Source organism: Pomacea canaliculata, linkage group LG6 (assembly GCF_003073045.1).
Source record: "Pomacea canaliculata isolate SZHN2017 linkage group LG6, ASM307304v1, whole genome shotgun sequence".
Taxonomy (NCBI): Eukaryota; Metazoa; Mollusca; class Gastropoda; order Architaenioglossa; family Ampullariidae; genus Pomacea; species Pomacea canaliculata.
The window spans coordinates 9,587,481-9,659,569 of record NC_037595.1 but is presented as its reverse complement, the minus strand read 5'-3'; the positions used below and the strand labels follow the sequence as shown (position 1 = coordinate 9,659,569).

The window sequence follows — 72,089 nt, the reverse complement described above, 5'->3', positions numbered from 1 at the left end:
TAGGCATATACATGTGAACATATGAGGAATCATGAACTCGAGCTCTTGGTAAGTAAAAATGCTTACCTCATCCACTCCTAGCGCCATTATCTGCTGAATCTTTTGGCGGCTTGTTTCACTCTCGTTTCCAGATTGCCCTCGGTTGACCGTCTGGAATGGTCGAAGGGAGTCCCGAATCTCCGCAAGAGTTTTATGGTGGTATTCCAAGCCTTTCTTGGGCCCAGAAGGAACTGCAACCGCTGCTTTGTCTGCTAGATTAGGGGTGCTCTGAGACAGGTCACCTTTAAGTGGCTGCACCCCACCCCCTCCTGTTCCTTCCCCATCTCCCTCCAAAACATTCCTCCGCAGATGGCTGAGGTTATCCCGAATCTCATTCAGCATCTGTCGATTGTTGCCGACAAAAGTGGCCAGCAATGGACGCCTACCACCCCCTCGATCAGGATCTTTGCGTATCATATGGTCTGGATCTCTGCGATTCATGGGTGAAGTGCAGCCTCACTAAGGCCTCAGGTGAAAACAACGCTGGTTCCTCAAGTAGAGACATAAGCAGAGAGTGCTACCCCACAAGATGAAATACTGCTACTCCACAAAGAAACAAGCACATTCACTTTATGGAGTCAAATCATTATCATCATTATCATCGTCATAACACTGATGAAATGGTGCCACTGAAAGTGATGACAACAACCACGTACTCCACAACACAATTTTCTCTTCTTTCTTTTTTTCCCCCACCTTCTTTAGGATTCTCTGCAAAGTACTCCACAAAGAACTCGAACTTTTGTTGGCAATTTCTGATCTTGCATCCAAAGGGAAAGAAATGTCGAAACTCCTAGACGCTGGCACCTGCACTGTATTCCTCTCTTTCTCTTAGGTCCAGTCTAATTTTATCTCCACTGCCTGCATTCCGACGCTGGATTGTCGAGGAAGGTCGTCTGCAAGCAGTTCAGCAGTTAGGTGCCGGTGCCCTGACCTCCGCTTAGTCTGCAAAATTAAGAAAAACAATTACAGTAATTAAAAAAAAAGCGACCTCGACACTACCTGCATTTCGACTACGTTCGACATTATGGCTGAGAAGATTTCGTGGCGATACCCAGCACTGCGTAGTTCGGAAGTCGGTGCGCGGCAGTAAAAGGGCTTTTTGCTACCGCTACCTGCACACCGCAATGCTTGGCATGTCGATCCCGCTTATCAACACATTACACAACCACTCCACACAGTCATTACACGGAAGCTGATCCACCGAAAGTCTACACTTCCCCTTCAACCCGCTTGACAGCTGGCCGCGGAACAAAGAGAGGGGGTGAGATTAGGGCCCACGGTGATCATGTGTGCAGGTTTTAACAATATGTTGCTCATACTACATACCTTTCCTGCAGTCAATCCATCTTTCCGTGATGCTTCCATGACCTCATAGTCGTCATGCAATGACACCTCTCACTGAGCGTACTATGTCGCCAGCATACTCCCCTCCCCGCTATTCTGAGATATGAACACCCTTATTGCTAGCTGTTATATAAACAAATAAATCAATTAAAAAACACATTAAAAGTCAAACGTGCTTAGTTTATTTCGGCTGATATACAATAAACAAGAGAAGCAAGTCTAGCCTTCCGCCATGTTGCTTTTGAAAACAGACTGCTGCAGTCTCGCTAACTTTTGCGCCGGACAGGATGCTGAAAATAACGTCTACCCTTGCCTCATCGGTCCATTTACAAGATTATGTATCGATACTTAAAAAACATAAGTAAAACTTATTGTACTTACTTGAAATTCCCTTTAGATTAACCCTACAAACTCCTCACACTTCAAGCCTCGAAGGACTGGTCTAACTGGACATACCGAGGGGTGGTAGACTCATAGATTCCAGTCGGCAGATTTTATTTCTGTTTGTGGGTTTCAACATTATAAAAGAACCCGTTAGCTGCTTCAAAATAATTTCCTTTCATTTCAGTTTAATTCAAATCATCAATTACCTTTCAGAATCCCCGCATCACAGAATGCGAGGATTATGAGAAGCTGACATCCCCACTTGCTCTGCGGACAAGTGGTCGGATCCATGCTTTCCAAGTTTAACTGTGATTGACACAAGCCACGCCTCCTTGACATAGCTGGCATTCCAGAGTGATCACGTGATCGTGTATTTTATTTCTCCCCCTCGTGCTGCTGATAGTGGCTACGTCAACGCACAACAACCTCCGAAGGCTAGTAGTCTATCCATTCATAACAGTGTCGCCAGGTCGGGGCAAGTGGAGGACGCGGAACTGTCGACGCCGAAAGTCAGTCAAATCCATGTCAACAGGCAAACACTGGCATCGTGGTATCCCGCACCGTGCGGGTCACGGACTGGTTGTTGCTGGTGGTGTGGTGGTGGGGTGGACTCTCTGTCGAGTACTTTTGTTTTCCTCCGGCCGTCAAGTACATTTTGCGAGCGAACTAAAACCTCGCCTGAATACCTGACCTCAAATTGACATAACGCTGAATGAAATGTCTCCTCAACCCTCCGAAGTTTACTCACAGCATAGGAACGTGTGTTAAGCGATTCGTTTTATAGACTTTTAAAAGAGTTACTTTTTAGTGCAAATACTTGTGAGAATGGCTTAGAAAAAAAAAAAGGAAAGAAAGTGATGGTTGGGGAAGTAAGGTGAGGTGGATGAAAAATGTGACGCTCGACATTGCTCGTAAATAAAATAGAAGGAAGGACAGATTCTGCCACTGTGATTAATTTCGTTCGTGTCTCAGTTCCCTACCCTGTCTCAACATTAGTGTGAGGGGCGAGGCAGGGGTAGGGTTGACTGCACGTAGCTTAAAAAAAAATGAGAAAGACTGAAGGGAGAGAAAGCCCCAAAGGGTGAAGCAGATGCCATCCTGACAAGGAATGTAGCTTGTGGTATTAAGCTTTGTGTAGATGTGCGTTTGCTTGCGCGCGTGCTCGCTTCCTTTTATGTGCACCAACACACGATCCAACTTATTGTGACACGTGCACTGCTGGAGTGTTTATTGTGGAACAGGCATTATTATTATTAAAAAAATAACCTTACCATTTTAAGTGACATAATTGATAACATTACTTTTTTTGTTTTTGGTTGTGGCCTGAGTCTTAATTGTTTCAGGTGCAACAGGTGGGTTGCAGAAGGCTTTGTATTTTATTTCCCCTTTATAGAAGTGCTCAGGAGAACATATGGTCTGAATCTTTGCGATTCATGGGAAAGTATTTCCTGAAGTGGATGCGAACTCTAATGCTCTGCACACCAAAGACTACAAGTGAATCGACAGTCAAGCATACAAAAAACATAAGCTTCAGCAAGTGACAGTATGACAAACATGAACCATGTACAAGGACACATATATGAGGAGTGAGAATATATGTGTAGGCACTTTCGTGTGCAGAACGAGAAATGCAACCTATCCCTGGGTAGTTTCAATCCGGGTAAAGATATTCGCCACCCCAAACATTCACTTATTATGTTGTATGGATGTCTTTTTCAATACTATTTACAAAATATCTAGGGAAGTGGATAGCTGAGTGGTTAAAACACTGACGTTCAAACCGAGAGGCGAACCGGTTTGATACCTGTGTGGCGCAGCAAACTTCCTCCCGGTCATCCCTCCTGTCGGGAACAGTCACCTGACTTCATAAGCAGGGGTGAGGAAAGTCTATGTGGTGGACCAGTGACATACCAAAACTCGCCGTGACTACACAACAAATCTAGTGAAAATGGGATGTTCACACCGAATTTAATGCGAAAAGTGAAGCTGTTTAAATTCGCTCACAATAAAAATTTAAACCGTCTTTCCTTTGAAGGTAGCCGCCGCCGATGCTCTCTCACAGTTCCGTTTTTTGTACTTTTTCTTTAGAAAACGTGGAAAACGTTTAAACAGTCTCTTTGAACAGAAATAGATGCACCAGACCTACATTCGCCCGTTTACTACACCTTTAATGAAAGACTTGAAACAAAATAAGCAGAAATGTTGATGAAATGTTATACTCTCACCTCTTGCCCTTCGACCCCACCGCATGTATAAAAAGAGAGCAAAGAAGAGGAAAAGGTGGAGCAAGTGTGTGTGTGTGGGGGGATAGAGGAGGAAAGGAAAAAAGAAGATTATGAACTGTCAGAATTGTTTCCTGAGGAGATTTGGTCTATCTACGTGTGTAAGAACAGGTAACCTCTGGGTCACCACAGACGCAGAATACGGACATGCAGTTTCCATGGGAATGTTCTCATCTCCGGTGTTTTATGTCGAGCAGGATGTGCATGTTGTCTGCACTCGATCGTTGTAAGCATCCGATCAAAGGTAGTTTCCGGTCTGCCTAACCCTAACCTTTATACTCACTACTTCCTTTTTGCTTGTTGGATATTTCATTTGTTCATTCGTTCGTTCGTTCTTCTTTATTATTTTCAGTTTTCTAAAATATCAACACTACAGTTTTATCAGATAAATTAAGCTGACTTTCCTGCTTCCTTCATCTGCCTTTCATTCATTTCCTTGATTTTCAAAGATATCTTAGGAGCATGGTCGACTTTTATGAGCGACGGGTATGATCGTCCTTGAAAACTAGCATTCATTTCAGGCCACCCCTTCACCATTTTCTCCTCCACCACCTCCCACACGATTTTAAATTATTATTCTCATGAACACCTGAAGGTGCCATGAAAGAGTTCCACTTCTCCACATCTGCTGTCCGGCAAGTGCTGCGATTGGTGGTGTCCCCTTGACAACACCTGGCGGTGGAGTCCAACCGTCGCCCTCCCTCTACCTCCAGCTCCACCCCGCCGCCGTTTTCATCGGTTAATAATTGTGACTGTCAACGAGCTGGAGGTCAGCGACCTTTAGCGATCTCACCCATGATGTCCCGAGAGACGTGACACTAACATCGATCTCGTCTCAAACTGATTATTAAACACAATAAATCAAATTAAGACCACCCAACCTTCTGATCTGAAAGCTTGATATATGTACTTGTCACAAGTAAGGCTAATCTTCCCTTAATTCCCGCCTCCCCACCCCGATCCCCTCACCATTTAGCTCAGCACTCCTTGACAGATCTGCACCCGACCAAACGGGGGATCACGGGTGCATCGATAAAGCTGCCCAGGCGATACCGCGACCGACAACTTGACGAGGCTTGAACATCGTATCGCGGCGTTTCAGTAGCGCCCCGAAGGTGTTGGCACACGGGTTAACAGGCTGGAGGTACCTGCTCGCACATACCGATGACTCACCGGGCTTCGTGCACAACAAAGTTCACCTTATAAACAAACATTCTGCACTGACACGAAAGATCGCAAGTATTTTCGGCTCGCCAGCTATACCGCCAGGGGATTCAGCAGACGTGTAGCTTTGTGACAACGCGGGAATGCCGCAGTCTTGAAACTAAATCAGATTCACTCAGGACTTTGGAACTGCCTGTAGTTTGTATGTCCGTCCATGCATGCGTTTGGTGGGTGTGCGCGCGTACTTGTTTTTGGTGTGTTTGTGTGTATGTGGATGAGAGAAAAAAAGTGTGTGACACGGAGAAAGATAGGGTGGGTGGGATTCGGGGTTATCTAGCTTCATCTTAGACTAATAATGTAACCTAAGAATCAAGGACTAGTGATATTCTTTCTGGAACATCAATGCCTAAATATGTTCTGAACCCATTCTTGCATCTTTTATGCAGACATTTTTTTTCTTCGTGTGTTCTTTATTCATTATTTTTCCTAAAGGAGCATATTTTCTCTCTCACCCTTCTTCAACGGGACTGACTACCATATGGTTTTATCCACACTTATACTCTCGATTGCAAAAAAAGCTTTTTTGGGTGCGCATATGCGCTGCACAAACCCGATGGACGCATGTTGACTTCTCGTGTATGGAATCGTCCACATGTTACGATGACAACCGGAGGAACTCTCTAGAGGCAGAGGTATTTGCGACTGGGGTACCCCAATGCTCGAGTAGAGTAACAGTCATACCTATCCTCGCGAGATGCTTATGGGGAAGAGGAGGATGGGGGTAGAACGAGTGAGGGAGGGATGAGTGCACGTTCGCAAACTATCGCCCACGCATCTCGACATCCTCGCTGCACGTCGGAATGCGCGCGCACACATTCACACTCGCAAGAATGCACCAACACACACAAGTACACACACACACACACACAACTTCAAACTCTCTAAGAACCCCCTTCCTCATTTACCCCCTCCCCGCTCGATCTCTCTCGACATTAAAAAAAAAAAAAAATTACGAGTCATCTGATCGTGCCGTGAAGATTCCATCTTGCATACAGGTGGCTCACCTGTACAGCGTACATACCCATTATGGGCGCTGCATACCTGTGAGAGCTGGTACGTAGTGTATTCAGTGTAAAGTACTGCATGCCTTGAGGGGAACTACTGTCTATCTGTCGGTGACTCGAAATCCAAACAGACTTCGGTCGGTTGCTGCTCATGGTCTATGAGCAATGCCCGCCATCAACTCAGGATTAACGCTGGCTGCCACGACTTAAAACAAAAACCCTAGCTATTACTACGTACCTAACATAGCTGCTGCTGAATGCATCCCAGCATCAGGATGCACTATGGTTAGGACCCTTCAAGGGGTTTAATCAACAGTCGATAATTAATGCGAGCCGTCAACTATTCAGCCATAAATGAAGATGTCATTTCCTAACCTACTTTTTTTTTTTTGTCTCTCTCTCTCAGTTTGCCATCGCTTCATCATAGGCGTCATCTAATCTTGCTAACGCTGCCAGGGGCGAAGGAGATCAGTTGCTATCAGAAGTGGTCACGTGACCTCTGGCGTTCAGGCACGTGTGTTGCCGTTCTGCCTGAAAAAACGCGAGGGCAACAACTGGAGAAGGGACGCAACCCCTTGAAATCGTCGGGAAGTATGGTTGTGAGGAGTTACCGACCATAACTGTGGCTGAGGTGTTGTAACTACAAAGCTGTGAAGATGTGTGTTTTTTGTATATGTCTCCTTTTCTCTGCATTTTTTTGTGTTTTATTTTCTCTCCTCTTCTTTTTGTGTGTGTGTTTACGCACGTGTGCATGGGTGCACAGCAGAGTGTGTGTGTGTTTGTGCGTGCGTGCGCGTACGTCATAGAAGTGTGTGTGTGTGGGTGAGGAATTGATGCTAGCAAGGCAAAAACAGCCAGCCCTGTAATGTAAAGAGAGAACAGCATGTCCGAGACGAGATTTGAACCCAAAACAGCCAATCCTCACTGTTACTGGTGACAGACGCTGTCACGCCACCGGACCTCCCTAAGGGAAACATCCATGAAAGCAAGACTTTAACAAGAGTTTGATACCATTGAAAACAAATTAGAGCACATTACATACATTTAATTTTAAGAGTTAAAAAAATAAACAACCAGTTTTAGTGACTAACTTCTGTAGAAATCTGTGTGGCTTGTTATCTATAAGTAAGAAAGAAAAGCCAGTGCTGTAGTACTAGATGGGATGCGTACACTGCCACCTGCTGCTCCAGGTGTCAAACATTTCTGTAGAGCTTCTGGGGCTAGCGGCACAACCTGTTTTAGAAATTAAAACTGTTCTAAAGAAACAAATTAAAAAACTTTTCGAAAAAGCTCGCTCCTATACGCTGCATAAGTTTTTAAAAAAGCTTTTAAACTGTGTCATACACTGTGTTTATATAAACTGATTATCTACATTTATTCAAGGCTTAATAAGTATTTAAAATATGTCTTATACAGCTCTGGACTCCAGCCTCAGATCGGAATGCAGTAGGTCAAATAAAATCCTTCTGAGACCGATTAGGGGTGACCGGCAGGTCAGCTCTACAATGACGACGACGACGACGACGACGAGGAGGAGGAGAAGGATGATCGCAGCATGCAAGAATTAATTGGTGGATCAATCTGTTAGCATTTTCCATCATTTATGGAGATGAGTTAGGTTAGAAATTTTTATGAAATGCAGTCCCTTACGCAAGGAATTCCGTGTGGTCGTCTATGAAAAGTCTAGTTTCTTTTATCGAGCGACAAAGACCAGCCCGCGCTGATAACGGTCGTCGTCTCAGACGCAAGCCTGCTGGGCAGGTAAGATCTGGAGGGAACAATGGGCGGCTGGGATACTATCTTATCTTTCGATGAGCTGTATGAAAGGTATGGGGCTTGGTCTCTCTGGAATTTGGACACGAGGCGGGCATCTGTGACACACGTTCGATAGTCCTGAAGATTTGAGTGGGGGAGAGAGAGAGAGAAAGAAAGACAAAAAGAGAGCCATAGAAATTAAAGGTAAGGTTGACTTCATGGATTATACTTGATGTTTATATTTGTTAAATGTGGTATTATTCATCGAGGAATCATCATCGTCATTATCGTCGTTCAGATTCTAGGAGAACACGTTCTTCTTTCTGGATGTGACACTTGTTCAGGAGGGTGATTTCCTCCTTTCCCCTTCACACAGCGAAATCGCTTAAGGTGGAAGCATAAAAAACCCCCCCCCCTCCAACAAGCACAAACATCGAAACAAATTATTTGGTTGTAAGAAGATACAGTTTCTCAAGACTTGACCGACGTCAGAGATTGGGACAGGCCAGATAAGACGAGTTCTTTCTCTTTCTTTTCACTATCTCCTTGTCTTGTCTCAGAGACCATGGACTTTATATTCTAGAATCTTAGACGTCTGCTATTGTCCCTGTATAGCGGACCTCGAGCTTTTTTTTTTTTCTTGCAGATTCTGTATTTGTCAACAACAGCACGAGCCATACCCGAAACTTTAAACTGAGCGAAGCACTTACAGCTTACACTTGCCAAATGTTAGTTAAAAAGTACCAACAGGAAGGGAAAGAAAATAATTTTAGAGCATTTTTTCTTTGGAGGATGACTACTTCATCAGTGGCTGATTATAGTTTACAGTGAACTTTGCATAGTTCATAGTTTGTATAGTATTTTAAAAATTGTTTTGTTAATGTTCATTCGAATGCTAAGTTTTGTCTAGTAAATACTGTTCACGCTCAAACCCAAAGCTTGTATTTGTTTATGTTTGTTTCTGTCTCTCAGAATGAGGACAACAACACTGTTGCTCTGTCTAGTAACAATGTTTCTCGTGGTGGACCTGACAGTCAGTCAAAACGTGAGTTGCCATCATCATCGTAGTTTTAATTTTAGTCCACCCACAAGCTGTCAAGGGTACGGATGGTTTAGTCATGAGTCAGTCGCGAGACTCAGTGTTCTAAAGCCCACACCTACACACGATGGCTGATTTTACAATGATCGTTTTAAAATGCTTCTTTTTGAGATCGGTTTTATTAGAAAAACAAAACAAAAACAAGCAGTCAGAAAACATCAAAGACAATAAACATACAAGTAACAAATACATCAAGATTAAGAATAGACTATTATTCAGTTTCAAGGGGGCCATCGTTATCATCTTACGATTTCAGTTCTCACGCTCTCTAACTCGTTCATATACTTTGCACGCGCATTTCTTTGCTTTATATTGAGAAACGAATTGTTCACAAACGACAGCCATTAGTGAGGCAGAACTTAAAAATTAACAATCATGGATAAGAGGTAATGTGTGTGTGTGTCCATTGTGTTTCAGTGTTTACAAGCTGGACAAGCATGCACTCCCGTTCATTCCGAATGTTGCCCCTCACAGCATGTCTCTGCTCACTTTCCGAGTTCGAACTCTGCATTAGGTTCACTTGTCAGAGCAGGGACCCGGTTGGCTGAACAGTGGCCACGTGACGTTTGAATTCCCGCTCACGATATTTACAGATGGATGAGATTTGTAGACGTTACAGCAAGAAATGTTATCTGGAAGATGACAGAAATAAAATGAGTTCAAAACTGTTGCGTAACGATTCTACTGAGCGAATGTGCGTAAGTTACTATAACTGTAAGGTAAATTTATGAAATAAGTACATGTATATACATTTTTCTTGATTAACCCATCTTCACCACCAAGAATCATACAAATATTTATTAGTAAATATCATGACCAGGGGAAAACATTCTTCTCTCTCCGTTTTCATAAAGTGAAAATTGACTCATGCATTCCGACTGCGTCGTGATCTTAAAAACAATCATAACCAATATTTCTTTCTAGTTTTTTCTTTCATTCATGGATTGTTTATTTTGTTTGCTTGTTTTTTTTTTGTTTGCTTGTTTTAGGAATCTGTTTTTAATTTGCTCATTCTTTATTGCGATCATATTTTTGCTTCTTCATTTGCTCTTTATTTATTTATTTTTTTTTTGTTCGTTGTTTTAGGAGTTTATTTTTCTTTTGTTCAGTTTTTTTTGTTGTTTTTTTTTCGTTCTCTTTTTTTGGTAATTCTTTATTTGTTTAATATTTTTACCTGTATTCTTCGTTTACTCCCTTCCTTTCGATTACATATAATTGTATCGTCCTACTTTTGTTTCCTCACCCATCACTCCCCCTCACCTGCTTTACACTGCTCGTCCATCCTATGATTATCGATTTTAATTTATTTCTCAATTTTCCTTTTTTCTTCCATCTTTCCTTTAAAAACCCTTTTCTTGTGCACTTTCCAGCACATGTCGCATGCCACTCTCGTTGTACACGTCACGGTGCTGGCTGTCGGCAGATTCCAACAAAGTGGGAGCAATCAATCAATCATGCTGATTGTTTTCCTGACACCTTGTGAATAACAATCAATAAAGCTTTGCGGCCTGAGTCTCTGGGCCTGGGGATCGACTCTCACTTTATTTCGCTCCCCCTGCACGCGAGCTGACTTCCATAAATCTTCGTCCGCCGTGGTTCTCGAGACCGAGAGACAATCTCCTGGAGACTAAGCGCAAATACCTGTCCCCCCGACACCTCCATCCCACATCAAACGAAACTCAGCGGCGAGGTTTAAAGGTGTTGGATGGTTCGTTTACTTACAACACGAGGAGCGCGTGAGCAGCATAACAAGCTGCTTTCATACAAAACAAAAGAAAACAAAAGCATACACCAACCAACATCACCCACACCCCATTGCAGTCTCCTTGCACTTTCGTGGTCAAGGCAGGCAGCGCCATGGATTGCATGATCACGAGCGTTAGAGAAGTCAGGTCGTGACGAGAGCAGCCGTGGCACGTGACTGTAGACTAAAGCATCTTTTTGGGGAGAATTTGTGTCTGTGAACATCACTGAGGTTTTGTTACTTGGCGATGCGCGACACAGACGATGCCACGTACGGAAATGAAGGAAAACGACGATGACAAGCGAGAGAACTCGGCAATGATATTAATTATTATGATGTAAACTTTGACAAAATGGTCTTGTCCTGCGCCCTTAAAGAAGGTCTCCCAACTGGCGGCGTCCACCCCTTGATGTTACTTGATATCCTTTGATGACAACTTAATAACAGAACCTCCTAACTGGCATTAAGGGTTATGAGTCTCACCATTCAAACCACATGACTACCTTGTAGACCAGAAAAAAAGTTCAATCCTCTTACAACTCAATCACTAGCAAGCCAATTCCTGGAGACACACCACTCAAGGTACTAAACAAACAAAAGATTTCGTGTTCCTGTATGGAAACCTGAGTAGAAAAGATATTTAACCCTTCCTAAATACCCTGCAGCCAACATGCCAACAGCTCCTTAATACACTCAAACACTCATGTTATTATGAAGTTGTTGTAGCGGATAGCTTTTCATTATCCACAACTTTTTTTTTTATTTTGGAGATGTGGTGTTAACAAAGAGGTTTTTCGCCAGTATGTAGCTTGGATACCAACAGATTTAAGCAGAAGATAACAATGTTTTTTTCCCCATTGAGATCGCTCTTGTCTCTATCTACTCTGGCCTCTTAACATTGTTTTTCATTTCGAACCTGTCCTACAAAAGGATCTTTCTTCTGTCTAAGAAACTGAGAAGTGTTGTCGAACTTGGAGGTCACCCCCCAAACAGGTGTGTACCTGGTACAAAAGTACTAACTACCCCGCTAATGCACTCCAGGAGCAAAGAACCCAGCTACCCACTGCACTTGAGAATCCAGGAACAGTGAACCCAGCAACGGTAAGCAACGGGAGCGACCTCATCAGAGAAGTAAGTGTTCAGGATGGATTTTTTTTTTTTTATATATATATACAAAAGTTCTTCTCGACTGTTTTATTTCTGAAAAATGTTAAACTGCGTTGTGCAATGTCAATGAATCGACGGTTCGTTGTTGTTGTTTGTTGTTTTATTTTGTTTAAATGATAAATGCGGCGGGGTAACTGCGGTCACCCATTGTTGGTGAGTTCTCTGCCCCTACAGAGAAAAACAAAATTTTGAACATTATTACCGGTCTGGCTTTCTGAAACCTTTTTCTTCAATGACACTGTTCCACCATCGCAAATACTAACAATATAAATCACGGCTTCCTTACAATCTAGAGGATCAGAATAGTCGTCCATTTTGCTATTTCAATCGCCGTCATGATAGTACAAGCCACACCAACACTCTAGTATTATCACCATTACAGACATTATCATACCCGGTCTGAGTAAACGACATAAGAGGCACTTGAACCGCCAGTGTAAATCATTCTTGTATTAGTGTTCGAGGCTTTGAGGGGGAGCGAAAATGAAAAAGAAGTGGGACATGTCTTTGTCCATGGAGCACGAAGTTCCCTTCCATCAGCAGAGAGATCCAAGGTGTGGGAGAGAGGAATGCATTGAAAGTGGAGCGCTGGGTGAGAAATGTTTGTAAGTGTGGCATTTGTTGGGACAGAGGAGTGAACTCAGGTGTTGAGTGGTGTCAACCCACAGCAGTCCTGACAGGAGGAGTTAGGAGGAGTTAGCTTATGGTAGCAACATTGAGACATGCTTCCTCCATTTTTATACTTATTAACAAGTATACTATTTATAAATATGAAATGGGATTCTTCCTTTTAGTGTGAATGAAAGTAAGAAAAACAGATGCTGGAGAGGACGAGAAGAAGAGAGACAGAGACATACCCTAGAGGTTACCATCAGCAGATGCCGCTTATGTCATCGACATCATCATCAAACTCTCCATCACCATGTTACAAGCAGTTATTTTTGTAGCATCCACCAAACGTGTGAAGTCGTAAAAGCAACAGCAGGAGGAGGAGGAGGAGGAGGATCAACAGCATCAGCACATGCCTACAACCACATCACCAACAAGCTCGCTTTCTCCAACTCTCGAGTAAACCAATCACCCAACCCACCCACAACTAACAACAAACCAAAATATGACAAAATTATAAAATAAAAATTCAAACAATCAAATAAACATAACAAAAGCAACAACAACAAAAAATCAGGTTCCGTGAGAGTAAGCTTCTCAATGGTTAAATCACAAACCATCTCCCTGAGGTAAGACCTGACACAGCGGCGGCTAATAATAAATTATATATTTGTTACGCAATGTATTTATAAAAAATACTTACCAAATGCTACTGAAACCTCTTTTCTGTCCCTTTGTGCTGCAAAAGAAAAGCTATTGCAAGGAAATATTTTATTTTTAGACTCACTTTTCCCTCCGTGCCCACACAACTGAAAGACTAACCTAGAAGTCCACTTACCTTGCTCATACCCGTACCCGTACCCATCGCCCCAACATGATATCCGTACATTTCTTCACACCGCCGAGCCATTTCGTGATAAAAGAATTCATAATAATGTGCTTGGGTGGGGAATCTTTCATGCCAGCCTCGATTTATTTTCCATTATTTTCTTCAGGAAATGTTAGGGAGAATGGATTATTGTGGCGATGTGCTATTGGGTGAGGACAAAGACCCGCACAACGCATGCCTCACAAAGTACACCCATATACTCACATGAGAATTGGGAGGCAAAAGCTGGTATGTAGTTACAAAAGCTACAGTTTGTGCCTCAGGTTCCATTCACTATGTTAACACAAACCGAGCTCTATGAAGGTTGTGACAACCCTCACCACAGTGCCAATGAATACTTCACGTGTTCGAGGTTTCACCGCCTCATGGAGTCGGAGGCAAGAAAGAGGTCAGAATATTTTTCTCTCTTGTTATATATATATTGGTGACATTTTTTCTCAAAAACAATCGATCGTACATGTGAAGGAATTATTGGATTCCAAAACCGCATTCATTTCCTAGAGTGTTACGTCCCTTGATCTCTACTGCGTTTTGAAGGAAGAAAAAAAACCATGGCGCCAAAAAAAGAAACAGAGTTCTTTAGTTAGACCAAAGTCAGCAGATTGGACATAATAAACAAAAATATTTTAGCTGATTGTTTCCCGTTAACTAAACACCTAGCGACGTGTGTTGTGCTCCTGTAACCTATGGCTGATACCTTGCGACGAGTCGCTTAAAGGATAACACAAGCGCAAACATTTTCTTTATGATCAGGTTGTTCATTTTAAAATAATAATTCCCAAAATATGGGCATATAATTATGCTCAATTTTAAAGTCATCAGTCTTCAGACATCGGCATTCCCACCTGCCACTAAGAAAGCAGAAGAAAATTACTTTTCTATACTGGAGAGTTCTGTCGCACGCAAGTAGTATTTTGTAACAGTGAGTGTTGCTCAGTTCAGCAAATCTAGACATGTCTTCCAGTCAGATGAAGAAACAGATTGTCGTGTTGTCAAGAAGCGTTTTTTTCCCTGATTTTGGAATACAGCCCTACAGATTAAAACTTATTTAGAAGCTTCAGCTGAAGTTGAAAAGAATTAAAAGGTCCAAACCAAATTCACTGGACACACTGGTGAGTAAATCTTCTCGAGATCAAGATTTAAAGTTTTCATTAAAGTTTTCATTTTTCATTAGTTTTTAAAGGTTTAAAGAATCGCAGTAATTGTATTCCAGGTTGTATTATTGGTTGTCTATTACTGTGTGGAATACAGATGATGCTATTTTTAGAAATAATACCCTTTAGTCAATTCTTGTTTTGTCGACAGATTCGGGTGTGATTCTAAGAGAAAAGCATTAACACATTTCTTGTGTCTCTTCGTCATAAAATACCACCAAAATATGTTTTTGTGATATTTCCAGCGATTTTTGGCTGAGCTCTCGTGTTGTCCTTTAACTCCTGGCGTCGCTCCGTCAGACACCCGGAGAGCGTTACGCGAGCGCCACAAGCCAGGGTGTGCGCCGCCAGAAGCCGTTACGGGGAGACCGGCGACTGCGGGGAGCGTCCTGCCTCGAGACGACGGTGGTGCTAAGGACACCGCAACAGCGACGACGGCAGAGACGAGCTCATGTCGGAGGGTTAGTCAGTGTTTACAGATCTCAGGTGTGAACATGGGACCCACAGGTGCTACGACTACGCAAGTACTTGTGGACTGACACGCTGCTAGCCGCTCACATCTCAGGTGAGGTGGAGGGTCCAGGTGAGACGTCACGGTGTCCGAGGAGGATTCTGCGCTCACACCTGCGCCTGTGGCAAGGTGAGGACAGGTTTCTAGTTCCTTCCTTCTCCTTGCAAGGTGTGTCTTTTTTTTTGAGTGTTGTTTTTGCCGACACTGTGTCATATCTGCTTTGTCGAGACAGGGTATTGTCTAAATTCCGCTGTGTCCCTGCCACCTGAAGTTCGGCTGTGATTTAGTCGACTGTGTTCTGCTCTGAATTTGAATCTGTGTCTTGTCCGTATTCTTGTCTACATTCAGCCGTGGCTTTCCGTTAGGATGTATCTCAAGTAAACACTTGATGAACTATGTCCTGTGGGAACTCTTTCTCGTCTCTCTACAGCGTCCCATCTAAACTTTCTCTCTCTGTCTTCTCATGAAGGCGATCGTAACAGCATGAAAAAGTTCACAAATTTCTCTAAAAAAAAAAAAAATTCCACACGATGGCGATTTTCAAGGATAATATTGTCATCGATGTTCTAAACTCTTGGTAACTGATGAGATCTTAAAACATTACCCGATTTTGGACTGTCGATGGGAACACACCAACATGCGACTGCCCTGGTGAGCAGCGCTCACATATCCCCGGAAAAAGATGCTTAAATCAACTAAAGAACATCTTTCTGCGTACACTGATACAATTAATACACAGGCCTATACCGTCCAGGTTGTTTAAAATATTTCCACAGCTTCGTCTTCTACACGTGAGTCAGTTCTGTCAAACTTTACATTTCATGACTTCCTTCTTCCATGTCTGTTGAGACTTACACGAAATACAAATATTCAAGAGTTAACACAAACAAACACGATATAAACCTGACATTTTCTGGCAAAGTTAAAACAACATTGCATGATCGTAAATTAATTTACAAAGTGGATAGTATTTTTTTTTATAAAGACGAGTTCTCTTCTGATTTTAAATTAACTCCTTGGGGAGAAGCAGACGCCCACTGAACTAAGTTTTAACCTTTGACCTCACTGAAAGCCGCAGCCGATGAGCTTCAGACTCACAATAATACAAAGGGTTAACATACCAGAGAGCTTTTTGTGACATTGTTTTGAAAAATATTTTTACTCCTTCGTATTGCTACCTGTACGAGATCCTTACCTGTAGTTTCTTGTGTGTCACAGGACAAAAGAAAGAAGGGTTGTCAATGAGAAAGACTTTTTTCGAAGCTTGGATAAAGAAAGAAAAGAACCCCTCGTCCCTAAAAAAATATAGATTAGCGTGGTATTGTGACCAGACTGAGCACGGATTAATTTGGTCTAGATGTCAACCAGCGCTCATCAGAGGAGTCAAATAATAACTGTCCGTAAAAGCTTTGTCGTCTGTCGTGAGACACGTTCCTATCCACCCGTCCCGAACAAAGTGCTCACAGTCTGCTCTGGGTGGATACAAAAAATGTTACCGCGAACGCTCGTAAAACTGTCTTTGATTTTAACAAACCGATCATGCGTGGAGCGCCAGGTGTAGCTGCCAGGTGAGCGGTTAACTGACTGCGAACAATGGACGAGGAGGGGCAGCCCGCTGCACCTAGCACTCAGGGGGATCTGGAGAAACAAGCAACTGTTGTTCTACCCGACGCAGTCCTATTACAATTTTGCAGTGATTGACCCCTGCTGAGACCCCTCCTCACCCTCTGACCCCTCCCCACCCTCACTAAGACCCCTGGCGACGTCGATCGTCTCCGTACAGATAATCCAGCTCAAACGATATAACTCCTCTGACAGCCTCGATCAAGCATGAGAAGGTGTGGCGAGTGCTTGGGTGGTTGGGTAGGGTGGAACAGTTAACACCAGGGTATGCAGTGTTTTTTTTTTCAATGAAGGAACCACAGTGACACGTCGTCGTACCCAGAAGGTAAGATGGTGGAAGAGGAAGGTAGAGGATGAGCATGATTGTCAGGCAAAGTCGTTCGGGGGTCGAGTCCGACCTCAAAGCAAGTCAGTAGACCGTTACTGCCAGCCTAGCCTCGAGACTAGTAAAGGGTTACGTCTCCACAATGGCGACGGCAGCTACCTTGCCCTCAACTGTCATTGTGTTGTGATCCAGGACACAGGGGCAGAGCTTGGAGTTGGGTACAGACACGCATGCCAGAAATATTTCCAACAATAAACTTTTATTCTCATTTAGTAGGTAGCACAATCTAAGTTACCTGGAGACTTTGGTAAGATTGTATTTAAACAGAGCTCAAACTCTAATACTTATGTCGGAAGAAAGAGTTTATAAATGTGGTGCTAATGAAAGTACATATAGTCGTTAATGTTCAAACATATGTAGGTATTTTATGCAAGTGCGAGCGAGTGTGTAGAAAACTGGTTCAGACATTTCAATATTCATTTAGTGGAAGAGAGTGATCCCCAATTCCTTGGATGTTATTTCAAGATGTTATATCTTGGCATCTATACTCATTTTTTCTTGCCTTTGGCTATGTCATATTTTCTCAGATATTTCCAACAGGTCATAGTATCCTCCCAGTCACCACATGCACTTTGCTACCTCTGTCGACAGTTGTGTCAGTTGTAACTCGCTACCTCGCCTGCAAGGTCCCCCTGATACCGCTGAGCCATGGAGGACGCCAGGAGGCGGGCCGCCGACGAAAAGGTTCTGAGGATCGACCACAGCGATGTTTATTTGGAGAACGACCGCCTGTCGGAGGAGCTGGGCAAGTCACTGGACACAATCTTTCGCGCCAAGCATCGCACAGTCATCAATCACGTGTATGAAATGAGGTAGTGATCAATACTGTATACAACCGCCACGCTACCACCCGACAAATTATTTCTATAAACTGAGGGACAATTTGAAGTTTGTAAATCATTTTCATTATAAATGAAATAAAATTACACGTAACGCATTATTGTCTAATAATTAAGAGATAGTTTAAAATTTATAAATCATTTGTATCAAGTTTATGACAAGAGGTTTGTTTACAAGTTGATGAATTCATTCAACGAAGTGGAGGTCATCTTGGTTCAGCAGGAATCTTTTCTTGCCACAGGCAGCTGCGTCGGTCCCTGAATGCGGCGGCCTCGAGGAACCCCAGAACCATCTCCTCCGTAACGGCGCTGCGACCGCACACGTCCCCCATGTACATCCGCACGCGCGCACCCCGGGTGGTCAAGCTGGACGTGCACGTCCCCAGCGCCCACGCCCACGCAGACAGTGTGGTTGGCGGGGGCAGCCACCCGCACAGCAGGCCTAACACCCACGAGCGAGCAGGAGTAGCAACAACGTCAGCGACGACGACGACGACGACAACGACGAGGATGAGGATGAAGAAAGCGAAGACAACAGTGATGATGTCGCAGACGAAAAGGCTGCGGGACGAGTGTCGCGAAGTGTCCTGTCTGGTCATGCGGCAGGAAGAAGTGGACTGTCAACGAAAGACCAGACTCCTGAAACACCCGTACCCAAGAAAGTCAGCAAGTGAGGAACTAACCTCTTGTCCTCCTAGCAGCTGTTACCGTTGCATCTTCTTGCTTTTGTAAAGCGTGCAGTTTGCCTGTATGGCGAGGAAAGGCATTATAAAATATCTCATTATTATTATTAGCTTCGGGGGTACTGAGTTCCGATCTCGGCTCTGCGTGTGGCATCTGTTTACAGCTTTTTATGTCTTAGCGACTGGCTTGGATAATATTGTCGAGCCACGTCCCCATCTCTACCCAACCAAAAGTTTCTCGCTTTCTCTATTTGATCTCTAAACAAAAGGTTTTTTTTTTTTTTTTTTTTTTTTGGCTTAGCTTCGTGGCACGCCATCCATTTTCAGATAGGTAGACACAATTGATTTACTTCGGTAGGTGTAGTTTATTTTGGTCTTGACTTTGAAAATGTGGGATTCTTCGCCAAGAGGACATTGTCATGCAGGAGGAGTTTGTAGTTGAGGGAAGGGTGTCCTCACATCGCAGGTTTACTGTACATTCTGATGTCTGAGTAATGTCTCGCCATAAGACAGAAGTCGGCTCTGACTGGACTATCTTCTTTCTTTTTAAGCCACATTCTCCTCCGAGCATCGCAGCTTGGGTGCGTGTTTGTGTGTCGTGCGTGTTTTATTTTTGTGACCTTTGTAGTGACCTTTTCTAGGGGCCTTTTCTCTTTAGGGTCACAAGTTCTTAGGGCTTTTAGACCAACAGATAAAAGGAAAGAATACTGTGAGAGAGAACGAGAGGGTGAGTAGTGAGTGAAGAGTGTTTCCTACAGAAGATATTAAAGAAAAGTTACTTGGCCTGTCCTGTCTCACACGTGATTTGAGCAAAATTTTCATTCTGTCTAAGAACTGAAATTTTCTGTCAGTCTGGTCATCCACTCACATGCCCGTCAAGCACGATAGTCAGATTTTGTTTTTCATGCATCCTTGGGTGCTGCGGTTTGCAGGAAACAGATTATTATATTAGTTCTTGTTCTTAAGTTCTAAGAGCATACTCCTTAGGAGTGTGAGTGTGCGCTTTACAAATTTTACATATAATCATAATCATAATCACAATCATAATCATAATCATAATAATCGTCTTGAAACAGACTGATCGGCCCCTAGATTGGTTATAGTCTCGACTTTCGAGTATTTTCACTTGACAGTGGATTGTTGGCTTTGCCAGCGGCTCATCTGACTTCTTCCTCAGGGAGGTGTTAAGGTAGCTTCTATGTATGTGGGACTGATGTTTTCTTTCTATTGCTTCTAAATAGTAAGTGCATCATATATCACCAGAAGAATTATCAATGATTTCTCCTTCGTGGCGAGGTAGACGAAAATACATCATAATTATAAACATTTTGCTTTCATTCGCAGGCAACAGAAACTGTTGGAGTTCCTGAACCTGACAAAAGTTCCAGAAGCCTGGTTCACAGACGTTGTACCCGCCTCAGGTCCAACAAGCACCACTCGGAGGGTAGCCAGTGCTAACCCTTTCATGAGCACGGGAAACAACCGCGTCTCGGACAGCAGGCGGCGCCACAGCAGGACCGGAAACCCTCGCAACCGAGGAGCCAAGTCGCATTCGGTCAAGAAGGAGGGACTCATTGCAGAAGAAAGTACTTTGGTTTGCGGCGGCGACCCTGACGGAGACTGTCGAGGAACGGGACTGAGGTCTCGGCGACAGTTGATGGAACTTTCTGGGCTGGCGGCCTCGGAGGATGAGACAGATGCGGACTTTGGTCAGCGGCGGACGGAGCTGCTGGAGGCGGTGCGGCTGGAACGGCAGCGGCTGGATGCCAGGGTCAAGCTCTTCCTAAAGTCATGTGACCTAGTCCACGTGGGTGGCATCAGCAGCAGAAAAGAACGCCAGTATTCCAGAATATTCTTACGTGAAGTGCTGAACACTAAAAACAATCAACCGAAGTTGTTGAGGAAAAAGAAACTAATGAACTCTTGGACCATGAAAAAGCTTGTGTGATAATCAAAACCCAGTGACATAAAATAGAAAAAAGAAAAAAAAATATAAAAGCAAGTGTCTATTCTTGAGATAGAATTTTTGTATGCATGTATCTGTGCGTTTATTTATAAATAGATTTGTGTGCGCGCATGTCTCCGATGTACAGCTAAACATAACAAATTATCCTACCTTGTCTACGCATGCGTATTGTACCAGGTGAGTCACACGGGAAGCTGAGGAAGATTAAATGTGTATAGGGTGAATTTCCATATTAGTCCTTGCAAGGATCAGGGTTTCCTATCCATAGCCATATACGACATATCTCATTTTCGGAGAATTATCATGCACACACACCGTGGTCATGCATGTTAGCGAGGAAGTTAAGGGAGAGAACTACAAAACTACGCTTTGAACACACATTAAAGGGTTTTCTCCCTTTAGCAAACGAAGAGTAAGACCGCAAAGCCAGCACCGTCCCTTGGGCAATAGCAAGGCGAGTGCAGAAAACTGTCCGAAAAATTAAATAATAATAATATTAATAAAATAAGCTCGAAAACCACCCGCCGTACAAAAAGTCAGCCCAGGAAAGCTAGACTTCAATTTTTTTCAATTTTGTTTTGGTGATTGTGACGACATCTGTCCCACTACACACCGCCTGTGTTCGTTTTCTCTTTTCGCTTCATCATTACTGAACTTTCAATAAAAAAATCTAAATAAAAGAACGATTAAAAAGATTAATCAGCTCATCCTTGTATTGTATATGTATCCACTTGCTCATAATTTCAAATTGCAGTGTGGTATTAGCTTATATGCTTAACATTCATCAGAGCAGTATTAAACGAAAACCAACGGATTTACCAACATTTTTTTTAGCAACTTCCATATTTTGACCTTAAAAGTCGAAGCATCGATGTCTGCTTTTGTATCGCGCGCGCGACAGATAGATAGACAGAGATGGACAGAGAGAGAAACCATATATCAGTGCATTTCTTATATTTAAGTTTTTTAATTACCAAGCAGGATGAGATTTTGTTTTTCTTCCAAAATGATTTGAACCAAGTCTCGAAACAGGAAACGTTAATGCTATTACGAGCTAGCGTAGGAATCGGAAATGAGACATTTTCTTGAATGAACAACACACGCGGCTATTGATAAACATTGTGGACTTGCCTATTCGTAACGTTTCCTGATTTATATTTTTAGACAGCGGGAGACAACTAGGCCACAGAGAAAAAACAATGACGTCACCGTTCTCTTCCTTCAGCAGTGACCCCTGGGACCATGACGTCACTGGCGATCATTTATGCATTATTCGACCCTTGCACCTTCAGTTCCTGCTACTGAGCAAAGTTTCACTGTTTTAGCAGCAAATAGATGTTTGAGGCAGGTAGGTAACACGTGTAAAAATCAGAAAATAAATAAACTTTTCAATCAGTTAAAGGTAATACATAAAATAAAAAATATAACAATTATTCTAATGACATCGAATGCCAAATAATAAATTCAAAGTGATGAAAATTTTTTATTTTAACAAAGGAAACCCAGAAAACATATGTGGATTTTGTTGGTCTTCTAGGAATTGTCTCAAATGAAATTACTCCTGGATTTTGTTGGTATAAAGTTTATAAATTTTCTCTCTCTCTCTCACTTAAGAGAACAAAATTTAGGATTTCTCCCCTTTGTTTGTACCTTTTGTATTAGCACTCAACACCACTACCGACAAATATTGTTTTTGTATTGTTGTTCCACTCGTGGACATCAGCAATTTTATTTATAGAGCTTTAATTTTTATATAGTGCTGTTACCAAGACCCAACCTGAATCAAAACGCTATACATACAGACTTTTTAGGAAAGACATCAAATGTACCTTCCTGAACACGTACATACACACACTGTCACACATAAATAAACCTCTGTGTTTAAGGAATTTAAAATTTACAGAACATATCTATATTATCTCTAATACCAAAATCTGTTTACAACTCGGACCAGTCTGGCAGGTCTTCAGGACTCTAGATACGAGACAATCATTTGTGACCTGATTTACTATCTGGTAGCCGCCTGGCGCTAAGCATACATAACTGTGGATAATATTTCCTGATCTTTTTGTAACCTTTGACCCATCACCTACGTGTCCGTTCTAGTTACTTGACATTCTTTCGTGTTCTGTTTCCCTGTTCCAGTAAACCCCTCTCTAAAGACTCAAGGAGTGGTTCATTGTCAAAAAGGTGGCTGCAGTTCGTTTTGAGACAATGATTACCAATTCTATCTCTCCCTCTCAAAGACAGAAGCAAAAAAAAAAAACAAAAAAAAAACAACAACAAAAAACAAAAAAACAAAAACAAAACAACAAAAAAAAAAAACACAAAAAACAAAACAAAAAAAAACCCCCAAGAAAACAAACGCCCTTCCGTTTGTGAGATGCAAGCTATCAACTGGACACACAGGAGATGACGTGGGGTACGCCATCGAGTACGTTTCTGTTGTTGTGCGTGGGAACTGGGAAGCGAACTCTGATAATTGAACTCGCGTGGGAATGAGAATGACACACACACACACGGATACGAAGGGATTGACTGATGAATGACCTGGATGTCATCGTTAGTCCTCTATGACACGTCATCCTAAACCATTTTTGGTTAAACTTTGAACAGCAAGCTGAGGGTAAGTTAACCTCAATAAAAATTCAGAACAAAATTAAAATAAAAAAAAATCAGGAGCTAAAATACTGCTGTCTCTCTAAATATTGGTTACACTTGGTGAAGCTACCCGGACTTACCCGACACCTGAAACGCTTTTACATCAACACGAGTCTGTTAATTGTAATTAGAGACAAACATCCAGAAATGGAGGACAGTGAAAAATATCGTTGGTTCCTGTCGGCGATAATATACAACCAGAGAACTATTTATTTAATTGTAACAGCCTAAAGGTCAAAGAAGTGCATGAGTTAGACTATAAACAAGAGCCATGGGTCTTAAATGTAATAAGGAGCGGTTGGATAGGAAAGGAATGATGCAACAGTATTAACAAACCGTTAATTGTGCAAGAAAACGCTCTGTTTTGAAATTCTTGAATCCTTTTGTTATAATGACCAATCCTAGACATTGTCAAATGTCAGCTTTCTCTCTCTTACACACGAATGAATCTCCCTTTACTAAGATCCAAAATTCTTAAGTAGACAAAGAAAGAGAAGCTTAAACGTCGTTTAGTGATCACCACTCAGTGACAACCCAACGTGGAGGGTTCAGATCTCGACTCGGGACACTCATAGGTCTGACCGTCGGGGATTTTCTCCGGGTACTCTGATTTCCTCCTAACTTCCTAATCTCGGAAATCTCGAGAAGGTAAAGAAAACCTTTTCTAATTAACAAACCCAGAGAAATAGAAACAGAATATCTCAAGACGACGAAAGAGTTGGTCTACTATATTAAACAAATGCAAAGACTTCGAAACCGTTGCGCAATCCTTGCTGTCGCGCCATCCTCAACGAAAACTTTCTTTTTCCGTCATCTGGCGAGTGGTACAAGAGGGTGGCCCCGCAGTGCCTGACCCACTTGGCACAGATCCGGCCCAGTGGAGGGAAGAGTGTCGTGTGTCACCGCCACGTTCCGCGAAGACGAGCCGCGGCCTGCAGTGCGCCTGTGTGCCGGGGCGACTTCAATTCTCTTCCGGGTCGCCCCGACAATCGCGCTGGTGCGACTGTGCACACAGGCAAGACGAAAGTACGCTCGCGCTGTGCTGCTGGGTCTCGGCAACATTTTGGACCGAGAGAGAGTTTGGCCAAACTTTTTCAAGTCGGAGGTAAAACCCTCCCCGTTGTCTCGGTCTCGGGGTGTGCATGCAATCTTCACTTTTCCACCCAGAGCGGGATGACAGGGATGAAGAACCGGAGGTGGATGTAAAGCTTCAGAGTTTTGTGGAGTGAAGGACAGCACAACAACAGTGAAGTTCGGGAGAAGTCGTCGTCGTTGCTGTCACGGTTTCCTGTCATGGCGCTGACTGGGAACAAGGGTGTGCCGCAGACAAACACTTGAGTTAGTGGTGTGCACCATGGTGTGGTGTCGCTGTGCAGGTGACTGTGTTCGTCCCATGGCGGTGTTACCAGGTGCCAGCTGAAAAATTGCGACAATGTTTGGATTATGGACTGCCGTGACCCTGTCGTCTGCTTATCTTCACTAATTACAGGTAATGTCAACCGTCTTTCGTGTACATTCAATTCTTAAAATAACTTTCCTCACTTGATTCTTGACCTCGCATAATTTCACTTCATTGCTAGAATGGAGGAGTGTGAGAGTGGACAGAGTTCAACGAAAGCCCCAGGGAGGGTGGAGTATAATTTTTAAAGAATAGTTTGATGATTTTCAACATTTTCAACCGCCGTCTGCTACATTAGGCTAAAAGGTGAAGAAGGTGTGTAACCGATCAAGCGTAAACACCGGTCTCATTGTAACATTTCTCTGAACGTGAATGCGTAGGGTTCATGAAGCAAAGGGTGTTGGGGAGAGAATATATAGGGGACCGAATATTTCATGATACATGCCAGGGCTCTCTCTCTTTATATATAAAGGTGGATATTTTATGTTGGGGAGGGGTAGAAATAGGAGGAAAGACAGAATCAGTTAAGTTCAAGAAAAATCAGGATGTCAAGTGACACTAGATACTAGTGGAAATCATCTTCAAGCTCCTCGCCATCTTGGAAACATGCGAGCGGGTGTACATCACACGCATGCTAACGTACAGGATATATAAGTGTGATAAAATCTTTCAGTTAAGTGGTTAATAGATTTTTTTTTTAAGGGATCAAGGGTTAGTAGGTTCGACAGTCCATTGTCGGTGGCCTAGAAATTATCAGTGGAGAGAGAGAGTGAAAAACAAATAAAGAAGTTGACGATTACGAGGGCCTGGGTAAACCCTGGTGCAACCTGAGTTACCCAGTGGGCGTGGCGGGTACATGCCATGGGCCGTCATTTGAACCTACCCGTCTCTGACTTGACTAACCGCACAAAAGAGCGAGGAAGCAAGGTTATCTCCCTTGCCAACATGTCCGCTTGGGTGGTTTGGGTGGAGACGAAGAAGCATATACACAGCGAGGTCGCTCTTCCTACGATACAGTTTGAGGGTGTGTAGCAACATCCATATCGACGATTCAGTTGGAGCGTCTTCAACAACAGCGATATATTCACATTTGAAGTGTTTACAGCAACATCAACCCGCCACCATGTACCTAGAAGACGTTCTATAACATCGATCCCAAACTATAATTTTGTATCATGTATAGAGACGTGAATTCACAACAATATACTGGGAACATTGATCTACAACGATTCATGTCGACCCTATACAGGAATACCGATCGAACACCAATATTTGGAGCGTGTACAGATATATTGGTCTTAGAGGATAGACAATATCGTACACAATAAGAAGATAAATCTTACAGCAACGACAGAGTATAGGTAGCTTGTGAATCAGCCTCGATTCAAAACGATACATTATTCCTGCGTTGTATCATTGACCCACAACTGTCGTCACTTGGAGATGGACGTCGGTTGAGAATGTTACACCGTTCTACCGTCCAACAGAATGTTGGAAGAGAGGCGAGGAGGGGTCGGGGCACGACGAGATATTATGCTCCTTAAGTTGCTCTCTCGCTGTGTATATAAATAAAGAAAGAGAGATAGATATTTTATGATGGGGGTCACTTTGGCGAGTGGCAGAGTTGGTAAGATAACGGGTGGCAAACATAAATATTACGGCGGTTAAATCGACTTTTAAAACTCGTGGGCTGCTTGAGGTTTTGTTAGTTCCTTACCCTAACTGTAAACAGGACATACAGCTGTTCATGCACCTGGGGATCTGGGGCGAAGCAATGACGAGTGTGAGGTGTAAAAATGTCCATTAAGGTAACAGATTATGCGACCTCGGCCTTCGGGTGTAGACTGCACCTACTCGAGCGTGACGACAAAGCTTACTGACACAGTTACCGCGAACCCACGACCCCATGGTAAGAACGTGCGACAGACGACAAGCAGTCAACCGTGGTCACGCCCTGCGCACCGCTCGTCTCATCCGTGACGACTGTCGGTCGCCGAGCAAAGCCCTCGTCATTCCAATCCTGTTGCACACATGTGGGATGTGGATGCTGCTGGGTGATATGGAGAGGAAAAGCTTGGCATTCCAGCTTTCACTCACACCTGACCTTAATCTGTGACCTTTGTTCAGTTTTATTTAATGCCGATGTTTTGGTATCGCTGATAAGCAAAACCCGCCATCTCTGGTAGGCGGAGCAAATTATTTCTGTCAACTCGCAGACATTCCCCGCTGAGAATCATTCGGTGTGGAATGACAAGCCATTTCTGTAAATAATCTTGTTTTGAATCCGTAATATAATAAAATACTTAATAACATAATGATGGTCGTGCTATTAACTCAGAAAGTGTTATTTATTGTCATGTATCTTTTTTTGCCGTTTATGTATGAATATAGTCATGTTCAGCAAAATCCACTCGTGGGTTGTCTGACATGCATGTTGGCTCTTCTTGAGCCGTCCGTTCTGCTGGGTTATAAATGCCCGTTGTAGCTTATAACACATCCTTTAATATATTCCTGGATCAGTCAATAGCAATCTGATGTTCTGCTGCATTGAAGGATGGTTGTATGTCAGGCTGATTAATCTGGTGGTAAAGGATGGGTATGTACATTGTATTGTACATTGTATTGAGACTACCAACAGGTGTCGCCAACAGAAAGAAGTAATTAGTGTCTCCCTAGATGGGATCTGAACCCAGGACCTCACAAATCATACTGCACTAGCGACAAACCAGTGTTGTACCTCAGCGCTACTGGATGCATAAGACAGGTGCAAAGAAGGAGAGAGCGATGGAAACCATCAAAACGAAGCAAAGTCCGTTGCTGACGTAGAAACGTGGGTGCAAAAAGGTCAAACTGTTCATTGGCTGTGACCGGATGTGAAGGCCATAAGGCAAGAGTTCACAGCGGACGGTCTGAGTGCCTCAGAGATAAATCACCAACTTCTTAAGACGTGGGACACTTCAGTGATCGAGATATGTTTGATGTAAATGCGATAGAAACGATTTCATGGGAAGTCAAATTAAGACTTAAATATATTTTTGTCAGCACTGATCGACCTCTCATTCTATCAATCAAGCAATGGCAGCACAGCATCCAAGTGGTTGAAATTTTTAAAGTTTTGAAACAGATCGAGGGCTGTGTAGTTTAATCGGTCTGTGTTGAACAGTTCGCTAGATTAATTACATCGGCTGATGGACAAGGAACAGGAACATCAACGCCAAGCTAACACGAAAGATTCACCGGAAGCTTTGCGGCGTCCATTAACTGCCAGCGGATGTCGACCCCGGCTGTAGCCTCGTTATCGCTGAATCTTGCCGCCTTGCACACCTTCATTCTCCTGAGCTTGATCCTGCATGCCAAAGGTCGTTGGTAACCGGGCAAAGTGTTGAAGTGGCTTGATCTTGAACCGCCTTTGTGGAGGAATAAAGTTGTGTTGTATGTATTGTATTTCGCCATTGTCACATGGTGTTGGCAAATGTCTTGGCGAGATTTCCGATGAGTGTGGACGTACCGCCACGAGTTTTCGCGGATCAAGAAGCGACTGAAATCTGATCTAACAACAACAACAACAACAACAACAACAACAACAACAACAAACGCGTGATTTATGTAACGCTCGTAAGGAGCGTGGTTTAGCGCTCAAGACAAGAATGGGACATGGACGATATACGAGTGAGAGAGGGATAAACAAAAGTAATGATAACTAATAAAATATGACTAATATAGACTATAGACTAATATAGGATATGACTAATATAAAATATGACTATAACAAATATAGACAACCACAAAGAGGAGTCGGGTAACACGAATTGAGGGAATAGTGATTTTGGAGAAGAAGACGAGCAAAGAGACCAAAAAATGGAGTGGTGGTGGGAACAGGCAGGGCCGCCGAGAGCCAGCCCGGGCCCCATGACAGACGACCTCTCCGGGCCCCTTGTACTTGTAATCGTAAATTATTTTCCCAGTATATAATGTATGTCTACAATTCGAATCTCAATATCTACACTCAAACTCAACTTCTGCATGTGTAATGCTTGGGTGTTCTGTCCTTAGACTTTTCTTTAAAAGAAAAAGAAAAGGGGAAGAAGAAAAAAAAATCCACTGACCAAGGCCGGGCCCCCTTGACAGCCGCGGGCCTGGGTACACCAGACCCCCTGTCCCCTCCTCTCGTCAGGCCTGGGAACAGGACCAGCATTATGTGGATTGTTGTTAGGAGTAATGCTTGAGGACGATGGACGAGAATTATGTGGATGTTGTTATCAGTAATGCTCATGGAAGAGGTTTGATCTTTTTTTCCAAGTGCTTCATCCCTGGAGCTCTTCAGCTTTGTTAGAAAAAGTGTGAAGCTTTCGGGTCTGGAACTGAGAGGAATAAAAGAAAGACGGGATATTTAAGCTTCTGCTTTTTTCTTGGAAGCGGCCCGGTGGCGCAACGGTTAGCGCTGTTAGCGCCTGTCACCAATACAGTGAAGGTTGGCTGCCCTAGTTCATTTCTCGTCTCGGGCACGCTGATCTTTCTCTGCACGTGGCATCTGTTTACGGCTGGCTGCCTTCCCAAGCCGGCTGAAAAAGGAGGAGGGTTGGGCGTGGGGCCAGCACCCCACCCGTAAAACAAATCCTTGCTACTAAAACATCGACAACAGTAAACTGTCGTCGATGGCCTATGCACCAGGAGGTGCGAAGGGCAATAATAATAAATAATAAATTTTTTCTTGGAGAAGAACCCCCACCGTTCTTCAAATCATTTGTGTGATATTTTCATCCAGAGATGAAATACATATTAAATACAAATACTCCGATGACGACGGTAGAGGACGACTGAGACAAGTAGAGACAACAACACAGTCCCGCTGCGCAGAAGTGACAGTCAGACAACTTTGTTTGGAAACTGAAATGTAAACAACAATCACTCACTCCCGTGGCAAAACAAACCACACAAAGAGGTCTCAGTTAACATCATTACGGGGTCGGAGGGTCACACCTACACAAACACACCCTTCCCTGTCACCTTTGCTACTGTACAAATAATTTTTACATGGTCATTTTTTTTTTTAAAAAAAAAGACCTTAGGTTTCTAAAAATGTGATGGCTTGAAAATGATTCGTCATTGCTGTTATCAAGGCTTTAAACATTTTTATCAGCTTGTTTCTGTACCCTACAACAACCCTGATATCTTGACAACGAACGAACCCTGATATAACTTCTAGATTTCCACGAGGGTAATCTGGGGTGTGAACCTGGGTGGAGAAAGTGATGAGTCGAGGTGGGCTGGGGACAGCACTCAGATCCGTTTCGTCAACGGTTAGTTTATCACAAGTGGGACTTGATGACAGGCCCAAGCACCGTCTGAATGCGCAGCTTGTGAAAAGTGAAATCAAGATTAATTGTGCTGCAGTGTCGCCAATCTGGGGCGACACGAGTGGCGAAGGAGGAAGCTGTGAACTCAAGACGGGTGACGGGAGGTCAGGAGATGGGCCGTTGGTTGTTTTAGAACTCGAGTTCCTGGGGATTATAATAATCGCGCGCACGTGCGTAAAACAGTTTCTCAGAAGTGATGACACCCATCTATGAGTCTTCCTTGAACAGTATATCACCCGATGACATACGCACACAGGTACACAGAAAGTTTATGAAGAAATAAAAATGTCATAAAACTGATGGCCGGTGTTGACCGTTGGTCACTGTACCTCTGTCATGCTGTTCATTATATTGTAATATTAAAACTGCATTTGCATAGAACCCCTTACCCGTAACAACAAAGGTTGGCTTATGGATCTTACAAACATGAAGTCGCACGAACACACACAGGAAGCATTCCACGAGTCACCAACATTCACCGTTAGTTACACTCAACACAGGAATTGAAGGAGTTGTCACATCCAGAGAGGTATGCGGGAGCGGAGATACGAACTCGCAACTCTCGTGGTTATTACAGGTTACAGAGTAGTCATGCCGAGGCCGACCGTTGAACACTCCCCACTGTAAGTGCCACGACAGCAGAATGACACCATGAAAGGGGAAGGGTAGCTATCCTCCGAGATATGCACCTGTCATGCACCTGTAATGTCGTCACGTAGAGACCATTGTCTTACTTCCGATTAACGGGACTTTCACTCGAGCACGAACTTGTATTACTGGACTGCTGGAAGACGATTTTTTCCAGTTAACTACTAAAACGAGGCAGGTGTGTACAAAGCTTCCGGTTTAGTCACATTCATTGTTTAGGCTCGCCGAGACTAATAGGAGATCACTTCGCAAGAGGCTAAGCGTTGGTCTCGGCAGGCAGACAGCAATCCACCTCTACACGTCTATGATTCGAGGTCTGTCCATAGTTCTTTCCGTTGGGACGCGAGTGAGTGTGGGTGCGTTGGTGTGTGAGTGAGAGAAAGAATGTTTGTGTTGTACGTGACCGTTGGCATAGACGACAACAGTTTATAATCATGACTCAGCAACGGTGACAGGGACATTTTCAAAGTACTTTGCCGACAAGCGTTGAGTCAGACCCCGGAACTGCATCGTGATGTGGGCTCGGCAACATGAAGCCTTGTTTTTATTTACTGGCGCTTAACCTCAATCGACTGACTGATCCTCCCTGACTGACAAGTCATTCGAGGAGAGATCATCTCTATTGTCCTGTCGTACCCAGGCTCTTATCATATCCTTGTGGGTGTAGTCCGATATCCTTGCAGCAGTTTACACCTAATCCAGTATCCTGCACGGAATCCATTACAAAAATATATCCCAGTGGTCTTGAGCGGCGTCTTTGTAAACAAGTGTTTACTACTTTATTCGTCACTAGCAAACACTTCTAGCATTCACCACGCGGAAACACCTTCACATTCGTCACCATGAAAGTCGTGCAACAAAACTGCTTTGTGTTGGTTGGCCCTGCTCCTCTACATCCCTCCCGCCGAGCAGATGAATAAATAATATCATGCTTTCAAAATAAAGGAGTGCGGAGAGAAATCTGAAAACAAATTTGGTTTATTTTGTGTTGAAGTTGTATCACGACCACCCTTAGTAATGAGAAAGCGAGAAGAAAAAGAAATAGACAAAGATTTAATGGAAGTAAATGTCTCAGTCGTGACTGAAGCTGTTGAAGATGTTTCCTAGAACAAGATGGCTGGCGATGTTTCTGATGCTGCTTTCACATTTCAATTTTCCCTGCTAAAGCAAAATTTCTCATAAAACAATCGCACAGTTTTGGTTTGGCAAAAGTAGGTAGGTGGGATAAGTAAGTATATGGTAAAACCGAGGTTTGTGGAAAACACTGACTGTGATCATCAGAGGATCGTCTGACATTACAGTCCTACGTCATCGCTCCCCCCAACCGCTTCCGCGTCCTCATGCACTCGGCGCATGGGCCTGACATCACGTGACACCGAGTACAGCACAGCTGTGATACTGTGTCGATGTGTAGTAATTCGTATTCTTCTCTCTTACTCACACATAACAAGTAAAATGATAGTTTGCTGGCGATGTTGTCTTTGTGACAGACCTTCAGACAAGCGACACCGGAGTAGAAATACGATGCTTGCACCCAGACCCTCTAGGCTTTCATTGCTGTCGACTCCCAGGACATCTTTCAGATTGTTTTTTTTCCTCGGCAAATCTTTCCTTAAACACAGGTGAGCTCGAAGAGGTCTCTTCTTGAACGAATAGGAAGAAATAGTTTTGCTACCATAGAGGAGACACACACAGAGCTGTGACACGATGACACCGAGGCTGGTAAAGAAGGAATTCGATGTCAAAGGTTAAGATTATCCATGATATGGCTAGACCTGTCATATTCTTGTTTAAGCTGCCAAACTAATGTTTGTAGTATTTAAAAATATTGAATTAAAATATACTAAAACCAGGGCTTCTGCTAAGGCTAAATTCTTTGGGGTCCCAGGGACCCCTTCTTCAGATTTTTAAGGGGTCCCTGTTCTTCGCCCAAATTTGAAGGGGACCCCATTGACGAAAATTGAAAGGGTCCTCCAAACTTTTAATGCGTACTGTAGGCAATTTTTTGCGTAAGCAGAAGCCCTGACTAAAACATTTGTGGTGTAGTAGATATTAAAACTAAGCTGTTGTAGTAGATATTAGTAAAACATTTATTTTGTGATATATTTGAGAAACCCATGCTTGCTGTGAATCCGTTTTTCGTCAACCCAGAGTCGGCTTTTGATGCTTGGTACTATGGGTGGGGTCAGTAGTACAAGGGTTTGCGCATGTCTTTAATGCAGTGAGGATTTGGTGTCCTGGGTTCAAATCTCGTCTCAGGCAGGCTGTTTTTTTCTGCTTGTCGCATCCATTTGCATGGCTCTTTTTGCCGTGATACAGTCTTAGTTGTAAAACATCAATGCCTTGGTACTTGTGTTTTGTCACTTGGCGCTGATGGGATTCTTGGTGTTGATGTCTCACTTGGCCACGCTTCTCATTTGGTGTCTCGTCTCACTTGGTGTTTGCCTCACTTGGTGTTGCGTGGTGTTGTAACCACTTTGTGCTGTTGTGTCACTTGATACTACTCATACTTGTACTCAGACTGTTACCATCCTACACGTAGACACTTAAAAGACAGTTAACTATTAACAGTAACGGAAAGAGTAGACAAAATAAAAAAAAACCTGAACTGCAAAGAACGAAATAAAAAGATAATTATACAAGACAGTTGATACTTCAGTCAATTCTTTCCACACACACAAACGGTGGAGATGGACACCAGGAGGTTACAGAGTTCCCGTTATTCCCAGACAACCACACCACACTGCGGACAGCTGACATACTGGGAACAGATCCGTAAGACAAATGATTTTCTGATTAGTTCATTTTTGTTATTAGCTGGTTAAGAGAAACATCGACACATAATTCTGTATCCCGGTTCTTTTTCTCCGAGATGCAAACCAGAAGAAGTGCGCAGCAAAGCGCGAATAGTTTGGAGTACATGCTGAGATTTCTTACACATAGGAAAGATGGTTACATGGCTATTCCTAGCGGCGAGCTAGCAACTGCAGAACGAAGTAGGTCGAATGCTCCACAAGATGGACAAACTGACATTCAAAAAGTGTCAGTAAGTATCTCAGTTCATCGCCGCCAATCACGGATGTAAACACTCCAACAATGGACGCCACCCAACAAAAATGAAAAAAAAAAATTCAAACTTCTTGCCGGCGAGGCACAAGACATCACTCTCGTCAGCAGGAGCACAGAACCGATAGATGTAGACGAGTTGTCCCTGTATGTGTCACGTGTCATGTGTCATTGTGTCGCCAAGTGTTTGTGAGTGTGCAAACAGGTGATAAGGAGAAGTAGCAGTAGTTTAACTGATGTTATAAGTGTCTGTAGTCGCGGTAACAGGTCTATAGACCATTCTTAGCAGGACAGAGTGTCTAAGACGTGGTTTAGCTTTGTCAAATCTTCACAAAAATGCTAAACATAATCACTTCGCAAGTTGAAATCACACCCGGAAGAGGGAAAGATGTTGTGTATCGTAACTTGTGTATCGGTTGTATAGCTACACCCGGACCTTTGAATTATAAACCTCTGGAAAGACGCGGAAAAAATGCGGTCGAAGCAAATACTTTTCTTTCTTCTCCCAGCTGATAAGCTTTCTATATTTTTAACAACTGGGGCTGTTTGAACCACCTCGTCAGACGAGTTTTGGTGGAGCACTTGGAATATTTAACGGACAAGCAACTCGTTTCTCGGAGAGAAATGTTTGAAGGATGTGATAGTCTTCCTGGAAAATAAAATAATAAAACATTTTTTGAATATAACCGATGTTAGTCTCATAGCCTAATCAATTATAATATTTCTCCTAATTTAACAAAGTCGGGTTTGAGGAAGCAGGATCGTGTAGTGACACTGAATTGTCGTGTTGTGGTGAGTATGACTCACCTTGCGGCAGAAGGTATTGGGTAGCATCGAGGTCAGCTTTGTTTACTTAGCTTTTACACAAACCTTTTTCTTGATTGATATTGAAGTCAGACATGAACAAAGAAGCCAAACTCTATGACAAGGAAGGGGTTGTAATAGGAATGCCGTACTAAAACAGGGTTTGAACTGACCACGGTTAGCTGTCAGTAATAATGTCGCAGTGTACCTTAGGTGTATTTTTATTTCTGACTGTTATTTTAACCTAGCAGGGAATTCCCCTCAGTTTTAATGACAAGAACTACGATTTTACAGAAAGTGAAACTTCACGAATGTGACACTAATCACCTTTGCTAGGAAACTGCTTTGTGATCACGGACATCTGTCTCTGGACTGCTGGCACACACATTTTTTTCGTTTACGTCTAGAACGAGGTCAAAGCACACATTCGCTTCCGGTTTAACCAGGAATATCAAGAAAACGATACGAACTCACCTTTTGATGGAGATACAAAAGCTCGAGCTTTGTGGTCTGTATGTTTTCAGTTTATTGAATTTAAATCGGGAAGTGGAGGTCGAAGACTATTGTCCTTCGTGTGAGTGGAAAATAATTTTGTGGTGGCGAGTCAGAATTTGTCATTTAAATAGGCGGCTAGTACATCCAACCATCATGGTTTAATAGGAATGACCAAACGTTTTAAGAGAAGACAAGTTAGAGAAATAATTCGACTTTCTACATTCTTTGTTGAAAACTGACTAAAGAATAAGCCGCTTTTCATTTCTTCACCGCGCTCTCTCTCTCTGTCTTGAGAAGACTGAAGCTTCAGGCATGGATGCACCACCCAGAAATCGCTGTACGGCTCACTAATACCAACCGTCACGAAGTGGAAGTTGTCAGGCGGAAAATATGTGTAACAAAACCCAGCAAAGTAGCAAGCCTGCTGATAACTCTGTTCTTATTCATTTTCTATTAAGAACACTTTTAATCTCTCATGAGCGATTCTAGGAACAGCTGTCTTTGATGAAATTTGAACGGCAAAAATTGTTGGCTGATCCCTAAATATAACTCGGACATTCCTGTGACGTATTAGTGATTACCAGTTCAAATGCCCTGAAGGTTTTCCAGAAACAGAATGACAGCTGGCTGTGTCCTATATTTATCGTGTAGCTCATAATGCCGACTAAGCACTTCCTGCGATCGCAGCAGAGCCATGAGTTCATGACTTGCTCGGGGCGCACGTCACAACACGTCACCAGTCGCCGCATGGCGTCACCAGGGCACCACGGGCGTCACCAGGGCACCACGCAAGAAATCGTCTCGGAAAGTTTGTATAGAGGGCGTGGTTGCCTTAAAGTAGATACACTACGAGGCGAAGTAGTTGCTTGTCCTTTTGGTCAGCAGGTAATGGCAATGGAGGTTTAGTGAAGGAAAGAACAATAAAAAGAATGAGCCGCTGGCTGTGACCAGATAAACAACAGGACTTTGAGAGTCGCTTTTGCCCCGTAAACGCGATGTGGGTGAGGTCAAGGGGTCGCTAGCACGAGGGTCCGTAAACACCTGTGAAGTTTACCGTTAAGAGACGTATTACATCTTATGCATACCCCCAGGCATCACGTGATTGGAGTTGAGGCCGATTTGCTTCAGTTAGCAGGTTGCTGCAAGTTTTACATTTCGAAGTCAGAGTCACTTGGGCAGGAACAGTAACAAAGCCGTGACATCTATACTTCGTGCGTGATTTGGGCTCCACCATGCTATGGGCTGATATGTATGTGAAGTCTTATGTATGTGCAAATAAGTCTTATATCACCAGTCTCAGGCTTAGTCTCGACTTGCCGCTAAGGACCAAGGCTAAGGACTCAAGACTCATATTCAAGGAGTTCAAAAACACAAAAGCCAACGGATGTTTTTTAAAGTTACGCCCAAAAAACTTGGGCTTTGACTCAAGACAAACCACAGCCACTAGTTTACATATCCAAAATCAACATAATGATTTGCATGAAAGAGTTCTGATTAATATTTTCTTCACTCATAACATGCTTCATATATTAATATGCACAAATGTTCCTCATTATTACTAATCCCTATCCACAGGTCATTATGGTGGCAAGGGGCTGCCATCAGCCTAGTATGACTTCACGAACAGAATAGTTACAAAGTATCCTTTCATTGTCATCTACGAAACACACCAATCAGTAGTCATTTTTATAGGTCTGACGACCTCTTTGGTTGGGACGGATTCATAAATGTCTAGGGCAAGGGTGGGGATCGTCATAAAGCTACAGGGGCAGAGCACATTTTATGCACACTTAATGACGAAAAGGAGGATTTGACTCGGATGGACAGTTAGTGCCAGGCAGGCTACTAGTATACACATTGCGAAAAGTGTTGACAACCTGTGGCTAAACTAGGACCCGACCAAATGTAGGAGGCTAATTTTAAATTTACTCCATGTTAACGTGGTCAAAAGGGTTCAAACAGTTGTCACCACCATGTCTGTCTCGATGTCCTGCGTTTTTTCCTATCCTCTTGCACAACCTCCCGTCAACGATTTTCTGTTTTTGGTTTCTGTCGACCCCTCCCTCTGCTTCCCCCACCCTGCCTCCTACAGACGAACCTATACCTCCTCTCTTTAGTTGACGAGTGCCATCCTTCAGCAGGTAGCTGGACTTTGTACTCCAGTCACATGGACCTGCGTAATGTCCCGTCGTTCAGCGCGGCATTTGTTGCTTGGCTAGCATCATGTTCTTTGAAACAGTCGACCACGAGGCAGCTGCTGCAGCTGTGATATGACACATGGTCCACACGGCTGTGATTAACATGCACATCAGAGGCTTGGCGACCTGCAGTGCAGCGGGAATGTAGAGACAGACGAAGTGTCGTCAGGTGAGGAGGTAGTTCTTCTGTCGCTTGCCTTGTCTTGCAAGGTTTGCAGGTGGTATGTCTACAACTCATGTCTGTCTCTCATAATAGTGTCTCTCCTTCCTTCAGGTTGTCCCTTATTCAGTCTCCGACTTGTGAGTTAGTTTACCAGTAAAGTTTGTCACCTTCCCGCCAACTATCTTGGATCAGTTCCAGACCTGTAGACCTTCAGCAGGATGTTCTCTTCACCCGTGAACACCCGTACAGTGAGCCTTCCACACTCTCAATGAGAAAACCAACTTAAGATGGCGTAGTTGCAGCAACGGGAAGTCTGTGCAGTTCTCTGCTGCACTGCATACACTCGCATATCTTTTCATACGTACTGGTGGTCATAAACAGGCTTCATGACCAGTTTTGACATGGAAAAAACACCTACTTGCATCTAAATTCAAGTCTGCTGTTCATATCTGAACTTGTACATCATCTCAATGTTATGTGTTGTTTAGTTTGGAATCTGTAACTATTATTTCCCTCCAGGCAGTGGTCGACTTCAATCGTTTGTTGCAAGCTGCTTATTGTACAATGCCAGACAGATATCGCGATTTGTGTGTGAGCCTGCGCGGGACGAGGTTGTACTGAAAGACCTGAAATATATGTACTGAAATATGTAATTTCTTTTCTTTTCAGATATGTTCAATAAAATGATTCTGGCGTGTTTCAGCGGCTGAAAGTCTGTGTCGTCTTAACTAAAACATAAACTTGTAAACATTGATGCCAAATAGAGCTAAATCTTCATAGTGATTGGTGCCTGGAAATCTTTAGAGTTAACAGGTACAAAGGGTGTGACTCTCGACACATGATTACAAATATCACCTCCAAGAGAAAAAGTTGGGAATTATGGGAATGCGCTCAGCTTTTAAGGCTAGAGTCAGTGGGAGAGCTGGCAGTTCTCGCTGACCTGTAGTTAGTATTCTTCTGTACTTAACTGTACGACTAATGCTGTTACAACTGAACTAAACCTGTTACCACTGTGCTAATACTATACTACCTCTGTACTACCACTGTACTGATGCTGTTACCACCAGCTGCGTGTCTGTCCAGTCTCTACGACGTGACTTCCACCCGCAGCACCTCCTGCAACAAAGTGTTAGCTCGGATTTCTTGTGACCAGTCTATTGATTGCAGGAAGTATTAACCTGACCCGCCATATGTTTGTTTGTTTCAGAAGTCAGTTAAATTCTCACTGAAATGTCGTCGTCTGATAACCTTACCTCCATCTCGACAACACCCACAACCACTCTGGCGTCGAGTGTCGAAACCACGCAGTACACTGCAGTGACTGGTAAACCAGTGTGAGCATTACAATATCTTTACACATAATTCTGGTAATGAGTGTAATTATTACAATGTGCTACAAAGATTTCTGATAATCAGTGTGATCGTCACAGAAGATGCAAAGTATTCGGGTTCATAAATTTTTCGTGACAGTGTATTACAAATATTTCTGGTAATCAGTGTGACCGTGACAGTGTGTTACAAATATTCAATTAACAGACAAACGATTACAAATTCGTCGTTGTGACCTTAGCATGAGTGTGGAGAATGTGCCGATGACATTTTTTTCCCACCAGCTGGGGCGACTTGCTGATAACAATCTAGTGACAGATTCCCCTCGACTTACAATCCCTATCAATCCATCATAAGTTGAAAGTGACTTGCATGCACCATTCGTCTCAGTGATTGCTACCTACCCTTCCCCAACACCTCCACTACGTGTGCTGTACCCGGCCGTCTTGTCCCACCCGAAACACAACCCTGGAATATCAGTCTTACAACTCTGTCAGAGTAAGAAAAGGTAGTGTGGATATCTTATGGAAAAATTGTAACTTGGCATGGTGCTGCTCAACTAGATCGACACGCGTACATTGTGTGTCTAGTGTAGTGCATGTGTGTTTGTTAGTGTGTGTTGCGTGTCTCACGTGACGTGTCTGTGCGTGCGTTTGTGTCTTTGCTAGAGGACGTAGCGTGACTTAGGTGACGCGTGTTTGTGTTGTGTGATGCACATGTGCATGTGTGCTTGTTTGAGTCCCTAGTGTCATGCATGTTGTGTATTAGTGTATTCATTGTGATTTATATATGTGTATGTGTATGTGTTTGTGCGAGGTGGGTGTGGAGGAGTGTTTGAGCGGCAGTCTGAATATAGTTTTGATTTACTTCAAATTGCAGCTGCAGGTTCGGACAATGATAAAATCATCGGGATTTGTGTGGAGTCATCAGCTCTGTCGTCGTGATTGTGATCATCATCATCGTCATCTGTTTTGTATGGAGACGGAGGTGAGTTTTCGACCCCCTGAACCCTTTTATGATCTGTGGTGTGAGGTTGTCACTGCGGCGGGGTGGCCTGGGTGGTTGCATCGTTTAATATAATACTACAGTGTTGATTTTCACGGCTTAGCATGGCGATGTTAGCCTCGGCGATGATGGTAAAGATGACGACAACGATGGTGATGGTAGTGATACGCTCACTAGTCCTTACATTTATTAATGTTATTAATTATTAAGTTAAATTTATTATTGATTGATTTTAATTTAGTTATTTAAAGTATTAGATTTTTATTTGTAGCCTGTTCCATAAGAGTGTCGGAGTGCTGGAGTTCCGGTACATCAGAATCAAAGTCTTAGTTCGGAATCCAGCTACTTGTTATCTTGCCAACACCACCTCTTGCCTCACTAACCCTAACCCACACTTTGTGTGGCAGAATTTTGAGTAGATATTGGTCCATTGTTTTCATCAGGTGGCCCATTCTCGAGCCACCGTTAGCACGGTTTGAAGTCGTTCGTTTGAGACCGGCAATCTGACCTTTCTTCTTTCTTTCAGGCGCAACAAGAAGTCGGACAAGAAGGCATCGCCTCCCTCGCCTCCCTCGGCCGACGATCTCCAGCCCCAGCCCCAGCCCCAGCCCCAGCCACCGTCCCAGATGGCGGTCGAGCGGAAGCCCAAGTCTCGGCCCCAGCATGCACTGCAGCCGCCGTTGCCCTCCATCAGCTCCAATGAAGAGTCGTACATGTCGGTGCCGGAAGGATCGACGAAACGAGACCTATGAGATTGGGAGTACGGCGCCATCCATCAGGAACTCGTCCAGCAGCATCGACAACGAGTACGAGAATGCTCCGAATCCGGCCCGCGACTCCAACTACGGCGAGTACATCGTGCCGATGGAGAACGTTCCGGACCAGGGGCTCGACTCGCCAAGAGCCAACCCCAGCAGCGACAACGGCTTTTACATCGACATGGAATCCAAGCGACTTCAGGAATCGCCCAGCCCGGAGTTCTACCAGAACCCAGATCCACCACCACGTCCGTGTCTGTCTCGGGGGTACGTGAATGTCTCTCAGGAGAATGTTTCCCAGGACCATTCGAGTACGACAGCCTTGCCGAGCTCGGGTATCATAAAACACGAGTCCGTTCAGACCAAACCTTTAGGATCCCAGCAGCCTGTAGGATCTAAGCGTCCGGATCCTATAGGTGCTGAGAACGGGGAAGTAAAGGAACCCCAGGATACGAGAAGGTATAAGAGGCAGGAGTCGGATGGAGCCAAGATCCAGGAAGATCGTCTGAAGGTCCCCAAACAGGCAATATCTGCGAAGACAGCAGTCATGGACAAATGTGTTAAGCCAGTGGTGGCAGTCAAGCCAGGGGGTGGTAATGGGGTAAAGATTAACCCTAAACTGAAAAACATCGCGAGTAAGTTTGACGAGACTGCCAAGTCAAACGGAGCAGTCGGACAGAAAGAGTCCCTTCTCACGATGCACTCCTGGGATAAGACTCCAACGCCTCAGAGTCCCAGGAAGGATTCCACCACCGCTGGACAAGGGGACAGCGATGAAGACAGCGACATCGACTACGAGAATGTGAACGACTATCAAAACACTCCGTCGAAACAAGTAGAACCGAGGCGAAGTCCTGCCGGGGCTCCCAGGAATTTAAAGGCACATCCCGACATTCACAATCGCGAACAGAGACAGATAATTGGAAACAAACAGAAGAAAGGACCAGCGGTTGGGAGATAACTCTGTCCTTACCCTGATCTCCTTGGACCTCAACAAAAACGTTCAACCATGGCGACGAGTAGTGACGTCACACTTGTGACCTTTACCCTTTACCTCTCCACCGAGCTCACGGGCTCCTGAAATCACAGATGCTGGCTGGAGTGTCTTTAGTGAAGCCAGTCTGATGTAACAAGAGACCCGAGTAGGTGATCATGAAAATACGTGGCAGTAACTTTGATTGGAAGGATGCATCTTCGGAAAGCAGATAAAAATTTTTATCCTGGGAAAAACAGTGACGTGTGGAAGACCTGTACAGTGGAAGTCTGTGAAGTGGGACTCGTGTGAAGTCATCCTCAATGTATTCATCATCATCATCATCATCATCATCATCATCATCATCATCATCACCATCACATTATTACTTCCATCTGCTGCTCATACCCATTCTGTGCCTTTCAAATATCGCTTAAAAATTTTATTTTATAATTTTGAAACATTTAAAACATTTTGAAATTCTATTGTCATTAGTGATGCTGGAATTAACTTTCGTGAAGATATTTCACTGAAAACTTCCCGACCAGATAAAGGTCAAACATCCGAAACATCACGGAAGGAAAACAGGTTTGTCACGTGATCTCGTGAGCACGGCCACGTGCACTGACTCCACCAAGAGTACAATACAGTAAAGGATATAAAGAAATATGGACATACTATGGGATGTGTTGAATGTTACATATACACAAACAGCTTTAAACTTTCAGACGTTGGAAATGTAAGGAGACAAAGAAAAGGGTCATGATCTCAAGATTTGCTGGAGACAGCGTGGACATTCTTCAGGTGAATTGTGTGAAAGTTCGACGGAGTGTGCCGATAGTTACTGATCACAGTAGTACAATATTTTCTGTTTAGAATAAGTGAGAGAAAGAGGGAGAGAGTGGTGTGTGTGAGTGTAAGAGAGGGGGTGTGAAGGAGAGGCGTCTGTGCGTGTGTGGTGTGTGTGTAAGAGTAGTCTGTTGGTGCGTGAAGACAGATAAAATAACGAGCCCTAAAATTCAATGTTTAGCCAAACATTACAGCAGTTATTTACATATTTACATAACCATCTATTTCACCAGTAAGTGCATGAAGTACGTCTACGTCCCTATAGGCAAGCTCCTGGACCGTTACAAATAATGAAAAAAAAAAACAAAACTGTGATCAAGGCTGCAAATACTTTTTATTTACATCACTGTTATAGACATAGAGGTACGAATCATTTTTGCTGTGTAGTCTGCGGAATGCCTCTTTGAAAAACCGTAAATGTTATTGTTTGACATAAATAGGGAAGCAGTGCGAATCGCCGGTCTGATACTGTCGATACAAGTTTAACTTGTCATCATCCTTCATGGGATGCCGATACACCTGCTTTCGTGTATCGCTGTGGTCAAGTGCTTTACGGATTGCAGAAATATTTTTCTGCGAAAAAGTGATACCAAAGAAAAGAAATTTCTTTCCCCCGAGACTACCAAACCAATTTAATTGTCGAAAATGGCTGATGCAGGAGTGAGCACCTTCTTCCAGATGAAGATGTTTAGGAAGTACAGACCAAGTCATTACTAATCTGTGATAAAAGCGGATTAAGTTATAGTCGGAACTAGTTCTTGTCCGTAGATCAAATCATCCGTAGATTGCTATGATATGTATTATAACGAAACAGAGAAGATAATAGGCACGATACTCACAACAGGTCAACATGGAAAACATCAAATAATAATAATAATAAAAACCCCGGTCACTCAAAGAGGAATTACTCTCAATAAGACGCATACATAAGATATCAAGCTGTCCTCATACATGTAAGTATATTATAGACAAAACTTTGTCAAAAATGTGAAACTTCTGACATTTTGTAAATGTGGACCATTTAACGAGCAAAGGTGGGCCAGTGCATACCGAACCTTTAACCTTTTGATCTCCGACGCCCGAAAAATTATTTCCAGATACGATACACGCTCAGCTATGCACTGGAGGAATGTCTCTGGTCACGGACCCTTACATGGACATTCAAGACGACCAAGAGGAAGTGACATGAATGTTAGTAGTAACCCATACCCAAACCTTCAGTTTTTGTGTCTAGGTTCTCGGTGGTAGCCAGGTGATATGGGTGGAGGCTTCCTGGGTCGGAGTACAAATGAACCCAAATGAATTCTCTTTTGGAGAATTTCATTAGCCATAATAGTTGCTTATGGACAATCACAAAAAAGGATATGATGTATGTTGAGAAAGCAAAAATAGAAAAACAAAGTTGGATAACAATTTACCCTGTTGCCCTAGTTACGAAATGATGTTAAGTCGTTGCCCGAGGGCAACATGGAAATCTCAATGATAAGCGTCTTGTTTCCGAAGATTTTTTTAACCCCTGGAACATAGTTAAAAAAGGGTGGTAAAAATACCCTGGGGTAAAAAAGCATCAGTGTTCACGAGTCAGGGCATCTCATTGTTACTACACAAATAAGACATTTGCCTTGTGGAAACGACTTACTCTTGTTTCTTAAGAAAAATTATAAAAAAATTTTCCGGGTTGAGCCGCTTACATGTTTTGATAAAATGAGACAAAAGTTTGAAATGAGAAGTAAGTGACAGAACCGAATGAAAGGCTGTGGTTTGCTTGTATGTCTAGATAGCATGTCTGTTGGGCAGTGCGCTATAGTTGTGTCTTTGTATGTTTAAACAAATTTATATATGACTGTGGAAATCCCTGCCTGGGAGTCAGTCACTTTCTTGTCTACTGCATCTCTCACTTCCTGTTCTGTGATCTTTAATCATTATCACCAAAGACTCTCCCACATTACTGTATCATTGCATTTCGTTTCGATCTCCCTTAAAGACCTACCCGAGAGTAGACATTTGTAAGCATCGTATTCACTCATCTTAGTATACTCATTTCCATGATCTGTTGCATTCGGAAGTACAGCTCAGGATTTTCCAAATTTTGGAAAGAGGTTCAGACAACATTTTATCTGATGACACATATGGGTGGTTGATTGGACAAAGCCATATTTTCATATGCCCAAAGCTTTCTCACTGGTTTCATCCGTTAATGAAGTCTGTAGGCGGAGTTTTGTGCAGACAACTTTTACCAAAAATAAAACAACAAAATTCCCAACATATTTTTATAGCAAAACTATTGGCAACACCATAGTTGTTAGTTCAACATAATTGACTCAGGTTCGTCTTTAACATTGACAGACCTCTCTGTCATTACCTTACCTTTGTACCTGAATTAGACTGTTAATCCACTTTACTGCTGTCATTTGTTAATCTTATGTTTATCTTATCTATTTTATCTTTTTTGGTTATCATTCTCACTTTTCGTCATCTGTGATTTCCATTGTGCCTCCCGCTGTGTATAAAGGAGAAAATAAATATAATCACAAAGGCATCTATGTTGCAGAAAAGAGGCACACATGTTTTTCGCTTTAAAAAATATATCTGTTGAATAATCAAAGTAAAATTGAAAGTGATAGTGTTCTCGTTTCTTTTTTGTTTGGTGCTTAACATATGTGAGTAATGTTTCTTAATTTTCTGGGTTTTCATGTCTTGGAAAACAAAACACGTTTGAGAGATTTAGAGATCAAGATGTGGAGGCCATGATAAACTAATACACATTCACACACAAGCAGCAGACTGCTAGTATCAATGGTTAATATTCCTTTTCCCTCCCAGTCTCCCTCTGTGCATTTATATGTCCTTAAAATTTCAGACAGGAAGGCAGACAAAAACACATAAAAAAACAAACCTATCTGCATGTTTGTTTTTTTTTTCTATTAAACATTCTTCAAAGAGCTTTCCAGATCGCTTCCGCTTATATCAATGTCATCTTGTTGCAACTGGCTGTTTGGAGAAGTCTGGGAAGCACAGACTTGTTTTTCCCCCTTAAACTAATACAAACCTCCTTCAGGAACCTCCTGTTTTCTCCGCGCATGCGTGATACGTCAACGTCAAACGAGCTCGATCTGTGAGTTATTTCCCTTACTATTTCCTCTGACAAAAAAAAAGTAGACCGAATTAGATATTTCACTACGCATGCCCACAGTTCAAGCCAACGACCTTATTTTTTGTTGCCATGTCGACCTGCTTAGTCACGTGGGCTTATGAAAGGCGCCATGGCGGTCAGCGATCCATCTGTATGTAGATCCGTGCTGGGACATCTTCCTTGTGACAGCTGACCGCGGGAGCTCGCGAGGCACAAAGACTGGGTGGGCAGCTTCACTTGCATGCCACGATTCGCCAGGTCGTCTGCTCGGTGGGCCTCAGCTTGCGAGCCTGGCTATCACTTCCGGCGATTTGCCTTATCATCCCGCTGCACGACGACAAGGCGCGTTATCCTGGTCGCTGATCAGCCCCGAGTTGTCGTTCGCAGCGCCCTGTGGCGGCGGACAGACATGGCGCTTCCGCACAGCAAACTGTGGCAAGAGACAGTTCACATCCTCCATCTTGCGTACCAAGTCTTTCGATTTTTCTCGAAGGGTGCGGACCTGACGAAATTCACGCATCACAATTTCCTGGTTTTTCTCTTCCACCATTCCCTCTCCAAACTGTAATCCCCAGCATCCGCACCCCTCCCCCACATCACTCTTGCTAGTACTTATTCTAACCGCAGAGTTATTGTGACCTACATCTCGTTAGCCATGCCCTAGTCTTGGTGACGGCGTGTCCGTTATTGTGACGTTAGCAACAGTTTGAAACATTGACACAGAGCTCAGAGTATGAGTCATGATGCGACCGACATGTCACGGAATTTACTTTTGTACTAAAATTGACATACGAGAAATTCGCTCCTGTCGATCTTAATGTGATCGTTTTATTTTTACTTAAAGAACTAGTAAGGTACAATAATGGAGTTAAGATTGGTTACCAATGGAAGAAAATACTGTTTATTCTAATTTCCTTTCCGTTTTCAACAAAAAATTGCATAAAAAAAAATCCCTCTGTACAGAAAGGTTAAAATCGTGAGGTGACAGATACGCCTATGGTTCCATTAAATGAAGCTTTGACAACTTAAACATCATTCTCAATCAGGTTTCCGCTCCAGATTGCCATACAGAGAATTATTAACGTATGTAAAATCATCATCTATGTCACGTGACGGAAAAACCCTGTCGACCTTTCATCCTCTTGTTCTTTGACAGTACAGAAAGTGCCCCTTGTACCACAAAGTGCTTATAGCACTAGAAATACAAACTGCAGACTGGCAGTTTTGTGCCTGAACATGATTTTTCTGTTGTAGTAGAAAGTAAAAAAAAAAAAAGAATGAGAGTGAGTGAAAGAGTCAGAGAGATTGAGAAACTTGTCTTTAAACGAGAAAAATTTTATAATGTTAAAGTAAATTTCCTTCTTTCTTTTGAGAGAAGGGTTGCATCAGCTCTCTGGCTTGACATTAGTGAATCACGTGATCGCGATGATTCAGCGCATTGCTTTGGAAGAATTAGTAAGTAAATATATCCTCTTATCTGAAAACTCCGGAACATCCCTCACTTTCCGTCATGCAGCAGAGCTTTTAACACTGGTACTGGTGGTTGTAGTCTCCGTATGTGTCTTACTCTGTGTTCTGTCAACTGTACAGAAATAGTTCGCGTAGTTAGACAGCGTGCAGTGCGTGAACAGGTTTGCGGAAGAATGTGTGTGTGATCCAGTTGGGACGAAAAAGCGACCTTCACGTACCTGGCTAAGAATAGACACAAGAGGAAAAATATTGGCGACCAGGAAAAGTGTTGATCGTGGAGGAAATGCGAAACTAAATCGTGGAGTCTTGTACTGCTTTAAAACTTTGTCAAAATAAAGCAAGTGTTTATTTAATGGGGCAGTCTTTTATCCAAGAAAAATATGCAACATTCATAAACTTTCTGCGCTTCTGGCTGAAAGAAATGTAATGAGAGAGCAGGATGGGAGAGGGGAGGGCGAAGAGGGAAATTTTCTGACTAGGGTACATAACTCCTTCTTACTCTATTAGTTACCTTGTTAACTCCCTTGGTGCAATCACACGACAGCCTCATTCTTTATTGTTTTTGAAGACAGTTTCATGCACAATTACATGCACAAATTACCCTTACATGCACAAATATCAATATACGGTAACTAATACCATATCCTCCTTTAACTCGCCCAGAAAGAGCAAATGTTTTAGGTTTGCAGGTAGCCTGTAGATGTAAAGCCTAATGTTATTTGTTTACAAATAATATTTGCTACACGAAAGAGTAGAGAGTAATCAACAGAGGCAATCGATTTTTATTCTACTCCCAGTGCAAAGAAAATCCGGAGATTTTCATGGCGAAGATTACGACGGATTACCTATAGCACCGTGAGGTCTGCGAAATGCCAGAAGGCTGTTATTTATTTATTTATCTTTAGAAGGCAAGTATTGTGCAGAACACGATTTCGCCGCAAATAACAGTTATTTACATCGCGCATTTAAAAAAAATATAAAACATGACCTTGTAAATATTATTTTAAAAATGGCTGCCAGAGGATTCTTTGAACATGGGACGACATGATGTCAGTCGTAGACTTTCTCTCCCTCCATGTCGCTGACATACATTCCCTCCCTCCTCCACCCCCCCCCACACAACACATTAGGGGAGATATCTAGAAAAGAATGCTAAAGACAAAAAGAGACAAAGAGGGACAACAGACAGAAAGAGATGAAAATCCGCAGACAGATAAGTAACCAAATGAAAAAAATAAAAAAAGGCACACCAGCAAATTCTTAAAAAACCGCGAAGCAAAAAAAAAAAAAATAAAAAAAAAAAAATCATCTTCTGAAATGCCATCTGCAATTTTGGAGCTACTGATTATACTAATGCTGCTGCTAATGGTATTTCTGCTCCCGCTGCTGCTACTGCACATTCTCTCCTCCACCTCCACCACCTCACCACCTCCACCACCACACCACCACCTCCACACCACCACTGCGCATTTCTCCACTGACACCTCAATGTGCTTTACAAGATGTAAAGGGCAGTGGGTAATGGTGCCATATGTCAGAAAAGGGCATCACATTCAGTCTCTCTCACACACAGTGAACAATTCCAGGAACATGAAGGAACGAACAGAAAGTGGATCGAGAAAGAAACTATAATTATTGCTGCATATTTTCTACCTCCGTATGCGTTTGGATGTTTGTATGGACAGCTTGCATGCAATGGCCACTTATAACAATGGCATGCCTGTTAAGAACACATCTTACACGAAATACATCTTGCGGCAACACGAAAATTCCTAAATCAGAGTAACAGTAACCCCGTACTTGAAGAGATTGGACTATAATGTACTCGAGGTGGCATTTCCTTATATAACCATCCTGACTGCAAACCCTCTCCCAATCCTCCAACACACCCCCCCCCCACCTACATGCACCCTTCCCTATTTCATTTTTAAAAGCTTCGCTTGTAGTTGTAGTTGTCCTGGCAGCCAAGATTCGTCCGTGTCGAGCACGGCGTTTGCCGTTAGAAGCAGGTTCTGTTTCGTGATCTCCAGACGACAGTCATTCGATGGCAGCGATGAAGCGATGAACAGATTGCAGCCGTGCCCCGCTGACCTCATCTCACGGTGGCTGACGGCTGTGGACATCTTACAAGGTTCACTTCACTCAACTCGTTCATCACTCCGACTCCCTCTTCCAGCCTGCAGGGGTCCGCCCTTGGCGTGCAGGAAATGGGAAACAAGCTTTCTTGGAGCTGCTTGCTGTCGGCATGGCGCTCTTAAAGACACAGTTTAAAAATATTGTAATATCTTGAAGGTTTCTAGCAGTTCAATTTGAAGGATGCTTATTAGTATGCATTATTTTAGATGAACGACTAAAACTGGACCTGGCTATTGTTCGAGTTCTTTATCTCGCGTTCTCAAGTTCTCCATGACATCTGATTTAATTCGTAAAGATTTTTAGTACGAATACTTTCCCAACTTGATGCTTTCTTTTGCCTTAACAGTAGGTTATTAGTTTGTTATCCTCAAGCTTAATCTGTACTTTTCAATGTTGAGTCCATCTCTTCATCTCGATTATTAACCTTTTAAGAGGCAGATGCCCGATTATTCATCTCTTCAACTTCGACTCGCTTTCGCAGCAGGTTGTCATCGAGGTCCCCTGAGGATGCTGAATCAAAACATTTTTTGATGACTCTCTGGTCCTCGCTCGATCAGGTTTGTTAGCGAGTTATAGTGCAGTTTATTCCTTCCCCGTTCTTTTTATTACAAAATGTATTTGATGAAGAGAACGATTCCCCATAAGATCGCAGTATGTATGGCACGAAGACGTATGAAAGACGTATGAAGACGTAATAACTATCTTCCCTAATCACTTACATTTTGGGAATATTTTTGTCGAATGTGAAAACCTGGGCATGAAAGTTGGGTAACGAGTGTTGTTGATTCTGAGTCATCTCAAAGGGGTTTGAGTAAAGTAAACCTGTATATAGAACTGGCGATGTGTGTCTGTTCTCCTTCCTCCATGGTTGCCTACATGTCTGTCTGTATCTTTAAAACTTCCTTTACTCGCTAAACACCACTCATCTTTTTTGAAAAGTTACGAATTAGCAGATTTCATAGTCATCTTACACGGTTTAAAAATAGAAAAAAGATTTGGCATTTACAGCCTTTGAAATGTTACTCCATCCTGGATTTTTTCCCTGCTGATAATTCGTTCAGGTATGCTGAACTTATATATAATACAGCGTATATAAACGGAGTCCTTAGATCATCAATAATTATAACACCCACACCACCTTTAACTGCTAAATTGTGTGAATGATATTCAACAAGAAAAAAATGATTTCTATAACCATCTTCACACTAGAAACAGAATGAACTTACAGTCAGAGAAAGCTAGATAAAACTTATATTTGTACATGTAAACCATTGTTGTTAAGTAAAATATATGATACATTTCCTAAATGGCTTTTCTGAATCGTTGCAAAAATGCAAAAAGCGTTGTACTGAATATAAAAATATTATTTGATTCAGCGATGTACGAGATGCGAATCGATGCTCTAAAAAGTGGGCCAGGCATTCTCCTATTGTCTTTTGGGTTGCGTCATGTTCTGGCACCTTCTGAGGAATGAGCTCAGGTCAGCAAAGAAAGGGAGGATGGTAGGCAGCGGCTCGATATGACACTGACGATAGATTCCCAAATCGAATTACGGGGCGTGTGGCGCCGGGGCCTGCGCCATGCAGACGTCAGTTCTGACGAATGGGTGGAGGAGGGCCGAGAGAGACGTCCACAGGCCGTAGCTTCCATTGCTGTCAGAGCTTGACAAACTGATAGCAAGTCAGAGAAAGGCAAGACCATGCATGCATGAGTCTGCATGTATGTTTGTGTATATGTATGCTTGTGTTTTAGTGATTACTAACTCCAGGTTGGTCAAAAGTTGTGGGCCCTGTATAAGGTGAATTTCTCTCTTGGTTCCCTATAGGTAAGCAAGATCAAAGACCATTCAGTACTTGCAATATTCTCCAAAGACCGTAAAAACAATCTTCTCGCTACTTCTTCCCTCTATCCCAGAAACCATTTCCCTACCCACACCCGGCACGACGACAGTTCAGACTAAGACTTGTTTCTTCCCAGACTGCTTTGCCTCCATATTCTCAAAAGGCCTCCATTTTCATTTCATTTATCAGCCTTTTCCATTACTTTCAACCCTGCTGTGTGCAAACTTAGTGTCCAGTGCTTCTTTAAGTCTGACACTTAACCTGCTATGACATCCTACGGATAATGCCAAATGTCAAATGAGGGGATGGGGAGTAGGGCAGAGGAGGCATAAAAATATTTTCCTACTTTCCGTCACGATTGTAAAATGTCTGAGGTTAATAAACTCTGATAAAAACTCCATCACATCATCGGCAGAGTGACTGAACCTCATGATGTGCACGATGCCAGACATTATCTCCCTGTTGATCTGCAGCAACTGAGGGTCAGAACTGTGAACTGTTTTATGAACACCAGAACTGATCACAACTGAATTAACGGGCCTTCACACCTACCTGCCCTTGGTCTGCCAACTAGAAATTCATTGCCGTTCCCTGCTGTGCGGCCTTCTGGGAGTCAGGACACCCGTCTTACCCAACGAGACCTGCTATTCCGACCTCATCTTTCTGTGCAATTTATTTTTTTATGAATGTTTATGGATCTGTTTCTGCGATCTCGGACGATAAACCGTGACAGTCAATTCCCTGTGAAGGCAAGAAGGGGCAGTCTGGTCCTACTTTGAGAAGAAGGGGAAATCACTCATTAGGTTTGGTAATCATCTGCAATTTGTCATCATGAAAAGCAATGGTAGTGTCTTGTGTCTGCTCGTCTGTTCCCTCGTTCGTACAGAGTGTCAGCCATACTAGTACTCGGACTCTGTCACGGACAAGGACTGAAATGACTGCGATGTTGATGACCAATGATAACATCTCGCTTTTTCACATGAGGCTCAAACTTTGAGTTATCATTGTGTCCTCCTGTGGACAATACAATATTTATCAGTTTACAGCGATAACTCGATTTTATCAAAATACAGATCAGACTTAGGACGAAGAATGAATTACACGCAGAAAAATAAAAAGATATAAGTTATTATTGGAAGCCAGGCATCGGATTGTAACCTTAAATCCTTTCCCTGGCTTTCAGTCTAACCCCTCACCTCCCACAAAAGGAAAAAAAATTCAAGAAGCACCAAACCTTTCGTCTTCAAGAGTCCACGATGAGACTGTCCCACTTAAGCCCAACAGCAAACATGCGAAGATGTCTCCATTTTTATTCCTATATACCATCAATAATTTGATTTCATGCAATCCAACACTAATTTCAATTTTGGAAGCCCATCAATAAATTCGATTTTCTTTGGAGAGAACTGTTGAATTGCCTAGAGACGAAATCCGAACCTGCTGGAGAGGCTCGCGATGTACACTACATCGGTGACAGCATCTTCATCTCCGAGGCTGCTTGGCTTCCAGTTTGATGGCCCTAGTTCTGTATTAGTGATTGTCTTGCCACAAAATGGCTTCTTCTGGTCTAACATACCTTTCCCTCACCCTCCCGTATCAAGCCGGCTTGTGTAGAATCAATCTGTGGTGGCGGGCAGGTGGGTTTTATCAGACTGGTCACGCCACTCTTCATGGCAACGAAATTATAGGAAATAATGTAAAAGACCTTGTGAGTTTGGTCACATAGTGAAGGCTCCAGTCTGACTGCCATCTGTCAGATATAACTTACCAAAATACACCCTGTTTTTTTAACTGACAACCTTTTAGCCATCGCGAAAGAGAATGAAAGATAAGTGATGGCTTTTCGCGGCGATGGCCGCCGGGGTTTTCTCCGGGTCCTTGGCTTTCCTTCCCCTTCATTATCCCTAGTCTTTCTCAAGGTGAATAAACATCTTTTCTGCAAAATTAATCAGCCAAGCAATCATTATCTTCCATTCTCTGTGGTTATACTTTAAAAAAGTGAAAATGGCGATGATGGAGGAAATAGTAATAGTACCTGTTCTTCGATGACTGACATTTTAACAGAAAGTCTTTGTACCTTTATGTACCGTGATGGTCTCAAAAAGGAAAAAAAGAGAATAGATAAAAGAGGGCCTGTGCTATACGATAAAAGATTTATTTGTATGATGCAGACATGTGTTAGATGATAGAGCACCCGTGTTACATAATAAATGATTCGTTGTGTAGATGGACCTTCTTCCATAATAAAGATTGGTTGTGTTATTTGTTGTGTAATAGAAGATCTGTGAGATGAGAATAGTCCTGTGTTACACTTAAATTATAAACGACTGACATCGCGACAGATAATAGAGGATATTTGTAACAAAAACGAAGAGGTGTGCGATGACTGGCCGGTAGTACTGTGTGCCTGCTGCACGTGCAGGACTCTAATTAACGGGGTTCAGGAGCGACAATCTTTACTCCGTCAAACCGCTGCAAGATTTAAGACTCGCCAGACTTGGGGTGGACAGTCGAGGACCAATTAGGGAGAAAGGGGCCTGGCATCAGATAACGCAAGGAATCCCGGGCATTCCAGGCTTCCTAGTATATAAGCCGAAGAAGGGCTCAACAGATGTGTACTGCATCTTAGCCTTTTAAGGTGAATAGGTAATCTTTATGCTTCTGAATGCTTCTCATCTTGTTAAGAGCAGATGATCCTGTGATGATATATCTGTGGGATAACGATAACGATGAAGGGTTAGGGTAAGGTTGTCTGGTGGTAGTGGTGACTGTAGGTGGAGGGGAGAAGGGAAACAAGATGGTAAAGCTTGCATGTGAGTTAAAGAAGTGAACGGTGATTATCAACAACAAGAAATAAAGGACACCCGCGCTGGAAACATCAAAGAAGTGTTACTGTCCAGAAAGTTCTAGGGCGACAAAAGAATAAGAAACAACCATGGGTCACAAGACTTCCTACCTCTCTGTGACCAAAGTATGGTCTTGAAAAGAGAAAAGAAAGGCAAACCCGAAGCAGGGTGGGGAGGAAACTACAAAGTCCCTCACTGTTCTGTGCCAAAGAGTCTGGGAAGCAAAGAATGGCCCAAGGAATGGACGCAGTCACTAATCATACCCTTCCACTAAAGAACAGCAAACAGTTCCAGAACTACAGAACCATTGGCCTTATCAGCCACCCAACGACAGGTGGTGGTCAAGGGGCAACTGACTTATTGACAACCAGAAAAATTGTCACTTCTATCGTCGTCAATTATAATTCAGCAATGGCAAAATACTGTATTGCCTTTGTGAAACAACGGATGGCCTATTGGCGTAGACTGAAACCTAAAAGGTCAAGAATTTGTGACCGGGTCATAGATCAGTCATAAACATTTTTGCGTGTCTTCATATGTATGAGTGCTTATATTAAATATTACATATGTGCCCACGCGCGTGCCCTAGCTGTAGCCAGTGATTTTGCATTCACCCCATGAATTACAGAATCCCATCATCCTTCAAAACGAGCCTTTGGTTTTCTTTGTCTTAGTCTGAAAAGTTTGTTTAGGCTTTTATTGTCGTACACACATAAATCTTTGCGAAGGAGGAAGTTGCTATAGTTTGTGACCTCCCGTCCACAAGCTGCGGCAAGTCGTTTGAAGCGAGTATTGTGAGCGCCGCAAAGAAACGACGGCACTAAATTTTCTTTTGACTGACATTTTCCCTTTTCTTTAAGACCCACATTTCTGTGTCGTGTATCGAATCAATGCATATCGAATTACCGGAGAGCGATTTTCTAGAGACCCGAAAGCTCCGTAAAAAAAAAAAAAAATGAAATAACATTCGCTTCTGATTGAAATATCTGAAACAAGTCCCCAGCTGTCGCAGATTTTACCCACAAATAGAATGTCATTTATTCTGCAATATATTAATTTTCTCAGCAAGCTATACTGTTTTATCTCTTTAGACCTAGATAGGTATGACATTATCATAGATAACCTCTTGTGTTCTAGTTTGCTTGCGGGGTGAGCTATTAAAGCTCGTCATTTATCACGAGAATAAGTTTTCTTCAGCGTAGGAAGAGAAAGTAATTCTCAAGATATTACCTGGCTCCATCCAGCTTTGCTAATAAAACTGACATTAGCCAGAATATTTACCGTACAATAGGACTCGGAGATGCAATTGCTGACGTCGATAGCGATGAACAACATTGAAAACCTCACGTTCGCTCTCGTCCTTCTCGTGCGCAGTTAGGAACAGCTCTGAAAACGAGAAAAGAATGCGTGTAGCCACATCTGAGTGGGACTGCAAGTCGCAATACTGATAAAACCCTGAGTATAAATCACGATGTTGACCGTAAGACCTAATGTCAACCACACATCAGGTGCGACTTTGTGTTCACAATGTTCCTCACAGCCATGGACACACAACAAACTGTTGACGGTACCAGTCATGAGAGTAGTTTTAATGCTTTTGCTGGGTCTGATGCATCCCTTGACAGGTCTCTGGTGATGAAGTCATCACGTGTTCCATATACTCTTCGAAGAGTCTTCAGTGCATTTGTAGAACGTGGACTACTTCACAGGACATTCTCGATTTCACGACTGAACCGTTCTTGAACAGGTCATGGCAGTTCAGGTCAGGATGTCATTCACCTGTCAGGCGACCTGACACTTTTCATGCTTCAGCTGGCACAAAGATGATTTGTCAATCTTTTCGTGTAAGAGCTGAAAACCACGCGACGGCCATCCTGTTGACATGGTTTTCAAAGAGAAACATTTAATATTTTTCGGCCAAGTGCCTCATCCATTAAGAAACTAGCTGAGACTGAAAAAAATTGTTTAAAAAGTCCAGACACAGCAGAGAAGGAGGGTTTAAATTCAAGGGGACTGAAGCTGGCAAGAGGAGGATGGAAAAGCTACATGTCCTGCGAGGGGACAGACAGTCTTTCCATAGCATTTATCAGTTTGATTAAACGGACTGGCTTGCAGATGATTGAGTGCTCCCAGCAATGAACTCTTTCTGACAGTGTGGCAGCATGGGATTCCAAGGCTTTGAAATGTGCGTTTTTTCCTCGATATCCAATTTTTTCTACCTCCCTACAGGCTAATGCCGGTTGTGTGTTTTTCCAATGTCAGTCATTTGGCATTTTGCAACGGCTTAAGTTCCTGTCATGTTAAAGGAAAAACGCAGGAAAGGATTCAAGTGGAAGATTTGCTGTTATGTGGGACAGAGCAGATGCTACACTTGGTACATCGAGTTGTATGTTGGGGTAGATGTTGTAGATGTGCGAGTCTTGACATACCAACACCATCACTGCATCTTTGTTTGCCTTCGTGTTAGTGTCGTTCATCCTTCGTCAGATGTTTTTATGCTTATTTATTATTATTCTCATTATTTTTGCTTTGTGACTGAGCACACTTTCCAAAGTTATAATTAGCCTTTAGGATTAATAAAATCGGTAATTACATTTATTGAAATAATTGTTACAACTGCTGATTTAATTAACTCTTGTTCCTAAAGTAACAAAGGCTTTTTATACTTGTTGCTACAACAGTGACAACCGTTACACTTATTTTTCATGTTGTGATATTTGTAAATCAAATTATTCTGAATCAAAGGGAAATTTGTGGATGAACAACACTGAGCTTTTTGACTCCATTTGGGAGGCGTCTTTGAGCTTAATGCTTTTTAAAAAAAATACCAAGCACACCCTGTTAATTGACTAGTTGGTACAGGCAATAAAATGGAAGTGAGAATGTGTGCATAAATATATCTCTGTGTGTGTGTGTGTGTGAGAGAGAGGAAGACTGAAATACTGAACTATTCTATACATGAAAATTCAGTAGGTGCAAGGGAGGTTCCAGGGAGTGAGGAGAAGAGAAGCTAGCAACATATGAAGCAGATGTTGGAGAGAAAGCAGTGAGCATCGTCAATAAGATTCACATGAAGAGCAACCAAACTGACAAAGACAGCCGTCCACGGGTCCAACACTCAGTGGAGGATGTGGCCATCAAGCTGATGGTGGCAGCAGCACTACTGGTGTTGATGTTGTGGTGATGGCTTGGTGGTAGCTGCTGTCCTTGTCACGGTAGGTGTGATCTATCAAGCCAATCAGACGTAGCCAGATGTTAGGATATGTCGCAGCCAGACCCTGCGCTGTCTTCACGCGAGATTTCGGCCTGAAAATCTGCGGAATCTGAGGACGAATTATCACCTCCTGCTCAGCTGTTCAGATAGACGGCATGGCTTGTTGACTTGGAGGTCTTGTAAAGCGATTTTATCAGGTTCCGACTGATGGCTGTCGATCGGACTGTGACTTCCTTATCGTAAGACTACATTTTGAGAAAGATATTGACTCCGTAGACAGGGAAACCATTACGGATTTCCACCAAAGTTCATTGCCATCATCCAGCAGCTGTATGAGGAGCTATGGGTGGACATGCCAGGTGATCCACAACGGGAAGCTGACTGACCCATTCGCAGTGAGGACTGGTGAGGCAAGGTTGTATGCTCTCACCGACAATCTTCAGCAAAGATGGAGATGAAGATGTAAGATGAAGATGTAAGAAGGCGAATAAATAAAACCAGGCTTGCCTTTCACATCCTCAACCTATCTGGAACTCCAAGGCTTTATCTCTACACACAATGATCCACATGTTTAGCACAAACGTACAGTCAGTCCTTCTATATGGATCTGAGACATGGCGTGTGACAAACACCATCACCAACAAGATTCAGACATTCGTCAACAGATCTCTTTCGCCATATTTCGGTTGTACATTTTTTTGACTATTTTTATATCTTGCGCTTGCTGGCTAGCTTTAACTGGAACATGCATTTCTCTCTTTTTATTTAAAGGCAAAGAAATCGGACTACGTGAAAGTTCCCTTAATTCAGCAGACATTCACGCTCTGATGGCCGAGGAAAGACGCCGGCATTGGCCAAAGTTGAGGAAGCGGACACGGTGAAGATCAAAGCGAGGCAAGCGCGGTCCCCGCCCCCTTTTAAGGCAGTGCACGTGAATCACGACGATGCCCAGGCACGTGGATCCAAACCTGTGCCCTCCCTCCAATTTGTGTTAATATAATGCGTTCCTTTTCAATCTCCTTCCCACACACTAAGCTCGTTCCTCAAATCAACCCTTTTGCCTCTGTCCCCCCGTGTTCCCCCCGTGCCCTGCCCAGCCCACCCCTCGTGTCAAAGAAAAGGATGGATCAAAGAACTTCTTCTCAACTGTCACTTAGCTGCGGCCAGTGCCAATGATGCACGGGACTGATTGGCAAGTTGTACCCGGGGTCGGGGTTACGAAGCGGAAAGGAGATTCATAAATGGAATATCCTCGACTGTCGTCTTATCACATCTACTTGCTGGCCTCATCCTTTGCCGTCTGTCCTCACTGACATCTTCTCCCCACCCCAGTCCCTGCATATACTCATCCCTACTCATTCTTCCTTGGCAAATGTTAGTAATATGGTTCTCAGCCATGATTGTTAGGTAATCCTGACGATTTTGTAGTGAGCAAGACTATCATAAATTGTTGTGTGAAAAGAAGGGTTACATCAATCTGTTCATCAGAAGAAAGCTGCTTAACCTACAAGCTAAAAGCTATGATTTTTGTGATCTTGTTGGACTTTTTTTTTCTTTTCCACGCAGAAAATCAAGCAGTTTACCAAATGCTCATTAAAGATGGCGGTTATTCCTCTCTGGGGATGCGCGGCTTGCACATTGATGAGTTCTGTTTCGACTGAAGGGTAATTTGATTTCATTGACATGATGTGATTTATTTACTGGGCCAGTATTTCTTCCAGGTCACTACACTTGTTCAGGAGAAAACTCATTATCGAATCAAAGAATTATTATCACTGAACTCACAGTAAATTTCCTTGCGGCTTTCTTAACTGCTTGCAACACTTCAATCTAACTTACTGCTGCTGTTGTTGTTAGTGCAGTTGTTGTCTAGATGCTTGGTGCTGTTGGTTGGGTTTTGACAAGGATTGTGATTGAGAAATAGCGGAATTTGACAGAAAAAAGATAGTAAGCTTGGCAGCAGAAAAAAGAATGGGTGCAAACCAATGTTTTCCAATGAACCAAGAGAAGAAAGTAAGTAAGCTAACAACGAGAATAAAAGAAGCACATGTGGTAAAGGCAAAACGGCATCCAACCAACAAAATCAAAACATTTACAAAGTGATTTTAGCTAGGACAGCACAAACCAACCAACCAAACAAACAAATTAAAAAACCAAACCAAAAAAAAACCCAACAAAAAAAAAAAAAAAAAAAACAAACAAAACAAACAAAAAACAAACAAACAAACAAAACAAAAGCAAAAACAAAAACAAACAAACAAAAACAACAAAAAAAAACAAAACAAAAAGTAAACCCCGAAAAAATGGAAGGGCAAGAATAATTTACTGTTTGTCGAGATCCAGTATCGTGAGCACTTTCAAAAAAAAAAAAATCTTTCTGATTGTCTGATGCTCCCATGTCGCAGTCCCTGATTTCGAGGGATGTCGGAAGAAAGGATTTAGTCATAAAAGAGAAGGCACATCTCCCACTTCTCATGTAGTTTTTCATCACACGAGGTCTTGGGGGTAAGGGTCATATAACATTTTTTAATTTGATTTTGTATCAACAAGAGGCTAGAGCAGAAGATTTCTTTTTATTTTCATCGGTAGCACCAAGGAAACGAGATGGAGAAGCTTTCTTGAATGACGGGCAGATGATTGCACGCGCTTCTCAAGATTGTATGGTGCGCAGATGAGGGCAGAAAGCAGCGTCACGATTTGACGTCAGTGACGAGATTTGACGTCAAGGATAAGATTTGACGTCAAAGATTTGACGTCAAGGATAAGATTTGACGCAAAAAATATGAAATAGTTTCTAAAGTTTATAACTTTTGACCCCACAATGGATACTTTGCATGAAATAAGACTTGAACGGAGAGGCATTCATCCAGAAAATAAGAGTTATACATTTTTGGAAAGTTTTGGCACCGGAAGTACATCCTGTCTCGCAGTCAATGCCCAGCAAAAGTTTGTTTGTTCGATAGAAATCTTTTCTGTCTGGCGAAAAATCAAACGTATTGAAGCTACAAGAAAAGCTTGTCTAGGATAAGAAGAGCGCGCTCTCTCTAGCACAGTGTCCACAAGTGACTTCACCTTTGACCTGCTCTCGAGTCTGACGATGCATTAACCACTGCATGGAGGGATGGAGGTTTTGTGATTGAAGGGGAGAGAGTGTTTGAGTTCCCTATGGTGGCCAAACCTTTAGCTTTGATGGGTCCTACCACTTACTCATCATCATCATCTGATATTCCATCTTCAAGTCTTGATGACCCCTCCATGTTAGGTCGTCGTGGCACCAGTTGCATGCTGGGATATGTGTTTCCTTTTCATCTTCCACTCTCCCTGCCCGCCACACGCCTTCCCAAACGTAAAGGGGGAAAAAAGAAAGAGAAAAAGAAAAATGACAGAGAAAAAAGAGAGAAGGAGGGGAAGATATAAAAGTGTTCGTCATTCTTTTCCTCCTCATAAAGCGAAGGGGAATACAGGGAGATTTTTATTCCTGCCGTCAAGCCACGGACAGAGAGAAGGATCGATGAAACCCGCAGGCGTGACGTCAGCATTACGAGAGCCGCCCTGTGGGCATGCGCGGAGTCTTTCCTTGCCACGTGCAGGCTCCGAGGCAAATTATCATGGCGCCAAATTAATAAATTCTTGTTAGACTCTTTCGTGCTGCCACCCTCCCTCCTCACGAAGCATGACCCCAGGTCATCGTCCCAGAGGTTTGTGACGAGCAACGCTTTCATCCTGTGTACAGATACCCTTGTTCCCTTTTCTGGATTCTTTTCGCAGGATGAATATAATTCGTAAAAAAACCCTTCCCCAACCCTTTTTAAACAAAAATAGGCAGGAGATAACCGATGGGCGGATTTATGAACCGACTTGTCAAAAAACAGGGACAGTAAAATAAAATGCTGCCCTCTGAGAACTTTCCTCTAAAGAGTTATTAGATTTAATCCAAAGAGAACGAATGGCTGCAGGCAAGAATGGTGCAAACATCTTGGGAGGGTCGGGTGAGGGTCGGGTGAGGGACGCCGCAGTTCGTCGGTGTTATCATGCAGAGAGTGCTCTCAACTCCATCTTCCGATCCTCTTTTGGTCCTAACCCTCCGCTCTAGCTTTGAAAAATACAGGCCTCGTGGGTACATACATATAGACCAAATCGACAGATAGACAAGTGAATGAATGAACGAACGAGCGAGCAAAAAAGTTTTTTTTTTTAAAGGGAAGAAGTAAATATTTATTCTTATACCGCCTGACGATGAAAGACATTAGCACAACATTATTATCCGCTGTATCAGGATTTTGGAATAAATTTTCCCTGGAGTAGTCTGTTCCAGTTAATTCCGTTTTGGAAATGTTAGAATACAAAAACAAGGAGAAGAGAGACAATGTCCTTCTGTTCCTTTGATGAAGGCAATTAAACACGTGCGGGTTTGTGAGAGGTTATTTTTTAGAACGTAAAAGAAAATACAGACGACTTCAGAGGCCGTATCTGTAGATGGAGGATTCGTTACCTGAAAGGCACATACAGACCGGCGATAAGGTTACATCGGAGGTTACGGATCAAACTGATCTCCTAGGCCTGGAAGAGGTCAACTACAACAGTAGCAAATACTTGTAACGCAAACAAGGGTCTTTCCTGAATAATCCATTTCTAGACATTCGTCAGCCCTCCAGATGGATAAGGGCTTTGTGACTTACCTCCGTGGAGGTCTGGTGCCTGTTGATTGTTCCAAAGGTTTATTTGTTTAGGGTTTGGGTAGCCATGCAACATGAGGTCAGCGGCGCGATGCTATGAAAGGTCAGCCGCGCGAAGGATGGCGCTGCCGCGGAGGCTGGCCAGCTACTGTGAGCGATGCTGCGGCGCGGAGGGACTTAGATGAACGTCACATCAAAGTAAAAACGAATTACACTCCATCATTTACTTGCAACTTTATGTAAAAAAAATTAATTCATTTTTATCCTTTCATCAGAATATGAACTTTGATCATGGCGTATGGGGTATAGTAGTAACTTGTTCTCAGACATCATGTAAATTCTGTATACAACACGCACTCACGCATGCCAACACACATGCACGCACACGTAGCAGATCTTAATCTTTCGTCAAGGAAACCGTTGGTTTGAAGGCAGGTGGTAGGGCTAAAGTGAAATGGCGTGTGGCCGAATGTGATGGACAATCCACCATTGCTGATTATTTTTTGATCAAATGAAACCCGAATCACCTACCCCATCCCTCCTCTCCCCACCAGCATCCGTTCTGGACAACTCGGCTGCCTAAATACCATCACCATTAAAACAACCAGAATACTAAAAATGTCTCTACGACAGCAGAACGCTTCTGACAAAAAAAAGTAGGGAAGAGGGCCACCTGGATGCGTGCCTGCCGCCTGTAGTAAATTATTCAAGACCTGGAGGACGCCGTGTATTGCAGCATGGCGCACGTCACTGTGGGAGGCTGTCGGGTCTCCTCCCTGCCATTGTTAAGGACTCTTAGTTTCTCTCTCTTTCCCTCCTCTTCCCACCGTCGCCCCGCAATGTCTGTCAGTTAGACCTCATTGGTTAGACTTAGGACATCATGGAGGTGATGGGATAAACAAAGCCGCGTCCTTTCCTGTTTCCTCTTCGTCTTCTCTGGGTTTTGGCGTTGATAGACAAACATTCCCATCCTTCTGAGCTGCTTTTTATTCTCAGTAACTTTGTACATTCTTTATTAGTATAGTCCTTCTTTTTGTCTAATTAATTCTTCTTTCACTTTCACCAAAACTGTTACTTCCTACATCCATTTTTTTTTCGTTTATTTCTTTATTTTTGTTTATTACTTTTCTCTTTCTTTCTTTCCCACAGACTCATTCAAACGGCATTGCCAAACTTCTCCAAGTTCAGACCATCATAAACAATGGAGCCATCATGACTTCTAATCGCCTCTAACGTGGAAAGACAAAGTGATTCAAGCTGATGTTAGCCCTCGGATATTCATGGACGTCGGGTGATCAGACAAACAAGGCCATTCGACAGATATGTGAAACTAGAGACATTCATTTCTTCTGCCCTTTACTCCTGTCCTTGTGAGTCCGGAGACATTGATGTGACTGGATGAAGAAGACGATAAAATGTGTGCTGCACCCAAGCACTACCCAGCAAAAAAAAAACCCATTAATTAATTTTTTTCTCGAGTTTGTGAAGGCAAATAATTTGCATAACCAAGGGCAAAAGACTCACACTGCCATCGGGGCAACAAAAAAAAAAAAGTAATAAAAAAAGTAACAAAAAAAAAAATGAAGAAAAAAATGAACTGTTAGCTGCAGAACCTGATTGAATCTGAGGTAGGGTAAGGTTTTAAAAATAGATTAAAAAATAACCGCCGTAATTTTATCAGCGAAGCTTTGCACTTAATTTAAAATGCCTGGTTACAAGACGGAGAAATCATAAAAAAGAGAACATTCTGCTAGAGGTTTCATGTTTTTTAACATCTGTTCTGTAGAACATATGGGAAAATGAGCGAGTTTACGGCGAATAGACACGGCAAAGGAATGAACGAGAGAAAATCAGTAAGAAAATGTTTGAGAACAAACGTTCTTAAAAGCCTGGAAAAGTTTCGGTTGAAAGTATTCTTTAGAAAATGTAATTTACCGGTACTTGACAGCAGCATCAACACAGGTATGTAAACTAGTAGAAAATCTGTTACGTAACAAGGTAAAGGAGGGGTTGGTATTACGACCCTTGTGTCCTGAAAGTCTGCAAGCTTCATCCCTCGTCCCTCACTTTCACCCACTTCCACCAATCCTTTAATATCTTCTGATCACGTGATATAGCAAGCGAAGTAGGCGGATGGCGTGCACACAACACGGTGACGTACTCCCCAGCTTTGTAAACAAGCTCGGACATACTTCAAAGGTGACGTCACCACCGAGGGCTTGGGAGGACAGCGAAGAAAACAGCGACGGGGCGAAAGAGCAAACGTGATGAGAGGGCGTTGCACTTACCAAATCAATTTACACAAAGAGCTGGCCGTGCCTCCGCCAGACACTGGGTGACGTAGTCAAAGGGCGGCACGGCGCTGTGAGACGCCATGATGTGTGCAGTCGCGCCGCCTAACGGCACACAGATAGTAAGGGAGACAACAAACAGCGGCAGTCCCGAGTCCCGAACGTCCAACATTTCTCCACCCGCCTCCTCTTCGTGGCTTTGTAGTTGGCCGGGGTCATAGTCGGGAAGTGGATCTCAGAGTGCATACTAAGCTTGTCTCTCCTTCTCTCGCTCCAGAAGCTTACGTTGAAAGGCTGAGATCCAGCTCCCAGACACATCCATCTTTCCGCAGGACTTTGTCCGCTCCCGGCAGTCGACTTTGTCCAACCTTAAGCCGAGTAATAATTTGGTCCACGGCTGGGCTAAAAACTCGTGTCTTGTGTATTGCACTTTCCAAGATGTTTACTAGATGTGGGCAGGGACATAGGAGGGCAATGTCTCGACACAACAGTGTTGTCAAGTCAACAACCCAGACGGTGTGAGTGTCCGGGCACTGAGGTGGGTGACGCACTCACATACAGACGATTGGTCTTTACATGTTGTGATCAACCTCAAACACAAACCTGACTCAAACCTCAACACTAACAGGCTATGATCCTAGATATCCACTTCTTGGTCTTACTAGATCAAAAAGGAAACGATAAAACCCCATTTAAAATATTTTAAATATAAAAACAAAAATTAGAACCATGTTTAAGTAGAGGGGGAAAGAGAAGAGTGAAAGGCTGTAATTATCTCACGAAAAAGGAGCTGAACAGTATATTTGTATAACAATCGGTTTGTTTCTCGAGTTGGTGAACAAAAACAAAAAAACAAAACAACAACAACAAAAATTAAACAACAAAAAAACAACAACAACACAACAACAAACAACAAAAACAAAACAAAATCACGAACAGCCTATTACTTATTGTGCTTCCTTTCGAGACCCACAGGCCACAGCGATTCCCAAATTTTCCTCCCCGTCCTACGCAGCACTTCAGGTTAATACTCTTGACTTCAGTCAGCATTCTGTCCTTGCTTTCAGCAGGCTGGCGGTTCGATACCAGCTCGGATCAGTGCATGGCGGACTCTTCTTACCTCCCATATTATTGACTCGCAGAAGGAAAAGAACGGGGTTATGGGGTAAGAACTCTGCTCCTATATACCATTTCCTAGACACAGTAAACTACTCTTCATATACTTCACGATGTGACCTTAAGCTTTTTTATTTCTGTGTACATGAACTTTTTCCTCTCATGAGTACACACAGATTACTGCATGGTATGTCTCTAGTTCTATAGTACTGATTCCTGGTCCCCGCAATGCCTCCACTTTTTTGGTTAAAGGGTTCCATGGGGTATTCTTGATTGTCTGATTGTCCCTGTATCACAACAAGGGCCTGGTCGGGAAGATTCCTCTCTAAAAGAGCTTATGACACTTGCTGGTGAAAGCCTTAGGGAAGCCAGGTCACCGACTCATCTTCTGACGACCAAGGGAAGAACCAGGATAGGGGCCTGGAACATCAGCTCTATGGTTCTCAAGGAGTAGCAAGGACTAAACCCACAAACCATTTCAAAAAAAGTCCGTTTTATCAGCACCAATTGTCACATCGTTATTACAAAATGCCAATGAGCATTAAAATAAATTTCATCCACTGCCATTTGTTTGTAAACATCCACAGACACAACAGGTGAACTTTTTTTGACTCTGATTCCCTGTGTAGGGTTTGTAATATGTTGTAGTCACGGAAGCCACAGCGGAGAGAACCAAACCATGGCAATCTCTAGTGAAGTGCCAGCGGAAATTGCCAGGATAAATAATTGAGCTCTTACTCCAGGGACACGATTCTCTCTCTGGATAATGTAGGGGGTTATATTCCTCCACTGTGGGGCCTGCATCAGGAAATTAAGTCCCAATTTGAGACGCTCCCTCAAACGACAGGATCTTGATTTTTCGGTAACAGCTTAGGAGAACTTCTTACTTGTAGCTACTGCGCACATAGGGTTTGTATAGGCATCCTCCTCCATCCAAAAGAAAAAAGAAACCCATGCGAGAGGGTGCGAAGACTTGTATTAAAACAGTTTAGAAATTCCACTAAAGGAAAACTGTTTTTGCTTTTTGGACCTTTTTGATAAGACAGTGATGATATTCCCATCGTAAGAGATGATAATGACGAGTAATGCAACAGGTAAAACACAAATTTAAAGTTTTACAAGCTATAATAATTTAATAAACATTGAGATTTTCGCTGAAAAAAATTTCTTTTTAAAATCAGAAACATGCTTTTCCCAAAAGAACGGAATGGCACTAGGACATTTTGAAAGTGGTAAACACATTTGTGCTCAAGTTACTTGGCAACAAGATTTGAGATATCTCCATATTGAAGTCTGACGATAGACCCTAGCGCCGTGTGAACACAAACATACATATGCCAACGGGATCAGTGTTTTTCCATACTTCGCATATGAAATTAAAAATGATCTTATCTACTATCACCGCGCATACACACACACACACAGATTTTTTTTTGTCAATATTCTGACTCTGTCGCTCGCGAAAACATTTGAAAGTTGCAGGCCCCGAGAGTATTTTCACACACTTGGAGCTCCGAACCCGTCAAGTAGTTCCTCCTGTCTGTAGGGTGCTGGTGGTCGGCCTGGGGGGGAGGATAAGACAGGGGAGGGGTAAATCTGACGAAGTATTTTTCAAGCAACTGAGAAGATCCGATCGCACACACTCCTTGCCCCTGTCACACCCTTTGTAGGGGGAAAGGGGGAGAAGGGGCCGACTTTCCAAGGGAGGCAATCTGTATCGGCCTGATCGGATGATATCGATTGGATGAGCGCATGCGTATCAGCATGTCGCCATGTTTTGTGAGTTTGGCACTTCCTGCTGCTTCAATTGCCTCCATCTCTCTCTCTCCCGCCACACACCACCCGCCCCATCTTTTGCCGCGCTCCACCTATACCGGGGTACAAGCTGGAAAATGTTGGCAGTTGCTGGTAGAAGATGACGCAGAAGCGTTTGAAGGGACGGAAAGTGGGAAGGGTGAGATGGTAGAGGGCGCTGCAGCCACTCTCTAAATCTAATAACAGATATAGATACGTCACTGGCGCCATTTTGTTTCGATGTTGCGTTACTCCTCTCAGCTTTGGCTCACGTGCTGGAGCAAGGGTATTGCCAAAACATTAGCTCCGGAGCGATGATGATCCCACTTGTAAACTCGTCATCGTCATTGTTGATATCACTATCATCAATCACCACCGCCAGCCACCACGAGTGTTCAAAAATAAAAACACAGCATTCATGTAGATAGAACACGGCACCACTCTTGCTTCAACTTCCTATCTGGCAGACAACTCTAAATCAGAAATAAACGTTTTTTTTCTCGTTGCTATGCGCCCCATGTATTTGATTGTTTCTAATATATCCTCTTTTTTGTATGAAACGAGCATTTTCATATTTTATTATTCTGAAGAAGAAACAGAAAAAGACAATGCATCTGCAAAGTAGTCTTCATCATCTCCCCCTGAGTGTGATGTCACTTGATGAGTCAGGCTGCTGCTTCATCTCCAACAGCAACCGGAAGTGACTTATAAAGACCGAGAGATTGCGAGTCTGTAGAAGACAGGAAATGACAGAAACTGAGACTTCAAGAGTCTGTACGAGCATTTAAGAGTGTTTACTTGACTCGAGGGTGGGAGAAGGTAGGTAAAAGCATGGATCATTTGGGACTTAATGAGTCTGTGTTAAAAGCGAGGTTAAAGAAGTATTGTTTACCAACAGTTCTAAAGGAGAATTACCGCAAAAGATTTTATTTCTAGGCATTTCATATTTTTGTTTCTTCTTTATTTTTAAACACATTACTTATCATTTACGTTATCCTTGTTCTTTGTGTTGTTTGTTATTGTCAAGGGTGTTGTTACTGTATCAACTTGGAGGTTTGTTTTCCAACATATTATATCCAACATATATATTCTTGTTTTTAACATATTAATACCTTCTTTCGCAGCGATACAGCCTGCTGGCACGGCGTAAAACTCAAATAACCAACCTTCTTTTAAAAAAATATTTCACTGGAACTTTGCCCACAGTAATCGCTGATGGAATTTGACTTCTGGCGGTGCGATGTTGGTAAAGTGGTTTGATGTGGTTGTGTGCCAAATAAGAGAAGTATTTCTCTCAGCAAAGCTGTCAAGAAATTCAAAATGCTTTCGGAGATTGAAGGGAGGTTTCTTTTCCTAGGGCAGGCGGTGAAAGGAGTGAGCAAAAATAGAATAAAAGGGAAAAATGAGACTCAAGTGGAATAGAAGTGGTGGAAAACTTTGCAGGGTGTAAAATAAAGAGATTGAAGAAAAAGAAACCAGTAACTCGTGAAGACGGGAAGAAGTTGCAGAAATACTCGTGTGGAATGAAGTAGCACAGGGTGAAGAAGAGAAGAAGAAAAAAAAGAAGGAATGTTTGAAAGCAATTTTGGTTGGTTGGTTGCTTTGGTGGGAAAAAGCTTCTAACCAGGGATAATTTGGCACTATCAGGAGAGAGAGAGAGAGGGGAGAGGGACGAGTGCTTGGAGAAATCCACTGATGAGAACAGGCACAACATACAGTGTCCCAAGACGAGATCGGAACTCGGTGCCTCTCAAAAGACTGGTGACAAGCGATTGTTTTTAACCACTACACTGCTCATAAATAAACAAAAATCGACGATTCAAACCAATGTTCGCGAGGAGCCTATCATCCGGGTCTTCCATCTTGTTTACCTACTCAAGGCAGAGAGAGAAGGTGTCGAATGCACGCGCTTGTGCTTCCACTAGTCGCCCGATCAAGTGGCGGACGGTTGTCCATTACTGGCGCCATGGTCTTATCTTGATCAAAAGGATTCGTGCTCCCAACTTCCCGTTAAGGGAAACAACTCTTCCGGCAAGATGCGTCCTTTGGTCTCTTCATCTCTGCTCGAAAAAGCTCTATCTAGCTATCTCGTCTACCTTTAGTGTCATTTAACTCGTTTGGTGGATGGTACTTCCCTTTCCCTTTGTTCTTGATGTCTTTACATCCATCTTCTATTTCTCCTCTCTCCATCATCCCTATTTCTCGATATAGTCTTCTGTGTTATTTTTCTCTTGTTGTCTCTCTTTTTTTTTTCCTGTCATGTCTCTCACGTGGCTTAGTGAATGTGGGGCCTCTAGGTGGATGGTTAGCCAAACAACAAATATTTTACAACCATATTAGCTGAGTGACACACGTTTGCCATCCACCTCCCTGCTAGTGGCCTGCTGTGCCCTCTGACCCCTGGAGGACCACGCTAAACGCCATTCTCCGAGTTCTCAGAAAACAAATTATAGAAACAAAGAGAAAGTTGGTTATTTAAGCGATAAAAGTAATGCCCAACACAACTAGTCTGGTTTGTACACACGAGAAATCATTGAAGGGTCAGGTGACCCAATGTATATATAAAGTAATAAGTGAACGGTATCCATGGAATGCAAATACAAAGATCCCTAAAAATCGAATGACATCATAGGGTGGAAAATCCATGAACAATATAGACCTGCGAAAGAAATAAAAAGTTCAGAAAAAAATATGTACGTTTTAGACCTTTCCTATTAAAAGTAACCGAAGTCAGGTAAAAATAGTGCAGAAATTTAAATTTGTTATGGTTAAGTTCTAAAAAGTACTTTTAGCAAGGAATGGGTAACGAGATGGTTTTCAGTTACAAATAGAGGTTTGTTTTGGTTCAAACTTACAAGCAGGCTTTCAGGATGACCATTAATGTAGTGTTGACACGAAAGTACTTCATTTCAAAGATAGACAAAAATAAAACTTCTAGAATGTTAACCGCATTCTGCCCACCCAGACTACAAAAAAGAGAAGAGCTAAGATGGTCTTTGTCCTCGCAAAGCTTGACATCTGCTCAAGAGTACTTTGATTTTCTCTGGAAATAACCCTCGACAATTTTTATTCACATCAGGCTATGGAGTCTGGAAGAGTAGTTAGCTTCACTGTACCTTGTACCATTTCTAAAATGTTTCTTTTCAATTTCTGGTTTCTAAATTATGTTCTCGCAGTCTTTAATTCACATATTTCGTGTTTTTAATACCTCGTCTGGCTTCTGATTTTTCTTTATTTAAATTATATTTACTTTTTAGAATTTATTTTGGCAGTTGTATTTTCCCTTTCATTTGATAATAGCCGTTATAGTATGAATCTCTACATAGCTATTGTAAAAAACATCATCATGTCGATCAATAACACGCAATTTTGACAGTAAAAAGAAAACAAAAGAAACTCTGAGTAATGAAATTTCTTTTGCATTTGATTGGCACACTCTGTGCCTAAGGCTGAATATTTCTTTCTTTTGTCTTCCGTGCTTCATCTTGGCGAGGTCATGTCTAGCAGCATTTAATCGCCTCGCTGGTTTGGAGATTTGGCAAAGATGGCCATCTCTTGCTCACGTGACCTATGAAAGATAACGGAATTTGAGGATTCAGAGGATTCAATCACTGGTGCTCCTTCTGAAGCGTTTGCATCTCTTTTTGTCATTTCCATACATAAAAGTGTCCGTAAACTCGCTCATCGTTCATTGTTGATATATTTATATATGGGCATCACTATGCATCGCCATCTCGCCTCATCACGCACTTTCACGAGAAGAAATCTCGCGCTGATCGTCGACAACTTAGCTCACCGTCAGCCCTACAGGAAGGTCCCCAAACCACACCCAACACTGCGCATGCGTGACGGTGTCGCCACACGATAAGAGCGAGGACCTTGCAATGACCGACCGTTACGCGGGGGGTAGGGGTGGAGCTGGGGAGATAGGTCGTTGGCTGATTGGCCATCTTAAGGGGACTGGGGGAGGGAGAAGGAGCAGGCACACCACCTGCTGGTTATAGATAGAACGCCGCGGCCCAGCAAGTCAAGGGCAGATAAGCCACTTCCGCTTTGTCCGTGGGCAGAGGCCAAAAGGAAGTCTTTGACTGCGTTTCCGTTAGTTGATAAAAATCCCCTCTGGTCCTCTCCTAACGGGGATACGATCTCGCTGGTGGCAAAGGGAAGCGGGCATCTGGAGGGTGGCGAAAGAGTGGGGATGTAGACAGAGAAGGGGGAGGTGTGGAGAGTCCCAGGGGGAGGGGGGAAGGGGTGTGCAGAAGCATGTTTATCTGAAGGCAAATTACATGACTCATCCATGCCACACAGTCTTCACTGGACGGCGGTCTTCATCATCACGTGTCGCCGCGCGGATCAGAATAACGTGAACTCTGTGTCTGTGTGCGTGCGCATGTGTTCGTTATTTGTGTGTGTGTGTGACTGTGCGTGCATGCGTATACTGTATGTGGGCTTGTGTGTGCATGTATGCAAGTAGACGCTGTGTTTATATGAGTGCATGTTTGCGTGCGCGCATGCATATGCCTGAGTGTTCGTGTGTATGTATCTGTAAGCATATGTGTGTGCACGTGCGTGTGAATGTGTATGTGTGTGTGAAAGAGAGAAAAAGAGTGCATTTGTATTAATGTATGCGTGTAAACCTATGTACGTATGGACATGCATAAGCCGTGCATGAGTATATATGTATTTATATGCGCTTTAAAATATCTTTCTTGCAGCATGTGGCATTGTTTGACATATCTTTATAATTATGTGATATGTAACTCATCTTGGAGGATATACACAATATGAGAGACCTTTGGCAGATGTATGATTGAGTGTAATTGTATTTTGTGACTCAAGAATGTACTGAATATTGTAAATCTACAAGTTCATAATTGATATGCATGAAAAAAGATGATTGAGCTATGTGTGTGTTGGGCGGAGGGGAAGATGGAGGAATACCCTTCACATGTGATTCATTATTATTACTGTTTGTTGTTGTTGTTGTTGTTGTTGTATGTGTAAGTGTTCTTTTCCGTTCGTGCATGGTATTCATTTGTGAGCGCATGTTCTTGTAGGAACATGTGATTGAGAACGAGAAAAAGAACGACAGGACGAGCTGGTAAACTTACAGTTATTCACTCTTGGTTACAGTGTTGATGTCGACATATCTGACGAAAATGA

General features: G+C 42.9%; 3 protein-coding genes across 6 annotated transcripts in view; 2 read left to right on the top strand and 1 right to left on the bottom strand.

The window, feature by feature from the left end:
• The window catches only part of LOC112565903 (serine/threonine-protein kinase LATS1-like), a 17,423-nt gene extending 15,379 nt beyond the window's left edge, over positions 1-2,044 (bottom strand). Inside the window, exons 1-2 of one of the 2 annotated variants that reach the window (XM_025241777.1) lie at positions 1,768-2,044; positions 67-984 (exon numbers count right to left, since the gene is read on the bottom strand). In XM_025241777.1, the coding sequence (XP_025097562.1) occupies positions 67-480 (414 nt within the window). In that variant the 5' untranslated portion in view covers positions 481-984; positions 1,768-2,044. Of the gene's footprint in view, positions 1-66; positions 985-1,368; positions 1,516-1,767 lie in introns of those variants that run through there. The other variant, XM_025241779.1, reaches the window with a different exon arrangement.
• Positions 2,045-14,986: 12,942 nt separating this feature from the next.
• LOC112566332 lies at positions 14,987-18,804 on the top strand. 2 transcript variants are annotated; one of them, XM_025242452.1, is made up of 3 exons: positions 14,987-15,337; positions 17,808-18,028; positions 18,298-18,804. In XM_025242452.1, the coding sequence occupies exons 2-3, from the start codon at positions 17,865-17,867 to the stop codon at positions 18,785-18,787; spliced, it is 654 nt and encodes a 217-aa protein (XP_025098237.1). In that variant the 5' UTR covers positions 14,987-15,337; positions 17,808-17,864; the 3' UTR covers positions 18,788-18,804. The 2 variants fall into 2 exon arrangements, with proteins under 2 accessions (XP_025098237.1, XP_025098238.1); XM_025242453.1 differs by lacking the exon at positions 14,987-15,337 and adding an exon at positions 17,064-17,156.
• Positions 18,805-24,241: 5,437 nt separating this feature from the next.
• On the top strand, positions 24,242-43,104 carry LOC112566331. Of its 2 annotated transcripts, none has more exons than XM_025242451.1 (4): positions 24,242-24,854; positions 38,703-38,819; positions 39,704-39,811; positions 40,356-43,104. In XM_025242451.1, exon 4 carries the CDS (start codon positions 40,493-40,495, stop codon positions 41,546-41,548), a length of 1,056 nt encoding a protein of 351 aa, XP_025098236.1. In that variant the 5' UTR covers positions 24,242-24,854; positions 38,703-38,819; positions 39,704-39,811; positions 40,356-40,492; the 3' UTR covers positions 41,549-43,104. The 2 variants fall into 2 exon arrangements, with proteins under 2 accessions (XP_025098236.1, XP_025098235.1); XM_025242450.1 differs by having other exon boundaries at positions 38,703-38,829.
• The last annotated feature ends 28,985 nt before the right edge of the window (positions 43,105-72,089 follow it).

Coding starts and splice junctions, on each gene's coding strand:
- LOC112566331 (XM_025242451.1), top strand. CDS start 40,493: ATGCACTGCAGCCGCCGTTGCCCTCCATCAGCTCCAATGAAGAGTCGT.
- LOC112566332 (XM_025242452.1), top strand. CDS start 17,865: ATGGAGGACGCCAGGAGGCGGGCCGCCGACGAAAAGGTTCTGAGGATC. Junction 18,029..18,297: donor AATCACGTGTATGAAATGAG/GTAGTGATCAAT, acceptor TTCTTGCCACAG/GCAGCTGCGTCGGTCCCTGA.